Source organism: Andrographis paniculata, unplaced genomic scaffold, assembly GCF_009805555.1.
Source record: "Andrographis paniculata isolate CXL003 unplaced genomic scaffold, ASM980555v1 Contig59END, whole genome shotgun sequence".
Taxonomy (NCBI): domain Eukaryota; kingdom Viridiplantae; phylum Streptophyta; class Magnoliopsida; order Lamiales; family Acanthaceae; genus Andrographis; species Andrographis paniculata.
The window spans coordinates 4479008-4547404 of record NW_026137594.1 but is presented as its reverse complement, the minus strand read 5'-3'; the positions used below and the strand labels follow the sequence as shown (position 1 = coordinate 4547404).

At 37.3% G+C, this 68397-nt stretch overlaps 9 protein-coding genes and 2 long non-coding RNA genes across 17 annotated transcripts; 8 read left to right on the top strand and 3 right to left on the bottom strand.

The window, feature by feature from the left end:
* Window positions 1-8685: 8685 nt before the first annotated feature.
* LOC127258436 (AUGMIN subunit 6) lies at window positions 8686-14371 on the top strand. Of its 2 annotated transcripts, XR_007840311.1 has the most exons (14): window positions 8686-8979; window positions 9070-9126; window positions 9228-9322; window positions 9975-10125; window positions 10459-10584; window positions 10695-10851; window positions 11053-11113; window positions 11190-11475; window positions 11745-11870; window positions 12072-12221; window positions 12358-12595; window positions 12684-13160; window positions 13749-13901; window positions 14065-14371. XR_007840311.1 is itself a non-coding variant. In XM_051285273.1 (13 exons), exons 1-13 carry the CDS (start codon window positions 8764-8766, stop codon window positions 13787-13789), a joined length of 2181 nt encoding a protein of 726 aa, XP_051141230.1. In that variant the 5' UTR covers window positions 8686-8763; the 3' UTR covers window positions 13790-14371. The 2 variants fall into 2 exon arrangements, 1 of the variants encoding a protein (XP_051141230.1); XM_051285273.1 differs by having other exon boundaries at window positions 13749-14371.
* Window positions 14372-16702: 2331 nt separating this feature from the next.
* On the top strand, window positions 16703-20512 carry LOC127258115 (serine/threonine protein phosphatase 2A 59 kDa regulatory subunit B' eta isoform-like). 4 transcript variants are annotated; one of them, XM_051284776.1, is made up of 4 exons: window positions 16703-17114; window positions 17512-18763; window positions 19655-20065; window positions 20183-20512. In XM_051284776.1, exons 2-3 carry the CDS (start codon window positions 17540-17542, stop codon window positions 20021-20023), a joined length of 1593 nt encoding a protein of 530 aa, XP_051140733.1. In that variant the 5' UTR covers window positions 16703-17114; window positions 17512-17539; the 3' UTR covers window positions 20024-20065; window positions 20183-20512. The 4 variants fall into 4 exon arrangements, with proteins under 4 accessions (XP_051140733.1, XP_051140732.1, XP_051140731.1 ...); XM_051284775.1 differs by having other exon boundaries at window positions 17515-18763; window positions 19655-20512; XM_051284774.1 differs by having other exon boundaries at window positions 19655-20512.
* A 1488-nt stretch (window positions 20513-22000) lies between these two features.
* LOC127258558 (probable carboxylesterase 16) lies at window positions 22001-24362 on the top strand. The gene is made up of 2 exons (XM_051285435.1): window positions 22001-23066; window positions 23625-24362. The coding sequence occupies exons 1-2, from the start codon at window positions 22228-22230 to the stop codon at window positions 24163-24165; spliced, it is 1380 nt and encodes a 459-aa protein (XP_051141392.1). The 5' UTR covers window positions 22001-22227; the 3' UTR covers window positions 24166-24362.
* Window positions 24363-24775: 413 nt separating this feature from the next.
* Window positions 24776-29025, top strand: LOC127258464 (peptidyl serine alpha-galactosyltransferase). The gene is made up of 8 exons (XM_051285311.1): window positions 24776-25723; window positions 25815-25985; window positions 26220-26463; window positions 26564-26764; window positions 26850-27322; window positions 27401-27565; window positions 27654-27897; window positions 27986-29025. The coding sequence occupies exons 1-8, from the start codon at window positions 25407-25409 to the stop codon at window positions 28655-28657; spliced, it is 2487 nt and encodes an 828-aa protein (XP_051141268.1). The 5' UTR covers window positions 24776-25406; the 3' UTR covers window positions 28658-29025.
* A 224-nt stretch (window positions 29026-29249) lies between these two features.
* Window positions 29250-31596, top strand: LOC127258622 (protein WVD2-like 7). 2 transcript variants are annotated; one of them, XM_051285547.1, is made up of 8 exons: window positions 29250-29479; window positions 29689-30268; window positions 30362-30712; window positions 30788-30846; window positions 30939-31013; window positions 31097-31205; window positions 31279-31371; window positions 31459-31596. In XM_051285547.1, exons 2-8 carry the CDS (start codon window positions 29795-29797, stop codon window positions 31558-31560), a joined length of 1263 nt encoding a protein of 420 aa, XP_051141504.1. In that variant the 5' UTR covers window positions 29250-29479; window positions 29689-29794; the 3' UTR covers window positions 31561-31596. The 2 variants fall into 2 exon arrangements, with proteins under 2 accessions (XP_051141504.1, XP_051141503.1); XM_051285546.1 differs by having other exon boundaries at window positions 29251-29479; window positions 29786-30268.
* A 256-nt stretch (window positions 31597-31852) lies between these two features.
* LOC127258623 (cystinosin homolog) lies at window positions 31853-33502 on the bottom strand. The gene is made up of 9 exons (XM_051285548.1): window positions 33368-33502; window positions 33140-33272; window positions 32930-33019; window positions 32711-32835; window positions 32583-32625; window positions 32384-32501; window positions 32236-32285; window positions 32088-32162; window positions 31853-31997 (listed from the first exon to the last, which is right to left on the bottom strand). Exons 1-9 carry the CDS (start codon window positions 33484-33486, stop codon window positions 31956-31958), a joined length of 795 nt encoding a protein of 264 aa, XP_051141505.1. The 5' UTR covers window positions 33487-33502; the 3' UTR covers window positions 31853-31955.
* An 8187-nt stretch (window positions 33503-41689) lies between these two features.
* LOC127258590 (uncharacterized) lies at window positions 41690-45042 on the top strand. 2 transcript variants are annotated; one of them, XM_051285491.1, is made up of 4 exons: window positions 41690-42141; window positions 43086-43260; window positions 43536-43943; window positions 44395-45042. In XM_051285491.1, exons 1-3 carry the CDS (start codon window positions 41713-41715, stop codon window positions 43919-43921), a joined length of 990 nt encoding a protein of 329 aa, XP_051141448.1. In that variant the 5' UTR covers window positions 41690-41712; the 3' UTR covers window positions 43922-43943; window positions 44395-45042. The 2 variants fall into 2 exon arrangements, with proteins under 2 accessions (XP_051141448.1, XP_051141447.1); XM_051285490.1 differs by having other exon boundaries at window positions 44381-45042.
* LOC127258591 (uncharacterized) lies at window positions 43938-44672 on the bottom strand. Its single transcript, XR_007840332.1, has 3 exons — window positions 44543-44672; window positions 44369-44467; window positions 43938-44269 (listed from the first exon to the last, which is right to left on the bottom strand). It is a non-coding gene; the product is annotated as an uncharacterized LOC127258591 (long non-coding RNA).
* A 1045-nt stretch (window positions 45043-46087) lies between the features above and the next one.
* Window positions 46088-47419, top strand: LOC127258320 (protein NOI4-like). Its single transcript, XM_051285118.1, has 3 exons — window positions 46088-46267; window positions 46882-47076; window positions 47171-47419. Exons 1-3 carry the CDS (start codon window positions 46259-46261, stop codon window positions 47192-47194), a joined length of 228 nt encoding a protein of 75 aa, XP_051141075.1. The 5' UTR covers window positions 46088-46258; the 3' UTR covers window positions 47195-47419.
* A 1172-nt stretch (window positions 47420-48591) lies between these two features.
* LOC127258219 (protein LOW PHOTOSYNTHETIC EFFICIENCY 1, chloroplastic-like) lies at window positions 48592-51405 on the bottom strand. Its single transcript, XM_051284988.1, has 2 exons — window positions 51223-51405; window positions 48592-51125 (listed from the first exon to the last, which is right to left on the bottom strand). Exon 2 carries the CDS (start codon window positions 51025-51027, stop codon window positions 48706-48708), a length of 2322 nt encoding a protein of 773 aa, XP_051140945.1. The 5' UTR covers window positions 51028-51125; window positions 51223-51405; the 3' UTR covers window positions 48592-48705.
* Window positions 51406-54902: 3497 nt separating this feature from the next.
* On the top strand, window positions 54903-67960 carry LOC127257866 (uncharacterized). Its single transcript, XR_007840172.1, has 4 exons — window positions 54903-55023; window positions 55088-55151; window positions 67411-67642; window positions 67675-67960. It is a non-coding gene; the product is annotated as an uncharacterized LOC127257866 (long non-coding RNA).
* The last annotated feature ends 437 nt before the right edge of the window (window positions 67961-68397 follow it).

Below are 68397 nucleotides of genomic sequence, written 5' to 3'. Positions count from 1 at the left end.
AGTAGAAAGATATGTTTAAAGCCGTTGTCTTCAATGGATGTCCATGAGGACCAACACTACATGCATCGTCAATTTTTGGAAGAAGCCAAAGAAAATAGAGAAAGAAAAAAGAGTGAAAAAAATAAGAGTGAAAAAAGTGAGCATAGGAGTGAGAAAAGTGAGAGCGAAAAAAATAAGAGTGACAAAAGAGAGCAAGTGAGTGAACAACGCAAGAGTGAGCTTGAAAGAAAAATGCTTGTGAGCTTGAGAGAGGCAAAAAATTTGAAAGTTCATGAGGGAAGTACTTATTTACTTTTGATTAAACCTGTTTATTTGTCTAAGCAAGAGCTAATGGAACTCCCTCCCAATGTTGCTTCTCTTTTGCAGGAATATCAAGATGTGTTTCCTGATGAAGTAACCGGAGGATTACCACCTATTCGGGGCATTGAGCACCAGATGGATCTCATTCCGGGTGCATCAATTCCAAATCGTCCAGCTTACAAGGCAAGTCCAGAGGAAGTCAAGGAAATACGTAAGCAATTGGATGAGTTGCTTGACAAAGGCTGGATTAGCGAAAGCCTAAGCCCTTGTGCTGTACCGGTTCTTCTTGTCCCAAAGAAGGATAGCGGGTGGAGGATATGCATCGATTTTCGAGCCGTAAATGCCATAACGGTAAAGTATCGACACCCTATCCCTCGTTTAGATGATATGCTAGATGAACTGCATGGGTCAAAATACTTTTCTAAAATTGATTTGAAAAGTGGATATTATCAGATTAGAATGAGGGAAGGTGACGAATGGAAAACTACATTTAAAACTACGTTCGGCTTATATGAGTGGTTAGTCATGCCTTTTGGTCTTACGAATGCTCCAAGTACGTTTATGCGGTTAATGAATCATGTATTACGTACCTTCATAGGGAAGTTTGTTGTGGTTTACTTTGATGATATTCTCATTTATAGTAAATCAATGGAAGAACATGTAGAGCATATTCGTAGTGTTTTGGAAGTGTTAAGAGCTGAAAAGCTTTATGCTAACCCGAAGAAGTGCGACTTTTGTGTCGACAAATGTATTTTTCTTGGTTTTGTTGTAGGTGCTGAAGGGATAAGTGTGGATGAAGCTAAAACACAAGCTGTTCGGGATTGGCCAACACCTAAAACGATCAAGGAAGTTCGTAGTTTCCTTGGACTTGCAAGCTTTTACCGCCGCTTTGTGCGAGATTTTAGCTCCATTGCAGCACCACTGACTGAGCTTACAAAGAAAGATAAACACTTTGATTTGGAAGTTTCTAAACAAGCATCTTTCGATTTGTTTAAGAGAAAACTTACTAAAGCTCCTGTTTTAGCTCTACCGGATTTTACTAAGCCATTTGAATTGGAATGTGATGCTTCAGGAATTGGGATTGGAGCTGTTTTGATGCAAGGAAGGAAGCCGATTGCGTACTTCAGTGAGAAGCTGAGTGGGGCTGCCCTCAACTATACGGCGTATGACCGAGAATTGTATTCGTTGGTTCGTGCACTTCAAACATGGCAGCACTATTTGCGATCACAAGAATTCATTGTTCACACTGACCATGAATCATTGAAGCATTTAAAGAGTCAAAAAAAGCTTAGCAAACGGCATGCAAGATGGGTAGCATTCGTGGACACATTTCCTTACTTGATTCAGTACAAGAAAGGAAAGGAAAATATTGTAGCTGATGCGCTATCAAGGAGTGATGGCAGGAAACGGGCTAAATTTGTGAAGGAGATGCATTCAAAGGTTCGGGATAACATTGCAAAATCAAACGCTCGGTATGCTAAAAGTGCTAACAAAGGTCGAAAGCATGTAGTGTTCCATCCAGGCGATTGGGTGTGGTTGCACTTGAGAAAAAGTAGATTTCCCGAGAAACGGAAGTCTAAGCTGAGCCCAAGAGGAGACGGGCCATTCCAAGTTGTGGAACGCATCAATGACAATGCATATCGTATTGAGCTACCGGGTGAGTACCAAGTTCATAGCACATTCAACGTTGCTGACTTAAGTCCTTTTGATTTAGGAGATGAATAGACTATGAAAATAGGGGACTCAATTTTTCAAGAAGGGGGGGATGACGAGGTCGTCAAAGGCGACGATGAACCTACACTACCACCAGGTCCAATTACTCGAAACTGTGCCAAGAAGTTTCAAACTAATGTTATGGCATTAATTCTATACTTGGAAGAGGAGAACATGCATAAAGTTGAAGCATTGAGGCCAATGGGAAGAGCGTTATCAACATTGGAGTGCATACACCCTTGAAGACCACAATTTATAACACCCATGGGAGTTTCTACTCACATCATTACCCATGTGGGATAAGAGATGTTTTATTTTATTTAATAAAGTGGGTCCCATCAATCTAATTAATTGGACATCTCTTATTTACTTAATTAGTGGGATATAAATAATATATTTTTGTCCCACATTGGTTGTAGAGTCTTTTTCCAAGCTAGCCTCCCCTATAAATAAGACACTTGGGTTCACTTGTTAGACACCTAGAAAATTATATCAATTAAAGTTTCTTTTTATTCCATTATATTGGAATTAGTGTGTGAGCGAGGGTTACCCTTGCATGCGCGTATCATTCTCAATCGGGTCCTTGGGTTGATTCCTTGGGTTCGTGGCTTCCGAACCGACCTGAGTTTCTAGCCAAATCGTTCGAGTCTCCATTGGTTTAGAGGTGTTGGGTCTAGGCAACGCTTGGGTTCACATCCGATCGATTGACGAATCGGACACCGGTAATATCTTTTTTTTTTACTTAGTTTTTTATTTGAATTTAGTTTTAAATATCGGTTAGTATAGTTTAGTTACTTGGGCTGCGTCAGAAATTCTCTGGTAATGTAGGATTAGCGATCTTGCCTTTCTCCCACTGTGGTCGCCAATTTGTTGATGTATTTTTTCAACAAACAAAAAGTAAAATTCAAAGATATGAAAAATATCTTTAAACTTGATTAATTAGCGTCTGAGATTAGGAATCTCTAAACACTGTACGGTACATAAAGAAATTAACTGGAAATTAAAATACTGGAAATTTAAAGTGGTGATCGCCAAATCTGACTTTGCTTTGTTGAAGTTGATTGAAGATGATTGTAGAAAAAAAATCTAAATTCTTAAATACTCCCTGAGAAACTATACTGGAAAGCGTCGCCCGAACGGTTACAATGTCTCCTTTTCAACCGTCTGCCAACCCTTCTCCTACTGACACGTGTCCTCAGCAGATCAAAATTATCACTCTATTTCACTCTTTGAGCCGACCAAAGACCTTCCGCCCTTTTGGCCCGACTGTCAATCCTCCCGACTTGCAAACCATCCGACTTGTTTGGTCCAGCCGCAAACCTCCCGACTAAAAGACCATCCGACTTGTTTGATCCAGCCGCAAACCTCCCGACCTGCGAACTTTCCGCTCTGACGACTTTCCGTCTTGAGGACCTTCCAACCTGCGGACTTCCCGACCTGCGAACTTTCCGCCCTGACGACTTTCCGTCTTGAGGACCTCCCGACCTGAGAACCTCCCGACCTGATGACCTCCCGACCTGCATTTTCCTTAGAAATAAACCTATTTTTCCTTGAGTTCCCCACGGTGCCCTTCAGTCAAATCGATCAACTCTATTGCCAGGCCCATCTTTTCTTTTACCTTTGGCTTTTTAACCTAATTCTAAATTTCATACATAACATAAGCATTTCCCCATACTTCAAAATTTCTCTAAAAAATTCTCTTCTGCGAATTTTCTAAAAAATTCTTATTTCCTAATTCGATTTGTGGAATTCGTTATTCTATTTAATTCGTTCTATCCTGAAAGACGATCGGTGACGGACCGAATTTGATTTAATGAAATCGTGTCTACACAAGTTTCAGATTCGATTTTGTATTTAATATTCAATATCAATATTATCAGATCTATAGTTTCTAATTCCGTCATATTTCAGATTTGTCATATAGGTCTATTATTGGTAACATCGATGGCTGCATTATGGACCCCACCAATAATATCTTTTTGTTGTCGCTTTGTTTGATTGGTCCCACTCTCCTTGACGTTAGGATGATTTTCAATCTTCCAAACGTGAAAGAAGATCCAATAACGGGAGGGGGGACAATTATCTCAATCGAACCTTTAAAAAACCACCTAGGCTACACTCGGACAGCAAAATATACAACCTTCATTTGTTTCCTTTATTGGCTTGTTCACAAATATAATATATACATCTATAGTAGACCATTATTGCACACTTTTTAATATATATTTCAATATTGTATTTATCTACAAATATGTCATCATTATTTATACATTCAGGTTATTTTATTAATTCATTCATATACTTTTAAAAATACAATTACTTTATATTAGAATCAACTAATATCATAATATATTCATTAAAACTTGTGTCCAACTAAAAATATATAATATATATGTACAAACTAATATAATATATATATAATGGGGAATGTGTTATAGCAAATTATAGGGGTGTCAATTCGTGTTTTCGGATCATGTTTGTGTCGGATTGAGCCATGGGGTAACAAAAAATTGTCAATCCGATCCCGAAATCCTAGACCTAAACACGACACAATTCTTTCAGGTCAAGTTCAGGTAGACCTTATTTAGTTCTAGATCACCCAAAGCCTGAACAAACCCGACACGAAACAAACCTGAAAACCCTTAAGAAATTAAAACAACCTAAAACAATTCCTTTTTATTTTAATTTTTATATTATTTTATATTTAAAATATTATAAATTAAAAGGAATGTGCACATTGTTGACAAGGAGTTGGTCCGGTGCTAGGTCAACTTCCACGGATGAGCCGATGCCAGACCATCCAAGAGTGAATAGTAATTAAATGGATTAAATAGATTACTCATGTCAATAATGTGCATATTTCTTTTCAGAAGCCCTACTAAAAGAACTTTAGAGTTAAACGTGTTTGCTCTAGAGTAATTTAAGGATTAAAGTGCGCGTGAGTGAGGGGCCAAATGGGTGATCCTTGGGAAGTCTTCCAAGATGCGCGTGAGTAAGGACGGAATCACAATAATTTTCTTAAGCTTAACAAGTGAGGAATTTTATGCATTGAGAGTTTAATTAGTTTAAAGCTCCATTATAAAAGAAAATGAACATGCATATTATGTTTATTGTTTTATGCATCAACCTTAATTACTTATTGTTTCTAGTGTCAGTCAAAATGAACTCGTAAGCAATTTATGTGAATACTCTCTATGATTGTAATATTGTTGGAGCTGCGTGTAAAAGAACAAATGAATTAAGATCGCGCCAATTTGATGATTTTGCAAGATATGTAGAATTAAGTTATATTGCTATAAGAAAGGGAAATAATCAATAAATGAGTTTAGCTCGACTTGGTAATACTCGTTGGGATTTTTATTTTAAAACAATCACTCGACTTTTTAATTTGTGGAATCTAGTGAAAAAATTGATTAAAATTATAGTTACAAATAGCACTTATGTGAAAAAACTGACTTTTAGTGGGATTTTGTGACAAGATGAAAAATTTTGAATTTATGTTTGTAAATCAATTTATGAAGATCTATTAAGAAAAACAAATGTATTGTCACAAACTCTTCAATAAAAGAATCAGAATATATATTTTATTGTACAATTGACTGCAATTTTGAAAGATGAATTGCAATATTAGAAGTAGTTAGAAATAAATTTTTGAAGAAGTAATTAAGTTTTGTTCAGATTATGAAATTATTGTCCTCAATATGAATAATATCAACATCGAACGATTGATAATACTTGTTGATACTTAAAGAAAAATACATATTCATTATTTTTGAGTGGATATTTTTATAAATGTATTTATTCTTCTTAATTTATGGTGAAAATCATTTGAGCATTAGTTTATATTATGAAACATTAATTTTTATTTTTTTTTTACAATGTTAGTGATTGATATCATTTCTCAAAAAATAAATTATTGATTTACTGAATCAAACTAAGACATGTTTTTTTTGTTTTTTTTTATTTTTTATAGGAATAGCATGTCTTAATCTTATAAATTTGTTTGCCACTTTTAATCAAGAATAGATTGTTCTTCTTGTTGAATTATATTCAAAAGATTTTTCTATGTTTTTTCTATCATATTTAAAATTACAATTTCAAACGTTCCTTGGTTATGTGAGATCGGAACTAATTTTTATTGGCCTTTGTCATATTGAAAATTTTGCACAAAAGATGATTCAAATGAATTGTAAAACTAATTTTTATTTGATTTAATGATTAATCGAGTTAGCATTGATTACATGTTATGATAGTTACATTTGAAAGATCTTTTTTCGGCAATTAAAATGATGAATAATGATTTGTGGAATACAATGTGAGATGAATATCTAACCGACCGTCTAACGTGTTACATTGCCAAAAACATTTTCGCCACTATTAAACCTAAAACTATATTGCAATGGTTTCAAAATATAACTACTCGAAAAATACAACTATCGCGACATCATTAAGGTAAATAATAATAAAAAATGAATTATATATATTTTTTTTGTTTAATTGTCTAAATAATATTTTATTTTGGTTCAAGGGCAATAGCTGTATTTAAATATTATTTTGACTGGGGTTGGAATCTCGGTTGAATTATTATATTTTTTTGTTTGTCTTTAAAGCGACAATATTGTTTATACATATTTGGTTAAAAATAATTATTTTGTAAGCATAACACTCTATTCGGAAGTGATTGAAGTAATTTATTTTTATAAATGTATTAAAGTCCTTTTTTTTTTTTTGTGTGCGTGTAAAAAACTTTTGTTTTTCATTTTTTTTTTATAATTTTTAATATATATTCATTTTTTTTGTTTTTGTTTTTATTTTTTTTAAACATATTTCATATACTTTATTTTCTAGTTTTAACTTTTAATTTTTTTTATAATTATTTATTTTAGTTCTTTGTACATCCAACGGAATAGTTCTAACTTTGCCAACCGTTTACATAGACAACACTAAGAGAGGTGTACAGGACTCTTAACATAGGTGTATTCAATTCAGATTTTAAATTTTAGTATATTCAATAAAGACTTTTAAGTTATGGGTGTCAATTCAAATTCTAAAAAATCTTTTAAAATTTTAGTGTATTCAACAATCCATTAACTTTAAAAATCTATGAATTTTGTTGAATTATTTAATAAAATTGTTAACAAATTACACTATATAGAATCTCTTATTATAATGTGAGATTTCAATAGATTCTCAAATTTAGTAAAAAAGTACATATTATTTTATTTATAGCATTAATAACTATTTATTATTTTATATGTATTTATTATTTTATTATAATAATATCAATAAATAAGAAAATTTAAATGTTTAATATAAAAATTACAAATATTTTAAAGTTTTATATATTTGAAATAATATTAAAAATTATATATATATAAAATAACAAGTAAACTTGCTCAAATAGTTCGAATTAAAATTATCAGTTTTAATGTTTGGAAATGTCAAATCAAAATAAATTTTTCATAATTTTAATTTATATTTCTTATTTCGATTCCAGTTCTGTCGGCTCAAAAATCATCGAATATATTTGACAATGTTAGTTTATGTTTATTCCTTTTTAATTATTTTATTTTTATTTTTAATTAATAAAAAATGTATTTTAATGTGATTTTATTTATAAATATATATTTTTTAATAAAAATATTTAATCCACAAATTTATAAACTCTAATGAAGTATAGGAAAATTAATAAATAATCCAATCAAATCTATCAAAATACATATAAATCAATAAACAAAATCAATCTAACTCTGCATAGACTTTATAAAATTTATAAATCCACTCAAGTCTACGTACTTTTCAAAATCCAAACAAATCAATTAAAATCCTAAATGAATACATCTCCTAATAATTAAGCACTTTTGTTAAGATTATAATTTTAATTATATATCTAAAAATACAAAGAAATCCCAATAAATTGTTTTGGTCTATATATATATATATATATATTTCTAACTATTCCTTAATTATTTTAAAAAATATATTATTTATTATAAAATATTCCTTCAACTTATTAATTAAATAAAAAAAATAGAGAAGAATACACGCATGGTTTATTAAAGATCGAAATTTTTTGTAAATAACCACCGCTACAATGACCGGCGAGGAGAGCGAATATTTGGCCGGCAAAGCTATCGGCGCACGTTAGGGATGGAATCATTTCAAATTCTCCCAAACATACATCCCTCTGTGGGGCCCATCATGCACACGCTTCTAAGCAACCAGTTCAAAATAACTCTAACCCCTTCTATTTCTTCAAATATGAAAAAGCACCCACAAATTTATGCAGACGTTTGCTTGTTTTGAAAATAAGGGTGTGTTTGTTTGGGGGTTTGGATTTTGAGTTGGGATTTGAATAATAAAAATTTTGAATTTGAATAGTTGTATGATATGATATAAATAGGTGTTGATGTGATGTTTTGAATGTAAAATTGATTTTTAGTATAATATAAAAAATGAAAAATAAGTGTTTGATTTAATGTTTTTGGGGGGAAAAAATTGGATGAATAGTAAAAATCTTATTAAATCCCCCAAACAAACACACCCTAAATTTATTCTCTGACTCGGCTAGGGGGTGTAATATAATATCAAGGTGAATAGGGACTATCGTGCAATTTCAAGTATTTCAAAGGCCTGATCTTTTCAAAAAACGGACTGTTAAAATTGCAAAGCTAAACGGGGGCAGGAAATCGAATCGGAAAAGGCGAACCATCCCGAGAAGCTAAGGGAGGAGCGGCGAGTGCGCGTGGAATGACGATGGACAGAGAGAAGGAGAGAGAGATTGAGCTGGAGAGTGCAATGTACACGAATTGTTTGTTGCTCGGCTTGGATCCGAGTGTAATCGGCGTCGGATCGAACAACGGCACTCCTCGGGTGGGGTTGTTCCGCCACTCCAATCCCAAATTGGGCGAACAGCTTCTGTATTTCATCTTGTCCTCCCTCCGTGGTCCAGCTCAATCAGCCAAGGCAAATTATGACTTCCTCTTTAAAAAATTTTGAAATGTGTATGATTTGATCTCACTGTTCCGTAATCCCCGAGTTCGGATCTTTTAACAGGACTTCGATAAGGTGTGGCCGATTTTCGATTCGGCCCAGTCTAGGGATTTTCGGAAGGTATGATTGTCGAATTTATTGGTTTACGTTTCTGTAAGTTTGTATTACTTTTTTGGTTGGGATATATGATTGGGTCCGTTTTTCTTCTGGGAAATTGGTAGGTCGTGCAAGGTATTATAAGTGAGCTCGAGTCGCAAGGAGCATTGCCCAGGAGTAATTCGAGGGTTTCCTCGCTGGCGACTTGCTGTGGACCGAGGTTGGTGTTGATTGATTTATGGTGTTTAGTAGTAACTAGTTGAGACTAGGGATAAAATTTGTGTGATAGGCTTAATTTGGACTTATTTTGTCATACTGATAAGAATATAACAATTTGGCACTGTATCTGGTGACTGGGTGTGACTAGCTCCATTGAAATGAAGACACTGAAAACATCAAAGAGCACTAACTAGAGCAACCATACTTAGTTAAGATCCAGGATTAGTTGAACATCTAGTTGCCAAGAATGACAGTCCACATCGGTGTAGTAATGACCCTCTATTGAGATGTACCGATGCATATGGTCTGAGCATCCAATGCAGATTCATTGGCTTGACCTATGCAACATGGATTCCACTTATGCTATTTTGTTTGTAAACAATTTTATAGGACTATAATCACATAGCATAGCTGTTTAAGAATAATTTGTTAAGCTCCAGTTTCTATTCTAAGTGGCATGGCAAAGTATCTGTTTCTGACCAAATAGGAGTGGCATCTTGTTTGCGAACAATTAATTGGATTATTTAAGCTTATGAATCTGATACTTCCTTAAATATCCAACATAAAACACATTTGAAATAATTAACTTTGCTGAAACACTTATCTTATATTTCATGCAAAATTTACTAAATATTTTCATTTTTATTCTGCAGATTTGTTGAACTCTTATGGCAGCTTTCCTTGCATGCTTTGAGGGAGGTTCACAGGCGAACATTTGCAGCTGATGTGGCATCGAATCCACTGCCTGCTCCTCTGACCGATGTTGCTTTCTCTCATGCTGCTACACTGCTTCCTGTAACTAAGGTATTTCATTTAGACATGCCACCATAAATTGGAACAACTTAATTCCACTTATATCTGATAGATATAATGTACAAGTTTGTGTTCCCCTGGCTCTTGATGCCCAGGAGACACTGAGGCATAAAAGTTGCATGTCTGTCTCTTTTCTTCATGACTGGGGAATTGTATTTTGTCGATGAAGTGGGTTCTGTTTGCATTTCTATAATGGATTGATCTGGTTTGGAAGATTTGTTTTTTTGGTTTTTACTTTCTCACAGATGTTTTATTATAACTTGTTAACATTTTCAATTTCTATATGCCACCACTCAAACTGTAAGTACTTTTTCTTGTAAACAGGCTAGAATAGCTCTGGAAAGAAGGAGGTTTCTGAAAAATGCAGAGACTGCAGTTCAAAGGCAGGCAATGTGGTCCAATTTAGCTCATGAAATGACCGCGGAGTTTCGCGCTCTATGTGCTGAAGAGGTAAATAAACATTTTACTATCGTGGATTATAGAGCAATTTAATCTCACTATGTAGGACTTGTTTTGTTAAGACTTTGCATCACTCACTCTCCACTCTTATATCTTGTTAGGCTTATCTGCAGCAAGAGCTTGAAAAACTACATGATATGAGAAACAAGGTGAAATTAGAAGGTGAACTTTGGGATGAGCTGGTATCTAGCTCAAGCCAGAATTCCCATATGGTTCAAAGAGCTACTCGCTTGTGGGACTCTTTGTTATCTCGCCAGAGTAGGGTTTTTATTTGGGTTTTATATTTTGGCCCTGTTGATTTTCTTGTAAAACTTGGATACCCTTTAAAGAAAACTTGTGCTCATCTTAATCAGTGTTCCATATCAATAACCTTATGTACAAGAACACTTGGTTTCTTTACTGTTTCATCAACAATATTATAGTTTTTTGAAACCGTGTGTATACTTAAATTTTGTATAGGTCAACACGAGGTTCTAGCTTCAGGGCCTATTGAGGATCTTATAGCTCATCGAGAGCATAGGTAATTTCTTAAAATGGTCATTTGTCATAAAGATACAGTAGCTTCGGGTGTATTCATACTCCATGGTCTTTTTCAGATACCGCATCTCAGGTTCATCTTTGCTAGCAGCAATGGACCAGAGTTCTTTGGTTTCATCAACTAATTTGAATCCTCAGCTTTTGGATAATGAAGACGCAGAGGTTTCACAAGCAGATGGAAACAAAGAGGACAAATCTAAATTGGATCCTTCTTATGGAATTGAAGATAAGACTTCTCGTGTTGATGAAAGAAGTATGAAAGGGCAGCCTTCAGTTGATGTTGCTGAAGTTTTACGACGGTGGACCCATGCTTTGCAACGAATTCATAAGCAAGCACTCCTACTGGTATGTTTGATTTTGCTAGATTGGTTTCATTGGTCATGATTTAGTTTTTCCTCCTCTTGGTTCTGTGGGTTTATTATGAATACAGTGCATTATCTTCTGGATGTTGCCAGTTTCTGATTGCTCATCAATAGCTTGTCTGATGCATACTTGAATTTTGTCATGAGATTAATGTGCATTCTTGATTTTTTCTTATCACTTGCCACAAAGGAACACTCTTGTATGATTATCAAATTATATGTACTGAAATTCTTAGAATGGTGCTGGTGCAGGCAAAAGCCAATGATGGGGAGGGTCCAGAGCTCCTACGAAGTGCTCATGATGGTGGTACCAGCAGTCATGCTGAGTCTTTGGCCACAACACTGGCCGAACATCGGCAGCACCTGGACAGCATTCAGGTAATTTTTTTGTCATGTCTTGAATTTTCTACTGTGATGTCAGAGGTTCTCTAAGAATCTTGTTTGATGCTCTACACCTGGTATTTAATTCTTGAACTTGGAACGTTTATAATATCTATCTCTTCCTTCATACTATTTGTGTGTTAAGGCAGATTTCATATATTTAGAAGTCGCTCTTACAGTAGTTTGTTTTGTGTTCAGGTGCTCATTAATCAACTGAAGGATGTTGCTCCAACCATACAAAACTCAATTTTAGAGCTTACGGAGGAAGTCAATAGCTTATCTAATCTCCCTTTCGTAAAGCATAGATCAAATGCAACTGGCCAGGCACAGGGCTCTGGAAGGACTTTGGTAACTAAGTTTTTTTTTTTTTTTTTTTTATTGGTGTGTGTGTGTTTCTGAAGAAAATTATGGGAGATTATGTATGTCATTTTTGGATACCTTGTTTCTTAGATTACTGAGGGTGGTGAATAATTGTATTTCCCAGGAAAGCAGTACTGATGATGAGGTTGGTGATATATCATCTAGACTGTCATCTATTCAGCTTGATAAGGTATCAGCTAGCTCCCCTGCTCTCAAACTGCCACCACTATTTAGTTCAACACCAAGTTCGTCAGGGAAAGGTGCAAATGTACAAAAGCGACAAATTGTAGCTCAAAACAATCCAGCAGAAAACATTACAGAGCAGCCACCTCCAAACAATAATATGGACAATCTTTCCCTTGGTATGCGATTAAATGCTGTTCTTTTGATATTTTCATGTATCAGTTGTTTATTATCCTTTTTTTCCCAAAATTTTTGTTATATTTGCAGATGATGACATTCTTTCTCTACAAAAGCTTAAGAGATCTGTCAGAGAAGCTGCTCTTTCATCACAAGTATGCAACTCGGGATCATCACAGGACAGTCGTTCTACTGATGGCTCTGAGCACTACTTTGTACCTTTTTCTGGGACAGGTTTTTCTCGACATGGGCAAGATAAGATGGCTAATGCTCTAAAGAGCAGGCATTTATTTGTATCTGAAGATGAATCTTCCTTGCTTAAGATGAATGCCAAGGACGATAATATTGGGAGCAAGTATAGTGGAGTTGCAGACATGTTGAATGATTTGGACTCTTTAGATGAATTTGATGGTGTAGATGGTTTTACTTCTGCAGCTGGTTCAAATTCATCAGTTTCAGATGCATATAGATCATTTTATGACATGGATGAAGCTCAGGGTCAAGTTTTTTCACCTCCTTTATTGATGGATACATCGCTTCTGGGAGATTCTTACGAGGATTTGCTTGGTATGATGACATTATATCTGGTTATCTGGTTAAGAACTAATATGTGTTTGTTCCGGGGGGGGGGGGACCCTTATGGAGTAATACAAAGAATGAATAGTTTTGCTTGCTGGTTCATTACTATATTTCTGCAAAATGAATGAAACAAGAGTCGTTTCCTGGTCAGTTGAATTTACTGCATTGTGATAATCTATTTTGTTCAACAATGAAAAACTGTATATAGCCTATTTGTTGTTGTCATCTGATTGCCAAAATAATGCTACATACTATTTGATTTCTTGCTCAAACATCTGCGTCTCATAAAAAACTTTACCTTCATGGTCACTGAAGAAGTTCTTAGAGTTACTATCACCTTTTGTATAATGGCATCTGTAGATGGAGATTTAAGAAATTTGAATTAGAATGTCATGATGAAGAAGGATTATTAATCCAGTTTTTTCTGCTGCTATCCATTTTACATACCAATGATTGCAATTCATTACCTGGCACTTGTTCATAAGTCTCTTAGTCATTTGTTAATATTCAATATTTTCGCTGAACATGTCAATGTCTTCCACCACTTTCTAATCCACTGTGCATTATCTGTTGCAGCACCTTTATCGGAGACTGAAACAGCTTTGATGGATCACTGACTTCGAATGTCTGATTTTGCTTGCTGTGGTAGCTTCAGTATGCATTCTCGAATAGAGGGATGCCTTCACATTTAACCTTCAAACTTGCAAATCTCCAACCAACCCTTATGCGGTATTGTTTGATTCCTACCGCTCCTATTCATGATGCACATATGCATTGCCCTTTTTTCCCATGCTGTGAAATTTTTTGCTCATTTGGTGTGACTACCGGAGGGAAAGACTTGATGACAACATTAACGTTGTCTTTCTCATTGGAGTGTGCTCTCACGAAACAGGTTATTGATGGTGGTGCATCCAGAAGAAAGGGCAAGTTACTGAAATTTGTCCTTGGTTGATTGAAAACTGCTGCCTGGAAGTTCAATGCTGTCACGTAACCATCTACTTTATTTAGGTGTAGATTCTTGCTAACCCAATTTACACAACACACTTGTGCATTTTATTGGCGGGCAAAAAAAAAAATCAGACACTATCCTTGAATGTGTAGTGCTGGAAGTTCATTCAGTTTATGCTTTGAGATTGGTATGTTTATGCTGTGTGCGCATTACATTCATTCGATGCAATGTATATTACATCTTTTAACGAGTGTCGATGAGGCCATTCGACTGGAGCCTCCTCTATTTTTATTTCCTTTTTCACTGTCATGAATTATGTTTCTATAACTTTTAGCAGCTCTTCCACGCCTAGTGCAAGTTAATTTCAAGTTACTGAGGATTTGTCTTTGGTTCTTGCTGTGTCTTTCTGTTAGCAATTGGTGATGAAAACTTGGGCCAAAATCTGTGGACTGCTGATTCTGTATGTACATACGTATTGAACTATTGATGTATTGATTTTATTTTATTTTTTAATTGTTTTTTATGCTTTCGATCAGTTCTTGTAGTTGAAAAATGATTGACTCTGTCTTGCAGGTCCATTTGGTAATGATAAAGTAGATCTTATTACTACTTCAACATTACCATTTTCTACTTGGTATTCAAATTTGGCGTCTCTTCTACAGATTCAATGGCAAATATTTCTGGGCGTGTTTTATTTATTTAATTTTTTTTTTTTTTTTCTGGCAGAATAGTAATAATAGAGGTTTATTGATGATCTCCTTCTATTGATTCAGCCCATTTTACAATAATAATAATATTTGATAATGATAGATAAAAAGGTGGGTGTTACAATCTATACCTATAATTGGAATTTTAATAATATGCCTTGAAATTGTAAGTGAGCTGGCGTGAATGACATATGGTGTTTCATTTTTAAGTTGGCACAAGAAAATTGAACTAATCCACAATCATTGGCTTTATCTCCCATCTTGAAAGACTTTCTTTTTTAAAAAAAAAAAAAAACATATTTTTACTAGAATATTTGTTGAAAATGAGATAAAAGCTACTCTTTTATCAAGGTACAATTTTCTAAATTTCTTTCAACCAAGCCACAATTAAATATATAAGCGGTTAAAAAACAATAGAATTTGGGGCGTGTTTTGGCAATTAGCTGATAGTCATTAGCGGTTAGCTGATTCAATTAGCTGGTTTGACTAGCTGATTCAATTAGCTGGTTTGACTAGCTGATTCGATTAACGGTTTGTATTAAAATGTTTGGTAAAACAACTGTTTGATATTAGCTGTTTATACATAAAATGACAATTGAGGATATTTCTATTTTATTTTTATTTCTAATATATTCAATTATGTTTTTTTTTAGTTTAGAATGTTTAAAATTTTTTGTTATTAGTTTTTGAATATTGTAAAAGTGTTATAAAAATATTTATTTTTATTAGAGTTAGATTTTAAAAAAAATAATATATTTTTATTAAAATATATAAATAATTTTTTCTATTGAAAATGATGTAAAATATAAAATAATAAATTTTTCGTGTATATATTTATTATGTTAGTTATCGATTAGTTTATTATATTTATAATTTTCAATAAAATTAATTTATTTAATTTATTTTAGTATAAAATTTATATAATATAATTTTAATATAAAAATAAATTATTAATATTTATATTTTATGTTGATTTTAATAAATTTATATATTTTACAATTAAAATAATTTTTATATATAAATTAATTATTTTAAATTTATAAAAGTAAAACTATATTATAATAAAATATTCTAATATAATCAAAAATATATTTATTTGTGTAAAATGCATAATAAATTTTTAAAGACATGTAAGGAATAAAAAATTTTTTTAACAGAAAAAGCTATTCGATAAGTTAGCTTTTCAAAAATTAATTTTTTGAATCAAAAAAACTATTTAAAAAAACTAATTTACCAAATACCTAAATTAACTTTTTGAAAGCTACTTGCCAAAATTAAATTTGTAGGTGCATAAAGTTATAGTTCAAAAATATTGAATGAATATTTTGACTCAATCCAAATATCCATTCTCTCTCTCTCTCACACACACACACACACACAAAAACAAAACACAGCCAATTACTTCTCCTGAAAATGACGCTTATTTCTGTTTTGCTAAGACCCAAATTAATCATTCACAATAATGAAATTTATTTATCTATTTCATTAAATAAATAAAATAAAAACATTCAGGTCTACAAATAAAACAAGTATAATAAATTAAGGAAAAGGGCTCTGCGCAGAGAGAGATAAGGAAAACCAAAAAACTAGGAGGAGACAGGTGATACAAAAAGGTACTCAACCTTTTTCTTTACAAGATCCAGGACCTCGACGCCACTTCCTTCATCCACACACTCACTAAAGTAGGCTCCACAGTAACCAACGGTGTAGATGCAATAGGAGCTGCCGACCCTGTCGGCTTCCAAGAATCTAATGTCGAAATAGTAAAGATAATCTGAAAAAAAACACACACACACACATAATAATAGTAATAATAATAATAATTCTCAGTAAAACCAAACACATCATTAAGAACCACCACTAGAAATTGATTCCTGTCTTTATTTTAAATAAAAACTCTCTCTCTCTCTCTCTGTCTCGGGGTTTCTCTCTCTATTATTTTCTGGTTCAAATCACTGCCCCAACTCACAGTGACCCAATCTTTTACCCCACACTCAATTCCGGCATCAAAAACTGAAATCACCTATATACTCGATTTGTTCGTCGGTGAGCCCGCGGATTTTGCAATCCTTTTTCTCCATGAATCTGCACTCCTTGTTGTAAAGCCTTGGTATTGGCGTGTGTGTGTGTTTTTTTTAATCCGTGTGATTTGGTTCGTGTGTTACTGTTCCGATGCTTTTTCGCAAGTCCGGTGGGTTTTGTAGATTGTGCCCAGATCTCGACGCCTTTTGATCTGAACTAACAGTTGGGAATCCGTACTGAAATTGGCGTCAATTGGAACTTGAGGTATTCAAATCTCATCGCATCCTTTTACACGATATTTTCCCCCCTTTTGGTTAAAAGTCAAAACTGTTGGATCTTATCCAGATTTAGTTTTATTTAGTTAAGTCTTAGTTCGTGCTTGATTTCTGCAACTTTGAGTTTTTATAATCGTTATGATTGTGACTTGCAATTGTGTGAATCTTGTTGGTGTTTTTCTGAATGGATGAAGATTAATTTATCCTTGACTTCGAGACATAATTCATTTATGGCGTTGAGTGATTTGTATGTTTGCCATATGATGATTCTTTAGCAGTTTAATAGTATTGAGTGTAGGGATATCCTTGTTTTGATTTTCTGTGTTTTTTTTTATGAACTTTGTGTTCTTTAAGATTGGTAACTGCTGTTGAGTTTCTGCTTGCAGAAGATTGCTTTTGGTGGGCTGTTAAGTGATGATTAAAAATATTCTAAACAAAATTCCCCGGAAACAGGCGAAGCTCGCGGAGAATCGGGATGGGGGATCCTCTGCTTTGCCTTCGAATGAGTCGTCTACTTTGAGAGGGAGCTTTGCTGCTGGTTCCCGATCAGCCAATCCGAATGCTCCCTCTGTTCCTGGAACAAATAATTCGGCGCAGACATCTGGCCCGAAACATGGGAACAAACTTGTTGACCAATTAAATTCGCGGATGAATGGGAGTGTGGGGCCCGGGCCTGTTCCGTACGAGGCCTTGCCGAGCTTCAGAGATGTGCCCAATGCCGAGAAGCAAAGCTTGTTTATCAAAAAGCTGAGCTTGTGCTGTGTGGTGTTTGACTTCACTGATCCCACCAAGAATCTGAAAGAAAAAGACATCAAACGGCAGACATTAATGGAGCTAGTCGACTACATCACGTCAGCCTCGGGGAAATTCAGCGAATCGCTGATGCAAGAGATGGTAAGAATGGTGTCCTTCAATCTATTCCGTGCCCTATCCACTCAGCCTCGCGAGAACAAAGTTGTGGAAGGATTTGACGTGGAAGAAGAAGAGCCATTAATGGATCCCGCGTGGCCACATTTGCAAATTGTCTATGAGTTCCTTCTCCGGTTCGTTACTTCTTCAGAGACCGACACCAAACTGGCAAAGCGCTACATTGACCAATCTTTTGTTTTAAAGCTGTTGGATCTCTTTGACTCTGAAGATCCTCGGGAACGGGAGTACTTAAAGACTGTTCTGCACCGCATATATGGAAAGTTCATGGTGCACAGGCCGTTCATTCGGAAATCCATAAACAATATATTCTACCGTTTCATTTTCGAGACAGAAAAGCACAATGGGATCGCTGAGCTGTTGGAAATTCTGGGCAGCATTATTAACGGATTCGCCCTTCCATTGAAGGAAGAGCACAAGCTTTTCCTTGTCCGGGCTCTCATTCCTCTCCACAAGCCGAAGTGCATAACCATGTACCACCAGCAGCTAACTTATTGCATCACGCAATTTGTCGAGAAGGACTGCAAACTTGCTGATACGGTCATTAGGGGGTTGCTCAAGTATTGGCCGGTAACAAACAGTTCGAAGGAGGTGATGTTCTTAGGCGAGCTGGAGGAAGTGCTCGAAGCAACTCAGCCCCCCGAATTCCAGCGCTGTATGGTCCCTTTGTTCCGTCAGATTGGGCGTTGCTTAAGCAGCTCGCATTTTCAGGTTGGTTCTACAGTATATTTTTGCTTTGGTTTTGTTCACATTTAGTGCGTTTCAATTGTATTATAAGAAGATTGCGCTGACTGTTTCTTACCCCATTTTAACTATGATATTTACGATGATTAATTTTGCATCCATCAGATTATACCTCCGGCTCTTCTTTAACATTAATCATTTCTTATCTCTAGTAAGTTTTGCTCATAGCACCTTCTTTATATCTTTTTTTTTTTTGCTCCTTTTCATTTTCAAGTCATGTGCTTAGATGATTTTATTTGCTAGAGTCGTTGCTCGACTTATTGTATAGAAGTTTATGGAATATGTGCTTGGATTGTTAATTGTTTGAACTTTCGTAACAATAATGGTTGTTGGAGAAAAAGATAAGTTATTGTCTGAGTGACCATTCGCTCACAAATAAATGGTCACGTAGTTTTACTTCATTAGGAAAAATGTGTGTGCTATTTGGAACTTGTGTTTTGATTGAAAGTAACACAAATTGCCAGCTTAAGGACGGACACTTTGATTTCAGAGAAATGATGGCTAGTGCAAGGCAAGCTACTTTTGCTTAAATTTTTCCGAATTGCCTCTATGCTTAATTATCCTCTGCATACTGTGATTAATATGCTTTTAATGTGATCGAGGAGACTCAGATTGGTTCACTGGCTTGTCATTTTTGGCCCCTTTCTCTTGTTCATTGATCCCTTTAAACTGTCGATGGTGTGCTTGATTTATGCACAGCACAATATCAGGACATGTTGTTTACAAGATCATTTTGTGCAGTTTCTTGAACTTTTCATCACAAATCGACATCCCTTCCTTGCCTCTACACGTTGGCATGTAACCGTATTTTAAATGTTTCTTAGTGTATTTATGTTTAATATATGTGCATTTCCATAGGTGGCCGAAAGGGCTCTCTTTTTATGGAACAACGACCATGTCGAGAATCTGATCAAGCAAAACCGTAAAGTGATTCTTCCGATAATCTTTCCTTCCCTGGAGAGGAATGCCCGAAGCCACTGGAACCAGGCAGTGCAGAGCTTGACCCTCAATGTCCGCAAAATCTTCTCAGATGCAGATCAGGAGCTGTTCGACAAGTGCCTGCAAAAATTCCAAGAAGACGAATCACAGGCAGAAGAAACCAAGACAAAACGCGAAGCAACATGGAAACGCCTGGAGGAATTAGCTGCTACGAAGAGCCCTAGCAATGAGGCAGCAGCTCTTCCTCCCCCGAGAACAACCGCCAAGAGGACATCCGGATCCGGCTGATTCCCGACACCTTTTTCTTATTGATTTCATAGATGGAAGGAGGTGAAGGATGACTGCCAAGTGGGAATGGAACAGATGATTTTGTTGCCTGATTTTTCCCTCCAATTTGTGATATAAGATATATATATATATATATAACATGTATCCTCGTTTGATCAGGCTGAAGAAATGAAGGAAAAAGGAATATGGAATGATGAGAGTTTGATGGTGTTTTTTAATGTAGAAGAAGAAGAGGAGGAAGAGGAAGCAGGGAATGCTGTACATACAACACAGAGCAGAATTGGCACTAAAAACTCTACAGCAGCTCTTCAATTAGTGAGTCAGTCGGTCAGTCATTTTTATTGTTAGAAAAAGATCTTCATGTTTTTGAAATTGGGGTTTTCAGTTTATTTTATTACTATGTACTTACTTATTATATATATATATTTATATTTATATCATGTATAACTATAACATCATCATCCATCATCAGCATCAACTTTTTTATTACAGCTGTGAAATTCTAACTGATGCTTTTTGGTTTTTGTTGTTTTTTCAAGCAGAATGTAAATCGGATGTTATGTCCTGTTGCATCTTTTGTTGTCAATTTATTCCTGAATCCTGCCTCTATCTATTTTATTAGAATAAAATATTCGAATAACTTGAATATTTGATTTGAAACAAATCGAATATTTTAAGTTTGTTTCTTCTGTAAGAATTTTTTATTTTATGCAAAATACTTCCATAAACATTTGTAAAAAAATTATAAAAATATAATGATTTTAATGCTAAGTATAATGACGAAAATGTACATGCGGACGAAGTGAATATATATTTTTTTTAAAAAAAAAATATAGTACAAATACTTGCTAGTTTTATATTATCTATGAAATTTACTCATTTCGTCTTATAACAAAGTATTCATTTTTCCATTTTAATCCGTCACATAACAAAAATATCCCGATATCACACGTACTAGTAAGGTTATTTCAGTTATTTTTACTTTAATCCTAACATAATATAATACTAATATTTTTAAAACTACGTATAAAAAGCAAATATTCATTTAGGGAGTACTATATTTTACATATAAAAAAAAAAAAAAAATTAATCAAACCAAAACGCAAAGCAAATACATATTTATGTTTTGTGGGTTATTATTTCGGATTTTTATAGACTTAAAAAGTAGATTGCGAGTGTCCAAACTGACAAACCTAAAAATTATGAGGTAAAGAATTTTAGCATTAGACTGTCGCGTGTTTGTTGTTTGTAATATCAAAATCTGCCATTGTTATTTTTTATATTTACTTTTGATTTATTGTAAATATTTATTTATTAATAAATTAATTTAATTTAATTTAATTTTTTTAAAATATTTGAATATATTATGTAGTTTCCAAATTTTCAGTTTAATTCTCCAACTTCCAACAATTTAATTTGATTCCGATAATTTCTTTTACAAGGCTTCGTTTTGACACTAATTTTGGTGGATGCTTGACACTATTATTTTTGTTTTAAATGCTACATTAAATATATATGTATATTTAAATAATTACATTAATTATTTTATTATTCTCGAATTATTTTTTAAAATCTTTAAAAAGTATTTGTCTATCTAAACTAAAAGGTGCGTGTAAGTATTATATTTTCTCTATTACACATTATTTATTTTTTTTATTTGTTATATATAATTTGTCGTTTTTTCTTCAAATATAATTATTTATTTTAATTATATTTTAATTTTTAAATTTTATAATTTTAATCAATAATCATATTTTTATTATATAACAATTATTTTTATTAATATATTTTTTAATTATTTATAAATTATAATTTAATTAAAATTAAAATTTAAAATAATACATCAAAATTATATGGGAGGATGGAGTATTATATATATTTATTACTCCTATTTTTATAGTACGTATGCAATAATTACTTCATTTCATATTATTATAATATATATATATATATATATTTGGACATTCTGAACAGACCTTCTCTCTAACATCCTCTAGAGAACCCCTTTGGAAAATTTGTGGATTTAGGTTTGAATTTTCCTTGATCTTTGTAAACCCTAAATCCTAGCGATTGGGTTTGATCAATTTTGCTTCGGCGCCTTTTGCCAGCAACGCGCAGAGGTGGGGAACGAACAAACAAACGATAGGAGTGAAGAATCGGATGCGGAATTTGCGTTCTTAGGAGATTAATCATCATTCGGTGAAATGCCAAGCATTGGCGTGAAGTTATACAGCGTATTTTTCAAATTTATGCTAAAGCATCGGCTGCAGAGCCGATTACAAGTGCCGGAGAGCGACGCCGTCGGCAGCGGTGGCGGAAATTTTGGGGTCACGTCACGACCGGAGGAGGGCACCGCCGCCGCCGTCAATCCTTCCTTCACGGACGGCGTCGCCACCAAAGATATACACGTAGATCCTTTGACGTCGCTCTCGATTCGCATCTTTCTTCCCGAGACCTGCCTTCGTTCTCCCGACGCGCTGACCAATTCTCGTGGACCTGTATTCGATTCCGTATCTCGCCGTAGCAGCTATGGATCGCCAAACAACGGGGCAATTCCTAGCAGCAACGGAGGTGTAGTTGTTAAGCGTGTTCAGAATATTGATAGCAATAGACGAAGTAGTTACGGAGGCTGTATTGATGATTCGGCTTTGAAATCCGACGGAGGTTACAAAGGTTACAATCCATCAGGGAAGAACTGCCGGAGATTACCGGTGATGCTGCAGTTCCACGGCGGGGCATTTGTGAGTGGGAGCAACGATTCAGTAGCAAACGATTGTTTCTGCCGGCGAATTGCGAAACTGTGCGATGTGATAGTGTTGGCTGTGGGGTATCGGTTGGCGCCGGAGAATAAGTATCCGGCGGCCTTCGAGGATGGAGTAAAAGTGCTTCATTGGCTAGCGAAGCAGGCGAATTTGGCTGAATTTGGGAGGGGAGGAGGAGGAGGAGCTGTTGCGAAGAAGATGGAGGGTAATTGGCATGTTGCCGATGCATTTGGAACATCCATGGTGGAGCCTTGGTTAGCTGCTCATGGGAATCCGTCGAGGTCGGTGTTTTGTTGGATATGTGCTACTTTTTGAATTGCTATCTGGTTTGATGTTGTTTATGCCAATGTTATGCTTATTTGTTTGCTTGATGAGTTTATTGCTGCTGTCGAAAGTTATTAACCATGTCTCTTTGTGTGGCTATTGAGCATTTGTGTGTTATACAATCGGTCAGCGTTGCTTAAGGTAATCAATAAGTTTTGTTATAGATTATCTGACTAGCTATGATATGATAATCTTTGGCATGTTGGCAACTTGATGGATCATAGTTGAAGAGCTTCCTTAGACTGTCGAATTACTTTTCGTTGAGTTCTTGATGTAATTATTCGAGATTCTTTGAATATGTTGCTTACTTTAGACAGAGGTTTTGGAAATTTAAAGGGTATGATTCTTTTCAGTCTGAATTGGGTTTGGATATTTGGATTTTTTATTTAAATACTATTTGATGTAATGTTTTTGAAAAAATTATAGTAATTAACATTGTCAAAAGTTCTAAAAGCATCTTTGTAAACAGAGTGTAGTATCTGAATTGCTGTATTGTTGCCCTTTAATGGAACCAGGTGTGTGCTTCTTGGGGTGAGCTGCGGGGGGAACATTGCTGATTACGTGGCTCAGAAAGCTGTCGAGGCTGGCAAGCTTTTGGAGCCGGTAAAAGTGGTTGCCCAGGTTTTAATGTATCCGTTCTTCATCGGAAGTGTTCCGACACATTCGGAAATAAAGCTCGCAAATTCCTACTTTTACGACAAGGCTATGTGCACACTTGCTTGGAAACTATTCCTTCCCGAGGAAGAGTTCAGCCTCGATCACCCGGCAGCCAACCCACTAAACCCGAACAGAGGAGGGCCTCTCCCGAAACAGATGCCTCCGACCCTGACAGTTGTGGCTGAACACGATTGGATGAGAGACCGTGCGATCGCATACTCGGAGGAGCTTCGGAAGGTGAATGTCGACTCTCCTGTGCTCGAGTACAAGGACGCCGTTCATGAATTTGCGACTTTGGACATGCTCTTGAAGACCCCTCTAGCTCAGGCCTGCGCTGAGGACATCGCCATTTGGGTCAAGAAGTATATTTCACTCCGAGGCCACGAGTTCTCGTATTGATCGATACGGATGGATGTTTGATTCCATTCGAGTTAGAACACGGGCGTGTTGCTGTGTATGATAATGGTACAACACCATGCATAGGATGGATATGTATAATGAGTATGGCTTAGAAGAAAAAATTGGTCACTACTTCTCTGTTTGTACATTTATTATTGATTGGTTTTTAAAACATAGTTTTGTTGGTTACTGCTTTACTTTTATTTGTGCATCTTTTATTCTAATATATTGATATACACTGATTATTAGTTTCCAAGGATAGGGATATTTCATTGTGCCTTGTGGATTAAATTGAAGTATTGAAGTATCTCCATAGCTACCATTCAACCAGTTACAGCCTCCACTGATCACTGGAGTTAACACAATCTGTCTATCTGCTTACAAATATCTTTTTAGTCCTACAAAAATTTCAATGGAACTATGGTAACAAATCCATAGATTGAATTACCAATAAATGAAAATGAGATTCTTACTAGACATCAAGAACATGTCAAAATTTGGGTGATGTTAGGTAGTTTTGATTAATTCTTCATTTACTGCTGCACTTTACCAACTCTGATTAAAATACAAATTTTCTCTTCCTTAGTTGTATTATTTTTGAATTAGTAAATTGCTGCTGTTGAGATCATGTTTCTTGATCGCCTCCATTCATTGTACAGTTCAAATTTTCTTTTGGGTTAGGTAATTTGCTAGCTCTCAAATTGCTATATACGTTGGATTACGTTGATTTTTAAATCTTGTAGGAGCTGTATATTCTATTGCCAGATGTGGGAGGACTGGATAAATTGATTATTGGATGCTTGAGCTGTATTTCTTCAGAAAAACAAAAAGAAAAAAAAAAAAGAAAGTCAACTATTCTATTGTACGTTGCCTTAACTGTGGTGTTAGTGAGGAATGAGGATCACTCCATAAACCCAAATGGGTTTTCTTTAATTCGTTTTGATTTTTTCTCCTCCTTCAGTTTCTGTAAATGAACATCATCGAATTTGTTTGCTCATTTATTTGATAGAAGAAGAGAGTTTCAGGGATATGATGTTACAGGTCATCTTCGATGGAAATTTCTTCCCTGTATATTTAATCTGCTGCCCCTTTCCCCACGATCTTGTCTCTCTGGCATAAAATTGCAAGAAAATGTTGGTAAAGAGCTGACTTCGATTTAAAAAATAAAAAAATAAAAATTAGAGAAACCCTATTTCAGATCTTTTCAGGGAAAACTCAATTCTGTTCTCGGCTATGCGACAATGGCGACGGTAAGACTCATGCAATTCTTAACGGCGTTAGTGGCGGCGCTATTAGCGAGCTGCCTGCAGGCATCCGCCGCGGCGGTGGCCGGAACGGCGCCGTTTAGGATCCACACACTGTTCTCGGTTGAGTGCCAGGATTACTTCGATTGGCAAACTGTGGGCCTCGTGCATAGCTTCCGGAAGGCCCGGCAGCCCGGCCCGATCACTCGTCTGCTCAGTTGCACCGAGGAAGAGAAGAAGAAGTACAGAGGTTTCGACTTAGCTCCGACGTTTGAGGTCCCTTCAATGAGCAGACACCCCAAGACTGGCGATTGGTCAGTTTTTTTTTTTTTTTTTCTAAATTTGTTTCTAACAATCGACAAGAAGCAAAATTCTTGATTTAGGGCTTATTGATCTCTCTTTCAGGTATCCAGCCATTAATAAACCTGCTGGTGTAGTCCACTGGCTTAAACACAGCAAAGATGCACAGAATGTGGATTGGGTTGTTATTCTGGATGCAGACATGATCATCAGAGGTCCAATTCTTCCATGGGAGCTTGGAGCTGAGAGGGGAAGACCTGTTGCTGCATATTATGGGTCAGTTTATGCTAATAATTTCAATAATTTGTGTTCTTGATGTTCTAATATAGTTCAGACTTATTCACTGGCTCATTTGAATGTAATTTGTTGGATTCAAGTGTTTGTGATCTATGATTTGTTCAATTTGAAGTATGGTTTGGGCATTTTGGAATGTTGATTTGATCATTATCTTGTTTCTGTTTAATCTTCGGGCGAAACATCTTCATGAGGATTGTGTAATTTCATTACCAGATACTTGGTGGGATGCGACAACATTCTTGCGAAACTGCACACAAAGCATCCCGAGCTATGCGATAAGGTTGGCGGGCTTTTAGCAATGCATATCGATGATCTCCGAGCATTGGCGCCTATGTGGCTGTCGAAAACGGAAGAAGTTCGTGGAGATAAAGAGCATTGGCCTACTAAGTACACTGGAGATATATACGGAACAGGGTGGATCAGTGAAATGTACGGATACTCATTTGGCGCTGCCGAGGTTAAAAAAATTGTCTTTACTTCCGTAGTTATTCTTGTTTCAATCGTTTTCTGTTTTTTTTTTTTTCGATTGCCTTGAAATCGTGTCTTGTTTTCTTCAGGTTGGGTTGCGCCACAAGATAAATGATAACTTGATGATATATCCGGGATATGTTCCTCGGGAAGGCGTCGAGCCAATTCTTATGCATTATGGCTTGCCTTTTAGCGTCGGAAATTGGTCGTTTAGTAAATTAGAACATCACGAAGACAGCGTCGTGTACGACTGCGGGCGTCTGTTTCCCGAGCCTCCTTATCCTAGACAGGTAGCAAGTCGCAATTCTTTTATAAAATTCGACGAATTGCATTAAGGTTCATACTGGTTTATGTTGCCATTACATGTCCTTGCAGGTGAATGAAATGGAGAATGATCCGAACAAAAAACGGGCGTTATTTCTCAGCATAGAGTGTATGAATACGCTGAATGAAGGTCTGTGGTTGCATCACACAGCGCGCGGTTGCCCCAAGCCGAAGTGGTCGAAGTACTTGAGCTTTTTAAAGGGCCAAACTTTTTCGGAACTTACTCAGCCGAAACGAGTGACTCCACAAAGCCTCAGGATGATGAACGATGTTCATAAGCAAGACAGTGACGAGCCGGAAAAGACATTCCCGAAAATACATACAGTTTTCTCGACAGAGTGTTCCTCGTACTTTGATTGGCAGACGATCGGGCTCGTCCACAGTTTCTATCAAAGCGGTCAGCCGGGAGGCATCACGAGGCTTCTGAGCTGCACTGACGAGGACTTGAAGCATTACAAAGGACATGATCTTGCTCCCACTCACTACGTCCCGTCGATGAGCCGCCATCCTTTAACCGGAGATTGGTAAATTTTTGAAATGCCCATTTTCGATCTGTTGTAACACAGCGAATTGATAACCAAACATCGTTTCTTCAATGGCAGGTACCCGGCGATTAATAAACCTGCTGCGATCGTGCACTGGCTTAATCACGTAAAGATCGATGCAGAATATATAGTGATCCTCGATGCGGATATGATAATGAAAGGTCCTATTACGCCGTGGGAGTTCCACGCAGCTAAGGGAAGACCTGTCTCGGCTCCTTACGAGTACGATTTCATATCATATCTTAGTTTCTTGAATGAATCGGGATTACGTTACTTAAAACTCGTCAATGCGCTGTATACTATGCCTCAGATACCTTATTGGCTGCGACAATGTGCTGGCCACGATCCACACTCGCCATCCCGAGGCTTGCAACAAGGTCGGAGGCGTGATAATAATGCATATAACCGATCTCAGGAGATTGGCGTTGCTTTGGCTGCACAAAACCGAGGAAGTGCGCGCAGATATGGCGCATTGGTCCACGAATTTTACGGGAGATGTTTACGAATCCGGATGGATTAGCGAGATGTACGGATACTCCTTTGGCGCAGCAGAGGTATTTATTTTAGTACTTTCAGTAATCTCCGAGCTTCGATTAGCTTTCTTAGAGTTCTTACACGTTTTTTTCGTATTTATTGGCACAGCTGAAGCTAAAGCATCTCATAAACGATGAGATAATGATATACCCTGGTTATGTTCCGACGCCGGGCGTCAACTACAGAGTGTATCACTATGGCTTGGAATTCAGTGTCGGCGACTGGATCTTCGACAAAGCGAAATGGAGAAATTTCGACGTTGTGAACAAATGTTGGGCTATGTTTCCGAGCCCTCCTCATTCATCATCACTCGATCAGTCGAACAAGGAGTTCTTGAGTCGGGACTTGCTCAGCATAGACTGCGTAAATACGATGAACGAGGCGCTGCGCCAGTACTACAGCCAGAAGAAATGTCCCGATCCCAATAGCTTCTTACCAACTCCAACGAGGATGACCTCCCGCGATCCTCCTAGGTTGGATTCACCGGGTGACGAGACCACCATTGAAGTAACAGCTTCGAAGAAACTCGAGAAGGTCAATCAGACTGATGCCGAAAATGAATCCCGGGGAATCTCTACACCGGAGGAGACGAACCAGACATTCAGTTCGATGAGATTCTGGATAGTTGGCCTTTGGGCGCTGTCAATCGTCGGTTTTGTAGGAGCAATGGCGATGATGATTTTGCGGCGCCGAGGTATGAGGAAGCGGGGTAAGACATACAAGTCAAAACGACGAAACTCGAATCCGGGATTCTGGGATCGAAACAATCCTGAAGACTAGGAATACATACACACATATATATATATGTATGTATGTATAAGAACAGCAACTGACACTTTTATTTGCACCATGAAATAGTTTCAGAAACAGAGCATAGGTTTGAATCCATACAGTGAAGAAGAAGGCAGACCTGCCACGAGTTCATCTTCTTTCAGTTTTTTCTGTACTGTATGTATTATGGCATAAAGAAACCCAAATTACAGTAATAAGCACCATTGAAAGCTTCATTGTCATTTGTCAATGTCATGTCTTCCATGCACAAAATGCAGTTAGCTGTAGCAGTGAATAGTGATGTATCAACAAGAGGTAGTTGTGCAACCAACACTCTTCTTCCCCAATTTTCTTAGCTTGAAGCAAAATCGAGGGTCCTCAATGAAGATTTTAATCTTCAGATATGTGTAGATTTACGTTACTGAGAGGATTTTGGTGGATAAAATGGTGTGTGAAATTTGTGTGAAGTCATCCAACCCCTCGTCAATGGCGGTTTTATTGCGTAATTAATTAATTGATAAATTCAAGGATGTGGGGCCAGGCGATGCTGAAAATGAGGGGCAAAGCTGCACCAGAAATGAGTGACGTTACGGCAGAGGGGGTGTGTGTGTGTCCTTTCATTTGAATTTCAAATTTGAGTATTTGAGGAGAGAGATTTATACGAGGATTCTCGCAGTGTGCCTTCCATGGTTCGTGTGTTTGCCTAGTTGGAGGTTCTTGTTCTTCATTCTACTGCTGCTGCTGCGGCCATTGAAGCTGAGAATGGGAGATTCAACGTGTCTCGTCCGGGGGTTCTCGTATCCTTCTGCAATTCCTAATGAATCGCATCAGGTTAGAAGAATTCTCTCTGGTATCCAGTGACTCTACATTTCCCCTGTTTGCTTAAACTATAATTGATGCATTGATTCTGATATTTGTCGATTGAGAAACATGATTGGTAAATGGTAATAACAACAACTGTCGCTAGTTTACAAATCTAGAAAGCTGCTATGGGAGTGAGAAGGAGAATGGAAGTTGAATACAAATCTGCTCTGTTGCAGCCAATTTTTACTGCGCTTTTCCTCGCTCAGATTGAGTTCCGAAAGGAATGCTAGGGTTTGAGAAGTCGTAACGAGCGATGGTATCCATGTGTTGCAGGGGAGCCTTATGCTAGCTCTCGGGGATTCAGTTTCATTCGGGAGGTTTCTGAATGAATCCTTGTCTTGGGAGAAACGTTCTGCGTTTTTACACAGGAACTACGTCGAGGAGGCCGAGCGGTACTCACGGCCAGGATCGGTGGCGCAGAAGAAGGCTTTCTTCGAGGCTCGTTACAAGAGGATTGCAGCCAAAAAGGCTGCTGCAGATGTGCTTGAGCAATCCAGTCCAATTACAGAATCTGTAGAAGTTGAGTCCGCTGCTGAAAACCAGAGAGATCCTCGTGCTTGGGAAATGGTGCGTGTCGATATTCCGAAGGGAAATGAAGCTCTGGAAACTGTTGAAGACAAGGATAACGGCGATGGACAATCTGGTCATGATCTCGAAAATCATCAGGAGATAGAGAGAGTCTCTGTAAAGCTTGATAATGATATTGAAGAACAGGATGCTGTTTCAGTCTCGGCATCTGAGAGGTCTATGCTGAAGGTAATTCCATGGCTGAATTGAATGCTTTTGTTTTCCTTTTGGCAGCTATGGTCTGCAATTTTGTGTTGAAAGTAATTGTTGTGTTTGATGCAGGCGGATTATGCAGCTAGCGAGGATAAACCATTGGCGACAAGCAAAGATGGATTAGGAGCACATCTGTCGTCATCATCAGACGCATCAATTCAGCATAAAACATGGAAAGGTCCTTCTGAACCTGCTCAGCAAGTTTTTCATCTCGAGAAACAAAGCAATGCTGTGGAAGAGACAATCACATCTAGAGTGAACTCCATGGATGTAAAATTATCACCTTCGAAGCTACCAGAAAACTCAGGGGATGCTGGTGGCTCATCCATGGCAGCGCCTCTTTCGAAAAATCTCTCCTCCAAACCTTCAGTCAAGGAATCTGATAGGGATTCAAACTCAGAGAAAGCTTACAGTTCGACTGTAAGCGTGGCTCCTTTCAGTGAGATTTATCTCTAAGTTCGTTGCTGATATTTATCCAACATTTTTTATTTGCAGGCACAATCTAACAGCGCGTCGACAAATCCTCCAGCCAACTCTCAATTGAATAGCACGAGGTTTGCTTTGATTAACGCCATGGATGCATTTTGATGACCAATAGGTCACAGTCGCTGTTGGTAAATGACAAATTACTTAACATACAATGCAGGGCGGAAACTGCGGTTGTTTCCTCAACCCTGGGAAGCAAGTCGACTAGCCATAAATGGCGATATTTCTCAGCAATGTAAGCTTGAAGATTATTGCATCGAATCAAGAATTAGTGCATCCATTTCTTTGATTATTCTTTCGAATGTTGTTGTCCTTCAGGTTATCCAATTCGTTAACAGAAAAAAGTGCTACTAAAAGCAAACAGAAACCCGAGGAGAACTTGACTGGAAGCGAAGCCCAAAAGACGAAGCTACAAGAATCATCCAAGGTATCAAGTTTGACTCATTACATTCCTCATCTGATTAAGGAGTTCATTCTGTGTAACAAATTGTTTTTTGCAGGATAAAGCAGGAAACAAGATTAAAAAACTCGGATGTATGTTTTGTTTCAAAGATTCAAATCCCCTCGACGAAGAAGAACAATACAGAAACCAGGTAAATCACAGCAGTCTATTGCCCTTGGCTTCATTGCTGTTTTAATCCACATCGGTGCGATTTCTAAATTCCTCATTGTACATGCAGGGCACAATCTCAATGCCATCATCTTCTCCAAAGAGCTTGTCCAAGAACTCTTCGGAAAAAAACGGTATCAGAGTTCCCAAATTATTTACTGAGAGGAGTTAGCATGAAAATGACCCTCCAAATAGGAAGAATGTTTTTTTTCTCTTTCATTTTTGGGTGTATACGACACAAGGATAGTTTCTGCCTGCATTTTCGTTTAATGAATCAAACATATACTTATTGTTTATGCATCAGCAGTGCGAGAAGTTGATAGAATCAACAGTTAGTATGAAATTATAATTCATTAGTATTAACATAATTCTCCTTGTTCAAGAGAAGAGAGGAAGTTAACACTATACCAATAAGATCCTTCGTTAAGCTCGAACCTCCAGGCCATGGATGGATCGATGTACATCTGCATTTCCAGACCAGGTATGCTTGAATGGTCTATCATTACATATGGCTCGTGGCACCGAAGTGGAGTAGTTGTGTAGTTGTTCATCAGAACTAGACGAATTTCATCGTGCTGCTTCAACATCTCTCGGCAGCTCCACATTCACCTGCATCATCGAAGGCAATATAGTAAACCATTCCTGTGTATTATTATTACAAGATTGCATTCTATACTGTAAGCACAGGTCCTTCCATACCTGAGACGAAGCTGCCTTGGCTGGATACAGCACATAATGCTGAAATATGAAGATTCCGTCGAATATTATAGTCACCTACAGAGCAAAATCATCAACCTCGATGGAAAATCACGAGGAATGCAGTGATCATGTAAGAAACATTGCATACCAATGCTAACAGACTCTTCCCTATGTTTCCAAACAAGTTTTTGTAGGAACCTGATGAAGTAAAGGGTGCAATCAAGAATTAGGAGTTCAGGTTCTCTTCATATATATATATATATATATATATATATGAAGTTTGGCTATCAACTCACGTTGATCTATCGACTGCAAGATCATCTGCGTCATGTTGCAAATGCCCCCCAATAAATCAAGCAAGACCATGCCAATGCTGAACCCAGTCGTGCTTTTGCGCTGGAAGTTGAATACCACCTAAATTTACCGAACACAATTGTCAGGCAGAGACGTCCAGGTAAATCTCAGATTCGAAATGGTTTCAGAATTCAGACTTACCTGAGGAATGTATTTGATGACTGTCATAGCAACCTGAATTGTGCTGGGTAAGGATTGAGAGATGTTAGAGCAGGAAATGAACATACCCAACAGAAATGGAAGATCGGAATTAGTGGCGGTGTTCTTACTTAAAGCTGGACACCAGCCAATACCATTTATTGCTCGGTATGGCTAAGAACGTGCAAATTGCAGCAGCTAACCCCGTGATCAAAATAAGGGCTTTACATGTCTTCGAGACCTTCTGGTTCCCTCGCTGCAGCAAATTATTCGTAGTAAAAAATCTCAGAATTAAGGAATCCAAGCGAGGCTGACAGTACGTAGTCTGTGTGATCCAATCCACGACATACATCATATATCAAAATCTGGAATCCAGTGAAACCAGTCGTCAGAACAGCATGTATTGAGAAAGCCACATCGTTTACAGCAACAGGTAGCATCTGCAGCCACACACTTTACTTGTGAAACCATGATTGCACTTTTTAAAACCTGAATCACGATTGAACTTACTTACTGATAGCTTTTCCCTCTGCTTTGGACAGGAGAATGCAATTAATTACCTGATTGTGACCATATTTTGCACGGTATTGCGCCTGCACTGTGTGGCTGAAGGTCATGGAAGCATTGTAGGACAAATACAAATTCTGCTTCAGGTAATTCAGCAGCGCGAAATCGAAATTAAGCCCTACCACGCTGCGGAAATACACCACAATCAATCACATCACTAGTCTCTATCGAAATTCAAATCTCTGTAGTAGAACACGAGGTATGATTTGAATTGTGAATACCTTTTTCTCTGGAAATTAAGCAGGATCTGCGGGTAGAAACTGACAGACCAGGACGAGAACGCGATCCATCCCAAAATGGAGGACGTCACCTCCAATGGAAACGATCTCCACGAAGGCATCGATCCTGAATACTCCCGCTCTCGCGAGCTCAGAATAACCGTCGGTGGCTGCCAATGGTTCCAACATCGTTTCGAATGGCTTCTAGGACATACATATACAGACACCTAATCGAAATAATGCTACGTGAGAATAGGCAGAGGAGAAGACGATGAAGAGGAGAACAAGTCTATACGAGCAAAAGGAATTACACAATACGAAATTCGCGTGATGAATGTTCTGAATCAGCACGTCCAGGTTCTGGCAACTACTGTAGTTGATTTCTGCCACAACAAATCACCTTTTTTTCAAATTCTCTGTTCCTTTTATTCCAACCAATAAAAAAAAAAAAAAAAAAAAAAAAAAGTTACACTGAGAAGAGATAAAAACAGAAACAATATAATTTTATATATTAAAAAAATATTTTAGAATTTATTAATTTTTTATTATATTTTTATTATTTATTAATTTTATTTTTTAAATAAATAATAAAAACTTATATTAAAAATTAAATTTTATTCAATTAATTTTAGTTCTCAAATATTTATTATATTAATTTATTATAAAAATATAATATATTTTTTAAAAAATATCACATTAAAATATATATGAATGATAAAATTCTAGTGCTATTAATTTTGAAAATAATATAAAATTACATTAAAATCTAAAAATTATAGAATTTAAATATTATATAAAAATATTTGAATACAAATTAATTTTGGATATAAATTTTATTTTTTATTTTAAAAATAGAATAAAATTAATAAATAATAAAGAATAAAGCTAAATATAAAAAAGTGAAACACATAAGTCTTAAGTTGTATTCGTTATCTTCTTTCTTTCACATGTTCTATTCTCATTAGCGGGAATAGAAGGAATAAAAAGGAATTGAGAATAAGTGATCTGATGTCCTCTTAGACACTAATTGCATGTCATTCTTTCACTATAATTCATTGTGTAATTCGCAGATCGGCCACAATCTTGTTCCTCCGCAGTCAACGGCGGGGCCTTTCTCACATGGACCCTAATTATTATAAGAGCAATAATTATTTTGGTCTCGTTAATATTATAATTATTTGAAATTATTTTTTTCAATTTTGGCATCATTCAAATTAAAATTTTATTTTTATTGAGTGAAACTGAACACAGCTGTGTTATATAGCTTGTAAAGGTGACTGGGCGCCTCAAGCAGTCAATATAGCCTCCATGTTCACGACCTTGTTTTTAATATAATCATATTGTAAATCATATTTATTATTATTTCATTTTATTAAAATTATTTCATATATATTTATAAATCAACAAAAAAATTTTATATTGTAATATTATTATATGATTAGCCAATAAAAATATTAATACCGCTAACCACTATTTTATATATTTTTATATAATATATATATAATAGATAATATATATATATATCAATATGTAAGTTGTGTGGGTGCGTGTGTATTAAATATATGAATATAAGTATATATATGGTATATATATATGTATGTATGTATGATATGTATGAATATGTGATATGTGACTATGATTGAAATATTTAGTGCTTTCAACGAGATAAGGAACACAGATGGGACACAATGAAAGGAATAAATAGAATTTGATGTGTCTTATTTCATTCACTCATACATATATTTATAGTGAATTTGAGTTTCAACGAGTGGTAATAAAGTTGCCACAATGAATACACATACCACCTACGTCGACAGTAATAAAGTATATCCACCTTGTGTACACGTAACAATAATGTGTATAACACTCCCCCTTGGATACTTTTATACAAGGAATGTGCATCGTTAAAACCTTACTAAGAAAAACCATGTTAAACGAAAAATTCTAGTGAAGGAAAAAAGTACAACATTATTGTATCAATTTGCTCCCCCTAATCTGAGCATTATTTGAGATCCCTTAACCGACGCATCCCAATTTTCTTTACCGATTTTTCAAATGTTGCAGTCAGCAATGCCTTGGTTAAATTATTATCTAATCGAATTTGCTGCACATTAATTTCACCATTATGTTGTAGATCATGATTGAAAAAGAATTTTGGTGAAATATGTTTCATTCTATATCCTTTGATGTAACCCAATTTCAATTGAGCTATACAAGCTGTATTATCATCATACAATGTAGTCGGGGGAATTTTATCGTCAGGTATTAACCCGCAATTTTTCAGAATATGTTGAGTAATTGACCTCAACCAAACACATTGTCGACTAGCTTCATGTATTGTCAATATTTCAGCATGATTTGAAGATGTGGCAGTTAAAGTTTGTTTAATTGATCTCCAAGAGATCACAGTTTTGCCACAAGTAAATATATAGTCAGTTTGCAACTTGGCTTTATGAGGATCCGATAAATATCCTGCATCGGAAAATCCAATTAGTTCATGTCGAGAATCTTTCGAGTAAAATAACCCGAGATCAATTATTCCTTGGAGATAGCGAAAAATATGTTTAATTATGTTCCAATGTCTTCGAGTAGGCGATAGGCTTAATCGTGCCAATAAATTTACAGCAAATGATATGTCGGCTCGGGTGTTGTTAGCAATATACATCAATGCGCCTATAGCACTCATATATGGCACTTCTGAGCCAAGTGTTTCTTCGTTTTCCCCTTTTGGTCTAAATGGATCCTTGATTGGATCGAGTGCTCTGACGATCATTGGGGTACTTAGCGGATGTGACTTATCCATCATAAATTGTTTCTATGCCATTTTGGTATAATTTGATTGGTAGATGAAGATTCCACTTTCCAAGTGCTTAATTTGCAAACCAAGGCAAAATTTAATTTTCCAAAATCTTTGATCTCAAACTCCTTTTTCAGATATTCAACAGCTTTTTGGATTTCATCAGGAGTTCCAATTAAATTGAGATCATCAACATATACAATGATGATTACGAATCCTGACCCATTTTCTTTATGAAAACACATGGACATATAAGGTCATTTATGTAACCTTCTTTTGTTAAGCTTTCAATAAGACGATTGTATCATATTCGGCCTGATTGCTTGAGCTCATACAAAGATTTTTGCAATGTGATGGAATATGATTCTTTTGGCTTTGATTTGAATGATTCAGGTATGTTAATCCCTTTTGGGATTTTCATGTTGATGTTATTGTCTAAGGGAGCCATAAAGATAGGCAGTAACCACATCCATTAATCGCATACCAAGATTATTGTGTGTTGTCAGGCTCACTAGATACCTGAATGTTATTCCATCCATGACCGGTGAATATGTTTCTTCAAAATCAATGTCCGATCTTTAGGAAAAACCTTGGGCTACAAGTCTTTCTTTATATCTTGTGATATCATTATTTACATTTCTTTTTCTCATAAACACCCATATGTAACCAACAGGTTTTACATTTTTAGGTGTTTGGACTATATGGTCGAATACTTGTCATTTTTTCAATGAGTCCAATTCAGACTTAATTGCATCTTTCCATTTTGCCCAATCATCTCTTTGCCGACATTCATCAACTGATTTTGATTCATAATCCTCGTCATCTTTCATTATATCGAGTGCTACAGAATATGCAAATGCATTATCAATATTTTTTTTCTTTCTGTTCCAATATTTTCCACTGGTGGTATAGTTAACAGAAGTTTCAATAACTTCATCATCACTTTCATCAGAATTTTTAGTATCAATCTCTTCAGGTGCTGTACTGATCTTTTCAGGTATTTGATCATTGTTGATCTCTTCACCAGTATTTACAATTTTCTTCTTTCGTGTATTCTTATCCTTGGAACCCAACGGTCTACCACGTTTTACGCGGGCAGTATGCTCATTAGCACTCGGTATTTTCCCTTCTGGAATGTTTATTTTAACTGGTGTATTTGCTACTGCAATGTATGATTTCGTTACTCTGGCAGCATCATTAAAAACATTAGGCAATTGATTTGCAATTTTCTGCAAATGCACAATTCTTTGAACTTCAAGTTCACTATGTTTCGTACGAGGATCAAATTCAAGTGGTATTTTCCACGAAATTTCTTTTTTCAGTTGATTACTGTCTCCCCCCTAATGTCGGGAAATGAGATTCATCAAAGTAACAGTCTGCAAACCTCGCAGTAAATAAATCACCCGTTGGAGAATTTGCGATCGGGGGTGATTCATACCCGACATATATACCCAACCTTATTTGAGGTCCCATTTTTGTGCGTTGAGGTGGAGCAATAGGAAGATAGACATCACACCCAAAAATTGGCATGTGAGATATTTTGGTACTTTTCCAGAAACCAATTGAGTAGGGAAATAACAGTGATAACTTGTCGGCCTTATTTTTACGAAGGCTGTTGCATGCAATATAGCATGTTCCCAAGCTGATATGGGAAGTTTAGACCTCATTAACAATGGTCTAGCAATTAATTGCAATCTTTTGATAAGGGATTCAGCCAAGCCATTTTTCATATGTACATGGGGAACAGAATGTTCTACAGTAATCCCAATTGACATGCAGTAATCATCAAATGTATGTGATGAATACTCTTCAGCATTATCTAAACGTATTTTCTTTATCGGATGATCTAGAAATTGTGCTCGTAATTTCATTATTTGTGCAAGTAGTCTAGCGAAAGCTAGATTGCGAGTAGATAACAGGCATACGTGTGACCATCGCGTTGACGCGTCGATTAGTACCATAAAGTATTTGAAGGGTCCACACGGTGGATCTATTGGTCCATAAATATCACCCTGAATTCTTTCCAGAAAAGCTGGGGATTCAAATCCAACCTTTGTTGGAGATGGTCTGATTATTAACTTCCCTTGGGAGCAGGCAACATAAGCAAACTCATTCGGACTCAAAATATTTTTCTTTTTCAATGAGTGGCCATTTGAATTTTCAACAATTCACCTCAGCATTACATTGTCAGAATGTCCAAGTCGATTGTGCCAAGTTTTAAATGCGCTAGCAACCATTTGGTCTACTATGTGATATATTTCAACGGCACTAACTTTTAAATAATATAAGCCGGAAGAAAATGATGTCAATTTTTCTTTCACAATTCTTTTGCCATTCACAATCTGAGTTATCAAGAGACACTCATTTTGTACCTTATTCAATGTTTCAATGTGATACCCATTTTTTCGAATATCACTGAACCTCGGTAAATTTCTTCGAGCTTTGCTCGATAACAAGGCATTTTCAATTGCCATTTTTGTCCCTTTTGGGAGAAATACAATAGCTTTTCCTAATTCTTCAATCATTTTTTATGCACCGCTGATAGTAACAATAGTGGTCTTTCTCATATTCAGGTGCGAGAAATAACATTTATTTTTCAGAATGCTGTGAGTCATAGCACTTTTGATAAGACAGATGTTGTCATCGGCTCCAAAATATTTGGCATCCATATCTTTACAAGAAGGTAAAAATAATAAAAATCATGTATTAGTAACATAATCAAAATGGACTTATATTATAGGGGTAATACAAAAAGGGGGGGCAAAAAACATCAAAATAACAAAAGAGATACAACAATATTTTATCATTTAACATCATCTGCTATGTCAAGCAGATCATCGACATCCAGGTGCGTGATATTTTCATTCATCACATCGTCAAATGTGTCATCGTTGCAGCGTGATTTGTTTCGGGGGCAATTCTTTCCTGCATTTCTTTTGAGGCTTGATACAGTTCAGCCAAGTGACTGGCTGTGCGACAAACATGGGCCCAATGGCCTTTGGTTCCACACCGGGTGCATTCTTCGTCATTGTTTCTGTTCCTCCCGGTATTGAACCTCTGTTGAGGTCTGTACGGCCTTCATTCATTATAGCGCCGATTTGGCACATATCGGGGCCTGTTTTGATAATTATTATGATTGTATGCGTTTGTCCGGCCCCGCCTGCGGTTCTAATTTCGATCGCGATCAATTCGTTGATTCCTGACCTGCCCACGACCGCGCACCGGATTTGCCGGTTGTATTGCATTTGCCTCTTGAAATGGATTTGCACATGTCGGCCGAGATTCGTGATTTTTCAACAGCAATTCATTATTTTGTTCGGCCAGCAAAAGACAGGTGATCAGCTCATAATATTTCTGGAAACCTCTTTTGCGATACTGTTGCTGCAAAACCATGTTAGAGGCATGAAAAGTGGAGAAAGTTTTCTCCATCATATCATATTCAGATGTATTTTCTCCACAGTGGCGCAGCTGTGATGTTATTTTAAACATAACAGAATTATATTCTTGGACTGTTTTAAAGTCATGAAGCCGTAGGCTTTGTCATTCGCTTCTTGCCCTTGGCAATAATGTCATCCTCAAATGATCATATCTTTCTTTCAATCTCTCCCACAATTCAAGTGGGGATTCCAGCGTGACATACTGCATTTTCAGTGCCTCATCGATGTGATGGCACAAAAAGATCATGGCCTTTGCACGATCTTGGCTCGGGGAATATTTATTCTGGACAATGGTATTTTCAAGCCTATTGAAGCTAGATGCATTTTAACATCGCGAGCCCATGCCATATAATTTTGGCCAGAAACGAGGAGAGAGAGAAATTCATGTGTTGCAAGGTTAGACATAATAAACAGATAAAATATAAAATATTACCTTGCGGAAAATAAAATATATAATCGTGCTGATAACGTGTTGTAATATTATTATAGGATTAGTCAATAGAAATATTAATTATTTCTACCGATGACCACTATTTTATATTTTGTATATAATATATATATCAATATGTAAGTTGTGTGGGTGTGTGTGTATTAAATATATGGATATAAGTATATATATGGTATATATATGTATGTATGTATGATATGTATGAATATGTGATATGTGATGATGATTGGGAGCACAGACGAGACATAATGAGAGGAATAAATAGAATTTGATGTGTCTTATTTCATTCACTCATACCTATATTTATAGTGAATTTGAGATTCAACGAGTGGTAATGAAGCTGCCACAATAAATACATATACCACATAAGTCGACAGTAATAAAGTGCATCCATCTAGTGTACACGTAACAATAATGTGTATAACATTTTACAATTATTTCGCAATATATAAAAATCAATTTATATAACAATTTTGCTCTTATTATTATTATTATTATTATTATTATTATTAGGGAAAAAATCAATCTTGATCCCAATATAACCAAAATTTGTAGCAATATAAAAAATTCATCAATTTTAGTTATATTATAAACAATTTTAATCAATTTTGGGCTTACTGTTAAAAAACTAATGAAAATGGTTGACGTAGACGTAACGGGGTTGACGTGACAATCGACCTGAAAACTACACAGCTATGTACAATTATACACGACTATGTTTTGAGCCATGTTTAATTTTACACGGCCATATACTTTTCTATTTTGGTTTAAAATTTTATTTTTGGTTATATTATTATTTTTTTTTTAAAAAAAAGTATTTTGAATTTAGAATAGTTGATATAGTTAAATTGAAAAAAATAATAGTAATCATAATATAATTAATTCATAACAAATTTTCCTTACAATTACACAACTATTTTTTATATTATATTTAAAATTTATTTTACATTTAAATAAAATTTCAAACAATTATAGACACGTATAATTGTAAATAAATATAAAATTAATTTTTAATACTATAGTATACAAAAATAAAAAATAGTTGTGTAATTGAATATTTTTTTAAGAGAATTACTAGAATTTAAGATAAAATCTTTCCAAAAAGAACATAGTCAATAAATTTTTTATTTGAACTAAAATTGATACTATATTTTAATTATATTAATTTTTTTTCATTTTAACTATATCAACTATTCTAAATTCAAAATATTTTTTTTTAAAAAATATAACAAAAAAATAAAAATTTAGACCAAAACAGAAAAGTACCGGCCGTGTAGAATTGTAGATGGCTGTGTAAAAACATGACTGTTTATAATTGTACATTGAAATATATATATGACTGTGTAACAACATGACCGCATATAATTGTACATGTATCAGCTATTTCCATTAGTTTTTTAACGGTGGAACAAAAAATGATTAAAATTGTTTATAATGGGACTAAAATTGAGGAGGTTTTTATATTTAGACCAAAATTGATAAATTTTTATTATATTGGGACAAAAATTAATTCATTTCTCTTGTTATTATTATTGGGCCTTAATTAAATTATGTGAGTGGGCACAATTTAAATAACAAATTTGGCCCAAATTGAAGCCCAAGTATACTAACTCATTCATGATCGCAGGTACATTACATTATTACAGAGCTTTTTCCGATTGCGAAAATGGCGTCGTCTGTGTTGAGGAAGATCCTGAAAACCCTAAACCCTTCCGTCCTAGCCTCGACCGGCCGCGGCTTTAGCGCCGCCGTTGCAACCGGAAATGTGGAACCCGAGTCTGGTTCGTTCACTTTCTCCTCGGACGATCCTGTTCAATCGAAACCTGTGGCGAATTCGGAGAAGGATGACATGGTGTACATCAAAGGCTCCAAGACGGCGTCTTCATCTTCCTCCGTCACTATGCCGATGTCCTTCATGACTGGTTCGATCATTGGGAAGAAATTCTACAAGAAGGTGACTACAAGAGAAGCTGACGATGGAATTGGGTGGAACGTGATGCTGGATTACAGGACGCTGAAAACTCCTTCGAAGAGAAATCTTAGGTGTTATAATTTAGCTTTGGCTCAAGCCATCGCGGCTGAATGGGAATTTCAGGTGCGTCACTGTAGGCTTTGGTGTGGATTACAGATCAACTGATTTTGTTCCAATAACTGCTTAGTTTGCTGTACGTTCTGTGATGCTTTTGTTGTAGGATTTTTGAGTAAGTTGGTGAGCTGAAAATAGAGATGATAAGATCACATTTGATGCTACACAAACGCTCAATCTCATGGCTGACAAGTTATAACATTAAAATCACTACCACTATTAGAGAAAAAATTTAGAAATGATTGGCAGAATTCCTTGCTGTTGGTACATATGTTTGCATCTGTCAGGACAAATTGTGATCTGTATTATGCCAATTCAGATTTCTGTGGACTTTCCTGAATTTCTTCAAACAGAGCCATTTTTGAAAAATTAGATTAATTAAAGCTCTGTGTGAAAATTGAAGCCACTCCTAGCATGTGGAATTGGTCTTGATTTTATGCTGTAAAGAGGTTTATTCTTTTCAAAGGATCAGGGGTTTATTATTGATGTTCATACTCCCACCATCATTTAAATTGTGCTCAAACTTTTGGGCACAGGTTTTGATAGAGAGCAAGATCAAGAGAAAGTAGAGTTTTGGCCATTGTTTGTATATCGACGACGGGATAGGCTAAGACTTGCTGTTTGCGGGTTTAGATTTTATTTATTTATTTTTCTATTAAGATATTATATTAGTCTAAATCCGCAAAAAACAGGCCTTGGCCCATCCCCATCATCAATATACAAGCAATGGCCGAGACTCCACTTTCCCTCGATCTTGGTCTCTATCACTTTCCTTGTAGAGCATATAATTTTTTGGAACACTCTCATATATGCTTGGTTGCACATTGTTTGCACTACATGACTAGTTTATTCCCCTTTTGTAATGGGTCTGTGATGACTTACTTTAAGCTTCATTGTGGATATTGCTTAGAAATCAATTGTTACCTTGTGATAATTTATATTTCTTTTTGCAGGAATCGGATGGAATTAGACCCTTTACAATGCCTCTGATGAAGCTTGCTTGTACTGCTCTGGAAAGAGTGCCTGTCACTAGATCACAAATAATTGAACATTTAATGAGAAAATTTCATGATGATCTGGTTTTTTACCGTGCTCCAAGAGACAATGATATATCAAGGGATCTTCGAGGTATGGATATTACTATTTACAGCAATTTAATTCTATTGAGATGTCTGGTGGAGACATTTTTTATTTTATTTTTTCCCCATTTGAGGAGAGTTTTTTTTTTTTCAATTTATCTTCTGAGAGACTGTTGGCTACTACAAGAAACATATTCTTTCATTTTCAATAAATCTGTTTAGTACAAAATAAAAAATGCTTACTATCATCAAAAAATTTTGCTCAGAATCCATTTTATGATGGAGGTTGTGTTACCTGATAATTATATCTATATTAATTTGCAGAACTTCAAGTGAAAAAATTTACTCCATTACTTAAGTGGGTGGAATCAGAGTTTGGCTTTAGGCCTGTTGTCTTCAGTAGTTTATTTGGTGTCAAGCAAGAGGAGGGTCTGGTCAAGGCCATTGAGAGCCTTCTTAAGAAGACGGGTGACTTTGAACTGGCTGGAATCGACGCAATTGCTGCTGCAGCTCATTCATTAACTATTGCTATTGGATTATTCAAAGGCCAACTGAGCATTGAGCAGGCAATTGAGTTGATTAGGCTCGAGGAAGATTCACAAATTGGCCGATGGGGTTTGGTTGAAGGCGGACATGATATTGACATTGCTGATCTTAGAGTTCAAATTTCATCTGCTGTGGTGTTTCTTGGGCTTTCAAAGAAGCATTAGTCTGTGCATCATGCTCTTTAAGGTAACTTACCTCGGATTAAGAAGCATACTTTCTTGTCGTGCTTGGTCCAAGGTGTTTCATTCGAGTACTTTTAATTTAGCCTGTTTCCAAATGTTACACAATGTGTACTCTATAATAGCAAATAAATTCAATAAAAGAATCGAGCTCTGATGAAAGTACATAACCCAATGGTGGGTGATTTTGTAATGTAACAGTTTAATTGTTCTCTCACATATTCCGGTGCAGAGTGTAACTTCATAAGTCCTTTTGGTCTGTTTGCTACTGCTTTGAGACTCGAGCTTTTGTTCGGTGCAATTTCTTGTTTTGTTATCTCCGATCTCACATGCCTAGCCAAGATTATATATAATTCAAATCTGAAAGATATATGGTGCTCTACTTACACATGTTTATATACTACCACAAATGTATGCTGCTGCTTAATATACCTGCTTGTCAAGGCTCTTCTTTGCAGCACTGGATGCAGAGTGGTGGCTTTATTCTGATGTCACAATAACAGCAGGCTACTTCGCAGTCGCTGCTACAACCTAAGACACAATCGGTACCCCATGAATGATTCAAGTGACATTAGGATGAAAATTGATGATATTTCACTACATCACCTGTTACCGAAATATATCCAGAAGGTTGGAGAGTTTGATGATTTAGTCGGGGCGGTCGAGCATCCACTCTAACAAGATGAAACAGCAGCAGCAGCAGGACGAGAAACATGATACATTTTGGATGGCCTTGTGATCTTTCTCCAGACTCCATGGATCTTCTTCCTTCAGCTTGTATGTATGCTTATCTCGCCTCAATGGATCTGATCTGAGTTGCATATAAGCAGGCAGGTAATGATCATCCATAATCTGTGTAGAATTTAAGAATGGGGTTTGTTCTGTGCAAATGGAATAAGAATTTAAGTCATACATGGTGTGGGGAAATTTCTGAGAATATTCAAATTCTTGGTTCCACCACAATGTATGCATGTTTGCATATTTACAGAATTTTCTTTTCTACAGAAATCATTCAGTGGAACTGTGTGTAATCTAATGAATATATGAACATCCATTAATTAATTATTTAATTGTGAGTACGGATAAGAGAATCCACGGTTCTGATATTTACAAATATGCAAACATTTGATATCCGAATTACAAATATCCGAAATTGTGAATCATATTCGAACCGAAAATTACGATTAATCGAAAATATTTGTAATATTTGAAAATAATTCGAATTTAACCAAAATTAAAAAATAATTAAAATTTTAATTAAATAAAAATGTTTGTAAATAATTCAAATATCCGAATCAAAATCGAACTCTAATTTAACCAAAATCAAACGGAATATAATTATTAATACTCCCTCTGTCCTGTCATTTACTTTTTGCAAGTAGATTTTTAAATAATAATATTAGCAAAAAAGACGAAAAAATTTCTATTAGTATTGTGTAATATAAAAATAATGACATTTGTGTAATATAATATAAGTTTAAGTATTTATTACATTTGTGTAATATAATATAAGTTTAAAAGTATTTATTACGATAGATAGTACAATTATTAAATTAGAAAAAAAATGGAAAATGACAACCTCAATGGGACTGATTGAGTATAAAAATATAAATATATAAATATTAGGTAAAGCGCTTGGGCTGATAGCTGATGGTAGACCAGTTAACCGAACAAAAAAAATATTAAAATTCAAAACTGAACCGAACAAATATTAAATATGTATTTGTATTTGAATCGAATTTGCTCGATTAACCAAAAATTCAGTTCGGGTCAGGTTCAACTGTTCGACATTTTTACCCACCCAAAATACAGGTGCGATGGACATTACATGCCCGCTTATGGGTTCATTTATTTAATTAATTAATTTTAAAATCATAGTGTATATTATTACAAATCAACAAGTGCTCTGTGTATCAACTGAAATTATTACTATTATTGAAATTTTAATATACGGTGGGTTTGATCTGTTTAATTGCTTACCATAATAATATTTCTGACAGATTGGAAACCATTGCACGAATAGTAAGCGTTAGGTGGCACAGCTCATTTAATTAAATTCCCTTTATTTTAATTTTATTAATATTAATATTAATTATTATTTACTTGCATATTAATAATAATAATAATTAATAATAGTAATAATAATTGTAAAAATTGTGTGCCTGTCTGAATGCATTCCTCTCTTTCTATTTTTCTTCGTCTCCCTCCCAAACTTCGGTTATGTTCTGCCATTAATTCCTCCTTCATTCCTTCCTCCATTCCCTGCGGAGCATCTTCATTTTGCATCTTCTTCCATCGGAGACCAAAATCCCGCCGCTGTTGATGACGTCTGTAAGTTGTTTCTTCTTCATTCTTATTTCGTTTGATATATAAAGCTTCATGAGTTTTATTCTTTGATCCACCTTTGATTGTTTCGGAATTCATTGTAGATTAGGTTTCTCCGATTCGTTTATTTTTTTCACGCGCTGAATGGTTTAAATTATAGTTATGGATTGTTTAGCTTCGATGCGATTGTCAGGAGAGCAATTGTTAGGGCAATATCAGGATTATTAACTATTGGATTAGTTTTTTGTTGAATCCCCTCCATATTCCCTTTCAGGCAAACCTCCCTGATTCAAACACAAACGTGAAGTAAAACTAAAATTAATCATTCCTGGTTGCATGATTATTTTCAGAGGGATTGTTTTTTTGTTGAGGACTGAGATTTCTGGATTTATGTTGCAATGCTAATATAATTAGAGGGATTGGTTTTTGGTTGTTTCAATCCCTAGACTTGATAAATCTATGTGTTCTTATTGGAAATGAAAAGCTAGTCAGGGAGGGTTGGTTGATTTCTTATTATCCTTGTTCATAAGAAGACTCTCCTCACCTCACCTCACCTCACCTCATTTGCTAAGCATGCTCCCATACAATACAATTTGATTCTATATTGGTGAGGTTTGCAGCACGAGAAAGGTCGGCCACTGCCGAAATTTGGGGAGTGGGACGTGAACAATCCAGCCTCGGCTGATGGATTTTCGGTGATTTTTGCCAAGGCCAGGGATGAAAAGAAGGGTAAAACCTCGTCTGCGCCAGCAGCACCCTCATCTACCTATGATGAGTCTCAGTCTCGCCAGTCCTATGAGTATCCTCGCCGCAAGGTTTCCTTTTAATTCTCCATTCTCACCTACCATCCATTACACTCTTTAACACCATTATACTCCTTCACCAATGCTGCTACCTAAATCGGTGCAGAAAAAATGGCTATGCTGTTTCTGAAAAGCTGGAGGGGCATGGAATGGCACACAGCTCGGCACATTGTAGAGTTCTAAATGAGCCGGAACATCATCGGGTACTCGCAACTTTTAATTTTATTTATTTTTCTGCTAATGAATTGACTGGTTTCATCTACATCTATATTTTGGGGGAAATTATTGTGATGTGCAGCACTTGATATTTGTTTCAATAAAAATTCACATGCTTTGTTTGAAGTATATATTTTCTTGATTAGTTCCCTAGACTGTGATGAACACCACTATTTTCAAGCCAACCTATTTTTTTTTCTCTTTATTTAATCTAATTCACTCAGAGCCTTATTTTCAATTTAGGTTGAGATTGCCTTGCCAAAACCAGCTGTAGTTTATTGTATTTTATCTCAATTGAACCTATCTAAAGCAGCCATTGGAGGGTGTGTTCTGAGCTAACTTTGATCTTTCTTGCTCCTAAACTTCTCATGACTCAAGCTATTTATCAATTTCTTAATTGGTATTTTAGTCAATTCCACACCCAACCCACCATAATTTCTTCATTGATATTTCCTACTCCTAAATATTAATGAGAAACATTTTGGACGACCATTGTTAAATAACTAAATTAAAATGTGCGGCTACATGCAATTACATCCCTACATTAGCTCTTAGATTTCACAGGTTCTATGTCTGGTGAATTTACCAAAGCAAGCTTATTGCATCAGCAAATACTTGTTACAAAGTATTTATTTTTATATTTTCATTTGTCTCACACAAAATAAAAAAGTATTAATTTTTTTATTATATTAAAAGTAATCTATATAAAAATATCAAAATACTTCTAATTTTTTTTTAAGAAAAACAAAAATATCAAGACTAATTTATGGGTTTGATTAACAAAAAAAACAAATGTATACTAATTTGGACAAATGGAGTATTGATTTGTTTATTTTGGATCTAAACAGATTTTAGATTTTATATTCTAAGCTAAAAATGTATTCTGACGAAAAATAATATATATAATTTTATGATATCAATGAATGTAAAATAAGTTTTGAATGTTAAGATTTTTAAGAAAATAAATTCTAGTAGATTACACACTTAAAAAATAATAATAATAAAAAAAAGATAAAAATTCACCTTTTTTTTTTTTTTTTTTTTTTTTTTTTTAATAATATAACCTCACCCGCAATCCCTTACGTACTAAAAATTCACCCCTTTAATTGCAATCATTATGGTTATTTTTATTACACATATCTGAGGAGGACTTGAGGTGCAGTGGTGCACCAGCTTCAGCCTCAAATTTTATTTAATTTATAATATAAAACTATTTTTTTATAATATAATTATAACAATTTATCCCTCAAAACACCACTTTGTTATGTTTTTATTTTTATTTTTCATCCATTTCTACTATAACATAAAGAATCGAAAAATTCAAATCAATAAAAATATACTAGTGATGAGCCTGGGGTTGGTTCCGCCACTGCTATACAACAACACACAGGTAGTCCAAAGACTTCAGTCTAAAACATAAAAATGTCAAAAAATAGGGCTTTTCTGTTGTTGTACATGAATCTCTCTTTTCTCAAATCTTTCTCTTCTATGACCACCACCATCATCATCATCATCATCATCGCCACCTGAACTCAAGGATTCATCTTTCCTCACCTGCCCTCTCTTCTTCTTCTCCGGTGGCGGCCGTGGCCGCGGCCCGAGACTGCTCACATCGATCGTGGCACCATAAGCTTGCGAAGATTCGACGACTGCATCATAAGCCTTGCAAGAAAGCTCAAGCCCCTCATTCCGAGCCCTCAAATACATCTCATACGCAACCCTTGGTTTCCCATCGCTGGCAAGAGCTTCGATCAGCATCTCGTATGTAACCTCGTTCGGGGTTACATTCTCAACCTTCATTCGTTGGAACCATTCGTGCGCCGTGTTCCCCAAATTATGCTGCGCACATCGCGTGATTATAGCGTTAAACGTAACCACTGTTGGCTCAATCCCGACGACTCCCATTTCCCGGATAATAGAATCCACAGTGTCGAATCTCCCCTGGTCAGCGTAGATCGAAGCCATGATTGTGTAGGCGTATAGATTTGGCTCCACGCCTACTTTTATCATGTGCTTCCACACCCGAAGAGCCTCCTCGTAGAGCTTCCCTTTCTCGAGAGCGCTAAGAAGCGCTCCGTACGATATTATTGTAGGCTTCTCGTCGTGTTCGACCATTCTCTTGAATATCTGAACAGCAGCTGAAGTCTGCGAAGCCTTTGCGCAGGCGATGAGAACTGAATTCCATTCTCTGCTGCCCGGTTTGAGGCCTTTCTCTTCCATCTTGTCGAGCAGCCTCATGCCCCATCGCCAAATTCCTTTCTTCCGAGCTGCAGACAGCAGAATGTTGAAATGAGACACGACCAATTCGTACGACATATTGTTCGGTTTAGGTCCTATATCCAACAAGTCCTCGTAGATTTCTAAAGCTGCCCACCATTTCTTCGCCTTCCCCATCAGCCAAATGACATGGTTGCAAACCGATAAGCTGATTGATCCGGTCCCCATTTCTCTTATTCGAGAATACAACTCCTTAGCCACAACACAATGATCTTCTCGCGTGCAAGCCCAGATGAGGCGCTCGTATTCAGCGCGACCGTGGTGCAGCCCAGCCTTATCCATCTCGGTCAGCAGCTTCAACACTTTAGTTCTCAGGTTGTCCTTTGCTGCAAGCCAACGTCTCATCACTTGGTAGCAAATTCGAAAGGTGAAGTTTTCTAGCTTTGTGATCTCGTAGTTCCAGTCTTCTTCTTCTTCTTCTTCATCCTTTCCTATCTCACCTCTTTGGTGTTTGTCTTTTATCTCGACAAAGAATGTCAAAGCTCCGAATCCATCCTCGAGTCTACGATAAGCAAGTAGGACTATCGAGTATGAAGCAGGAGATGGGGACAATCCCTTGTTCGGCATCTCCACGAACAATTGGAGTGCCTTGACCTCTCGTCCTTGTTCTATGTAAATTCCCATCAAGGTGTTGATTGTGACAACGTTAGGACGCACCCCTTCCATGGCCATGTCACCTATGACTTCATCGACAAAATCGAAACATTCGGCTTGCTTCATTGCCCCTAAGAGACTGTTGTATATGAACAGGTTTGGCTGGATAGGAGAACCAGCCTCTTTGTTCTTTCTCTTAAGCCACTCAAAGATCGCCATTGCTGACTCTATCCTCTTGTCTCTGCCGAAACCTTTAATTATGGTAGAGTATACCTGAAGAGGAAGCTCTCCTTTCTCCTTGAGAACTTCTTCAACATCGTCTGCTGTTTTAGCCGAGCGCAAGCTCCAAGCCAGGGCTCGAACATTAATCCTTGTGCTGCGTCCATTTCGACCTTGTTTTTCAGCATCAATTCCATCGTCTTTCCCATCTTCATCATTTTCCCGATTCTCATTGAATTTGGAGCTTATCCCCAAACCTTCATCCAGATGAACCGGGGTCAATTTCATGCCATCTCTGTTCTGAGGAAATTCATGCTTGTTATCAGATCCTGCTTCGGCAACATTGTCGTCGAGGGTTGGTTGCTCCAATGCACAAGGAAGAGCAAAAAGGACGCCGCGGAATTCCTTATTTGGATAAGACAGAAGATTCAACTCACAGTGTCGGACTATGTGACTCGATAAACACTTATTTATGAAACCCTTACAGTATCCACAACAATACAGTACAACACCGCTGGATATATGGTGAATTCCTAATCGTTTCCTCTTCTCTCGCCAGTGAAGAGAACCGCTACAAGAGCTCAATTCTAAACTCATACGTGGTAATATACCAGAATTCCATTCACTCGATGACGGCCAGATAGTCAGTGTTTGCATATCGAGACTTCACAAACCAGAACCCGACTTGACCGACGAGTGTTCAAACCAAAATTGAAGAGGCACATCAGTTTTCTCTTCGAATAAACACACAGAATCTAGCCATCCAGATCACAGGAAACCGAAATATAGATATATATCAACGAACGCCAGAATCGCGTCCAATCGTAAGAAATGAGAACAGATAACTCTTACCTTGCGGAAAAGGACAAAGCATCAATCAAAGCTATACACGATTCGATGTGGTGGATACGCTCAGGTTCTGTAGTTTGTTGGAAGCAGCGACTGGCTGTGGAACATTTGACACCGAGGTGTAAAATGGCCGTTGATTTCCAGCCACGAAGATGAAAGACCGGCAATCGGAATACGGCGTCGTTTCCACCTCGGACGCTGCTGCTGTAGTAATTGGGCTGGGCCAATCGTTTTAATTTTAGGGTTTTTAAGTAAAAATAAACTTTTAAAACCTAACAAAAATAATTCCTTTAGAGTATATTTACTATTTTTTTAGTATAAATATAAAAAAATAAATATATTTGTAATTTTAGGGGTCTATAAATTGAGATTCTAAAATTTATTCGCAGTTTGAGCGCATTTAGGTTAAATACCGTTAAATAAGGACCGTTAAAGAGTTAGACGCAAAGTTTATGAAATCACGAGGGAATGTGACGCAGTTTTAGAAATATGGGGAATTGGTGCAATTTCATGAAACAACGGGTGGATTTTGTGTAATTTAAAAAAAAAAACAATAAATAATTGTTAAATTCCAATACAATAATCTTGTTATCATATTTTTTTTTATTTGTCACACAATAGTCCAATTTTTATAAATAATTATATACTTCTTTATTGTTGTTATAAAAATGTTACTATTTTTTACACCAATATATTTAAAAAAAAATTATTCATAATTTTTTATCAATTATTAATATAATATCGATATTTTTTTAAAATATTATATCCAACGTAAATAAAAGTGTAGTTCCGAAATGAAGGAATATTTCTTTTTCGTAAAAGTGTTCTCATTGTACTATTTAGTCTGTTTATACAAATGTGTTCATTATATTTAATAAAAAATTATACTTTTTTAAAGTTATACTTATTTATTCTGTTTATACAAGTGTGTTTATTATATTTAATAAAAAATTATAGTTTCTGAAAAGTTATACTTACAATCTTTTTAATCGGATAGACAACAAATTGTTACATTAATTTCACTTTAATTCAAATATTCATTCTAAAATTATGTTACAAAATTTTTTGACTCTCGATTAAATTTATGTACAATTTATTTATTTTTATTATCACTATTTTAACATATAATAATTAATTTGATACTAATTCTTTCTACTAACCTCCACTACTAGAATCTATTAGAAAAGTTTTGAAAAAACTGTTTCGAAATTTAAAAAGATTTCCGGACAAATTAACTTTGCTTCGATTTCGTATCGGAATCATATCCAAAGAGTAAAATTTATTGCCATTTTAGTGGACTAGAAAATCCGAGGCAATTTTAAATTGTCTCGAAATTTCTGAAACAATTAAAAATATATATTCAAAATCTTCTCTGACAACCTGCCTCTTCCGCCACTGAATAACACACTCAGTAATCTTCTGTCTAAAACACATTTTCAAGATTACTCACCACCAATTTTTTTTGTCTTCTTTGGTATTCCATGCAAAATTTGGAATGAAAAACCCCTCGTTAATTTCATTTTGCTTTAAATGGAATAGTGTATCTTTCAATGAATCTGGAGGTTTTGATCATCCCAAAATATCATATTTGTCCCTTGTAAGCCGTTAATGGATGAGACACATTTAATGAGTACAAATTCCACAGGTCTATTGCACAGTTGTACTGACTGTCTCTCTGCAATTTTTGTATGTCAGAAATAGAATGACTTACAGCATGAATGAGAAAGGTCTTTTGTTCATATGCAAAAATAAACAAATAACTTTTTTTTTCTTTCATTCACAAGAATAAATTTGGGAATATAAATACAAAAGCTTTAGAAATTTTGAGGCTAATTAATAAACTCGAAAATTTTCAAACTTGTTTTGGTAAACTGTTTTTTTAGTCCAATAACTGGACTCCTTTATCATTTTAGTCCCGTAAGTGGAACATGTCGCAAACTAGTTTCATAAGTGAAAAATTTTCGCTGTTTTAGTCCTTCGGCGCCGGAAATGTCCGCGTGGCTTGCCGGAGGTGACGTGTCCGTCAGGTGTCGCTGATCTAGCGGACACGTGGATTTTTTATTTTTATTTTTTGATTTTTTTAAAACTTATTTTTAATTTATTTTAAATTTTATTTGTATATTTTTTAATTTTTTTATTTGATCCGATTAAAAAAAATTTAAAAAATTAAAAAATTTTAAAAAAAAATCCGCGTGTCTGCCCGGTGTCGCTGACCTGGCGGGACACCTGGCGGACACGTCACCTCCGGCGAGCCACGCGGGCGTCTCCGGCGTCGGAGGACTAAAACGAAAATTTTTCATTTATGGGACTAGTTTGCGACAGACTCCACTTACAGGACTAAAATGATAAAGGGTCCAGTTACGGGACTAAAAAACAGTTTATCCAATTTTTTTAATTAAAAAATAATATATATATATACATAAAAAAGCTTTGAAATTTTTAAATTTTTCTAATTACTTAAATATATATATATAACAAAGCTTTGAAATTTTTGAAATTTTTAATTAATTAAATATATATAATATATATAATAAAAATTTGTAAATTTTGGAAAAAATTGTAAATTTTGGAAAAAATTTATTATTTAAAAAAAATAATATATGTAATAAAATTTTAAATTTTTCGAAGATTTTAAATTAATTAAATATAAATAATATATATAATAAAGATGTAGAAAATTTCAAGATAATTTTTTTAATTAAAAATAGAATATATATATATAATAAAGCTTTAAAATTTTTGAAGTTTTTTATTAATTAAATATAAAATATATAAATATAATAAAAATTCGGTAATTTTGAGACAATTTTTTAAAAATAGTATATATAATCAATTTCAAAATTTTTGAATCTTTTTAATTAATTAAATATAAATAATATATAATAAATGTTAGAAAATTTAAAGACAATTTTCTTAATTGAAAAAATAATATATATAATAAAATTTTGAAGTTTTTGAAGTTTTTTAATTAATTAATTATAAATAATATATATAATAAAGATTCAGAATTTTGAGATAATTTTTTTAATTAAAATAAATATATATAATAAAGCTTCAAAATTTTTGAAGTTTTTTAATTAATTAAATATAAATAATATATATAATAAAGTTTCAAAAATTTTAAGATAATTTTTTTAATTAATAAATATATATAAAATAAAACTTTGGAATTTTCAAAATTTTTTAATTAATTAAGTATAAATAATATGTATAATAAAATTTTGAAAATTTTGAGACAATTTTTGTAATTAAATCTAATATATATATATATTAAGCTTAAAAAATTTCTGAGTTTTTTTTTTAATTAAATCTAATATATATATATATATTAAGCTAATTAATGGACTCGGAAAATTTCTGAGTTTTTTTTTTATTAAAAAAATTATATAATAAAGTTTCAAAAATTTCAAGACAATTTTTTGCACTCAGAAAATTCTGAACCTTATAGCAATAGTCACGAAATGCTTTGGACATTATGTGTCTTTTAAATTAAATAATAAAAAAAAAATATAATCTCTGTTACGTATGAAATTTAGAATTAGGTTAAAAAGCCCAAGGTAAAAGAAGAATGGGCTTGGCATTAGAGTTGGTTGAACTGGCTCAAGGAAAATAGGTTTATTTCTAAGGAAAATACAGGACGGAAAGACCTCAGGTCGGAAGGTCTTCAGGTCGGTAGGTCCTCAAGACGGAAAGTCCTCAGGACGGAAAGACCTCAGGTCGGAAGGTCTTCAGGTCGGGAGGTCCTCAAGACGGAAAGTCCTCAGGACGGAAAGACCTCAGGTCGGAAGGTCTTCAGGTCGGGAGGTCTTCAAGACGGAAAGTCCTCAGGACGGAAAGACCTCAGGTCGGAAGGTCTTCAGGTCGGGAGGTCCTCAAGACGGAAAGTCCTCAGGACGGAAAGACCTCAGGTCGGAAGGTCTTCAGGTCGGGAGGTCCTCAAGACGGAAAGTCATCAGGACGGGAAGTCCGCAGGTCGGGAGGCCCTCAGGACGGAAAGTCCGCAGGTCGGGAGGCCCTCAGGACGGGAAGTCCGCAGGTCGGGAGGCCCTCAGGTCGGAAAGTCCGCAGGTCGAAAAGTCTTCAGGGCGGAAAGTCCTCAGGTTGGATAGGTCGGGAAGTTCTCAGGTCGGAACTCTGCGGCAGGACCAACAAATCGGATGGTTTGTTAGTCGGGATGTCTGTAGCTAATCCAAACAAGTCAGATGGTTTGCAAGTCGGGAGGATTGGCAGTCGGACCAATACGGTTGTAGATTGGCAGTCGGGCCAAAAGGGCGGAAGGTCTGTGGTCGGCTCAAAGAGTGAAATATAGGGATAATTTTGGTCTGCTAAGGACACGTGTCAGCAGGAGAAGGGTTGGAAGACGGTTGGGAAGGAGACGTTGTAACCGTTCGGGCGACGGTTTTCAGTACAGTTTCCCAGAGAATATTTAAGGGTTTGGATTATCATTTGGCAGGGTATCTTCAATCAACTTCAACAAAGCAAAGTCAGATTTGGGGATCACCACTTTAAATTTCAGTCTTTTATTTTCCAGTTTATTTTCTGTACCATACAGTGTTTAGAGATTCCTAATCTCAGGCACTAATTAATCAAGTTTAAGGATATTTTCTATATCTTTGAATTTTACTTTATTTTTGTTGAAAAATTACATCAACAAATTGGCGACCACAGTGGGAGCAAGACACAATTGCTCATTCCAATTCCGGCGATAATTTCATACGTCTTAGATCCGGCCGAATCATCGGAAGGGTCCATATGGCAGGTTCACAACCGCAATCATCTTCGGCACCGGCGGGAGAATCCGTTCCACCACCTATTGTGCCAAATGCCGGGGAAAATCCACAACCACCAACTGATTGGAGGTCTTATGTTCAACAAATGAACAACCAGCAAACTTTGGTTATGCAGAATATGTTGCGTGAGCAACAAACGAACATGTTGCGTGAACAACAAAATCTAATACAGAACATGTTGGATCAAGCACTGTCAAGGGTTAGTCTTCAACCCACTCAAACTCCACCAGGAGTATCACCATCCAGACTACAGGCAAATTTCGCAGGGCCATCATTCGTGGATAGTGCATTTCCAAGTGCCACAAATCCCAACCGAACGGATAGGGGAAAATATCCTCTGACTTTTCCTAACACTGTTCCGCTGGGACCAAGGGTTTCCAGTCCGCAGCCGAACAATACAAGGGAGGACAGGCCTGGAGGATATATACATGATCCTATTCATATTCCTGTGCAGGATCCTTTCCATGTTCCTGATCATCAACGCGTTCATGTAGATCCTGATGAGATCGCACATATATTAAGGGATCAGTTTGGGCTAACTCCTCAGATGGCTAACCGCCCTGCATATCAGAGACCTTTCCCAGAAAGGATCATTAATGAACACCCCCTCCCAAGGAATTATCGACCACCCGATTTTCATGCATTCTCAGGGGAGGACGGATCTTCCACCATAGAACATGTTGGTCGGTTCACAGCACAATTAGGAGAAGTTGGCAATAACCCTTTTTATAAGTTGCAGCTGTTTGGTTTATCTCTTACTAGAACAGCGTTTTCGTGGTTCGCAAGTCTGCCTCCTGGACAAATTCAGACGTGGGAAGGACTGGAGATGGCATTTCATGCCAGATTCTTCAATCCTTTACCAATTGTTTCTTTAACTGATTTACTAGAATTGAGACAGTATCCAGAAGAATCTGCTTCACAGTTTATAGAAAGGGTACGACTGATAAAAGGGCGATGTCCTACGGTAATCAGTGAGAAAGAGATGACCAATTTAGTGGTCCGGAATATGCATACTCGCTTAAGAAAGGCACTCACTGCACTGGATGTTGAGGATTTGGCAAGTCTTGCATCTAAGGCAGGGCGTTTAGAGTCTTTGTTCAGAGAGGAAGATCAGAATAACAGGCGTAATAGAGGCCAACATATGGCGAGTATGGGAACAGAAACATGTGACTTTGATTTTAATCAGTCAGAAGATATGGCAGCTGAAATCCTCTCTGGAAAACCTTATGTATGCCCCAAATTGAAGCCAGTACCAGGGTCTGAAGGAAAGGATCAACCGACGTTTGATAGTTCGAAAGCTGACGAAATCTTTGATATCCTGTTGACTGATGGCCAGATCCGTATTCCAAAGGGGCAAAGATTGGCCACTAAAGAAGAAATCAAAGGGAGACCATATTGTAAGTGGCATAATTCTTTCACACACAATACAAGTCAGTGTACTCATTTCAGGAAGGAAATTCAAAAGGCCATCAAGACAGGTCGGCTCAAATACATCACTCTAGGTGTAGACCAGCAACCGTTTCCGAAAGTAACAACGGCAATGGTTGACATCCAACCAAGTTCGGAAACAGGGAAAAGTTCGGCCAATAGTGGACAAACAGGGGAACGAACTCAGGCAAGCCCCGGAACAAAAAAAGGAAGTCAGCCAAACAGTGGCCGACCGGAAGAACGACTCAAAATTTGTGAAAAGCCAGTCGCTGAAAAATGGGACCGTCCAGACGGTTCTTTTAATGTGGAGGTGAAAGAAAAGGTTTTAGTGCGTGACCACCCGACCAGAAAAACAGGGTCAGTCGGGAACAATTGGGCTCGAAATAAAAAACCTTTACCAGTTGATATAGATCCTCGTTTCCCAGGTATGAATCGTACACAGATTCGCAATGCCAAACGCAGGTATGCTGCAAAGTATGGGAAACGAGTTCCTTCAGCAAAACAACTAACCGACGAACAAAAAGCAGCCGACCACTTGGCAGGAGATCAGTCCATTAGAGTCTTTACAGAACAAACAACCAACGAGCAGGGAGCAGCCATTCAATCTCCAAAAAGTCGGTCCAGTCGGGTCTGTTCAAGAAAGCAACCGAACGACGGATTAGGCGCTTCAGACTATACCAAAGGAAGTTCGTCGGGACAGGGGAAAGGTAAAGGAATATCAGATGAAATAATTAGAGGTTTTAGATGCCAACATTGTGAACGGATCAACATCAATCCATCTCCTGAGGAATTCCGTATAGAATCTTTGACGGTTCAATCTCGGAATAAGACAAAGGAAGAAGTTGTAACTACAGAGGAAAATTCGAGATCTGTTAAATCTCGTCTGGGGCCACGAATCCCTTGTCGAATGACAGAGATTAATCAGATGAGAGATGAACCGATGTGGGCGAGTCTGGTAGATGATACTATGGACGAACCTTTATGGGCATTCTTGGCAGATGATGAATTAGAGGAAACAGAGTGGGCAAAGACTTCAGATTCTGAGTCTCAGTCGGAGACACCTTCGATAGTGTTTCCTCCTATTCCAGAGGGTGCGATCTCCCATTTGAAACCTTTGTATGTTAATGCTCACATTTGCGGGAAACCAATCACAAAGGTTTTTGTGGATAATGGAGCAGTCTTTAATGTTATGCCATTGAAGACTCTCAAGAAGCTAGGGAAAGGAATTCATGATCTGTCTCCTGTGGAATTCGAAATGACAAGTTTTACAGGGCAGCCGACCAAGCCTGAAGGCATGATGGTTGCCACAATTGAAGTCGGACCAAAAAGATCTCCACTGTTTTCTTTATTGTGGACGCAGATACTACATACTCTCTCTTGCTGGGAAGAGACTGGATTCATGCTTCTCAATGTGTGCCATCAACACTGCACCAACAGTTAATGTTCTGGGAAGGAAATCAGGTCTTCAAAATGGAAGCAAATGACAACCCATTCGATGTATCAGAACAAGTTGAAGAGTCAGTGTTTTATTCCAGTCATTTGGCTCCGATGTCTCAGTTGTATATGGCCAGGGAATACCCAAACAAGGGTTATAAAGTCACTGGCCAGAACTCGATGTTCTATTAAAAGAACACCTTTATTGTATGGCTCATGATAAAGCCACACCTTTTCTCGTATAATTTGTTTGTTATGGGTGATACAAGTTTAGAAGTATGTAGTTCTCTTATTAATAAGTTCTATTTAAAGCAGTTATTACATAAAACAGAAAATAGTAAAGAGATTCTTGATGTTCACCTCCAAGAAGATGAACAATTTCGTTGGCCCGATTTATTAGAAAAAACAGAACCAACAGCTTCATCACAAGACCCATTATTGGAGTTTAATTTAGGAACCGAATTGGTTCCAAAAGTGATCAGGCTAAGTGGTTATTTGTCTAAAGAGCAACAGACAATGATGCTCGAAGTTATTAGAAACAACATTGATTGTTTAGCATGGGATTATTCAGAAATGCCTGGTTTGACAAGAAGTCTAATAGAGCATCGATTGCCTATCAAGGAAGGTTGCAAACCTTACAAACAACCTCCAAGGCGAATGAGCCCGGATCTGATGCCTCAAATCAAGGAAGAAATCCAAAAACTTCTCAAAGTGGGTTTCATTCAGCCTTGCCGTTATGCGGAGTGGCTGGCTAACATTGTGCCAGTGGTCAAGAAAAATGGTAAGATAAGGATATGCATCGATTTCAGGGATTTGAATCTAGCTACCCCTAAGGACGAATATGTGATGCCTATGGCCGACATGTTGATAGATGCAGCAGCAGGGCATAAAGTCCTTAGTTTGATGGATGGTTATGCAGGTTATAACCAAATTTTCTGGCAGAAGAAGACATTCCTAAGACAGCATTCAGGTGCCCAGGGGCTTTAGGTATTTATGAATGGACAGTCATGCCATTCGGGTTAAAGAATGCAGGGGCAACTTACCAAAGAGCCATGAATTCAATCTTTCATGATTTAATTGGCAAATCTATGGAAGTTTATATTGATGATGTTATTGTTAAATCCTCCAGTTTTAACGAACATTTGAGAAATCTTGAAGAGGCATTCGAAGAATGAAGAAGTACAAGTTGAAGATGAATCCAAACAAGTGTGCTTTTGGAATATCAGCTGGGAGCTTTTTAGGATTTTTAGTTCATGAGAGAGGAATTGAAATCGATGCCAATAAGGCTAAAGCCATTCTTGACAGTCGGCCACCCAAGACGGTTAAAGAAATCCAAAGTCTTTTGGGTAAGGTGAACTATTTGAGGCGTTTCATTTCTAATGCTGCTGGCAAGGTCAGACCCATTACTAAATTGTTGAAAGCTGGAAAAAATGCTTTTGAATGGGGTCCCGATCAACAGACGGCTTTAGATGCTATCAAGCAGGCATTGGTTCACCCTCCAGTCTTGATGCCTCCTAAACAAGGTCGGCCGCTCAAACTTTATTTGGCAAATACATATGAAGTGGTTAGCTGTTTATTGGCACAGGATGGTGATGACGGGAAGGAAAGGGCAATCTACTATCTCAGTAAAACCCTTACAGGACCAGAACTGAATTACACTATGCCAGAAAAAATGTGTTATTCATTGGTCTTCGCTTGCACTAAACTCGAGCATTATTTGCTGCCCAGAAGAATTGAGGTCATATCAAAGGTGGATCTCATCAAATTGATTTTGCAGAGACCTACTATGAAGGGCAGACTCATGAAGTGGGCCATCAAATTGGCTCCTTTTGATCTTCAACATTCCCCTTTGAGGGCAATCAAGGGACAAGCAGTAGCCGACTTCTTAGCAGAATTTTCACAAGTCGGATATTCTCTTTGTGATAGTGTCCGACCACTTAGTTGTTCATCATATCTGAATAATCTACAGGTCGGATGTGTACCTTATATAAGTACCAGAACATGGTTGATGTTCTTTGATGGTTCTACCTCTGGAAACAAATCAGGGGCAGGGGTCTTTTTGCAAGGACCTGACGGTCAAAAGATCAACTTACAACTACGATTGGAAGCCATGACCCATAATTCGGCAGAATATGAAGCTTTAATTTTGGGTTTGGAGGCTTTAATAGCCAGGAAGGTCCAGTCTGTAATCATAAGAGGGGATTCTCAATTAGTAATCAACCAGGTAAACAATCAATATGTTTGCAATTACCCTCATCTTCGCAGATACAGGGACATTGTGGGTCGGTTACTGACAAAAATCTCAGAAGTAATAATTGAGTTCATTCCGAGGAAAGAAAACCAACGTGCTGATGAGTTGGCTCAAAGGGCCTGTAAAGGAATTCTGGAGGATATGTGGTCGGAGGTCAAGTCGGGCATAGAAGGAAAGACAGACCAAATATGTGATCGAATGGTCGGGCAAGAGACTGTCGGACAGGAGCCCGACTGCGTAGTTACTGTCGGACAGGAGCCCGACTGCGTAGTTACTGTCGGACAGGAGCCCGACTGCGTAGTTACTGTTGGACAGGAGCCCGACTGCGTAGTTACTGTCGGACAGGAGCCCGACTGCGTAGTTACAGTCGGACAGGAGCCCGACTGCGTAGTTACTGTCGGACAGGTGCCCGACGGCGTAGTTACAGTCGGACACAAAGATACCAGTGAAACAGTGACCGATTGGAGAACAGAGCTTATTATGTATTTACAAAATCCAGGTGCGAGTGTTTCAATTGCGACACGATTGAAGGCTTTACGTTTTCAATTGATAAATGGAATTTTGTATAAGAGATCATTTGAAGGTTTACTTTTAAAATGTTTGGGGTCTAAAGAAGCTCTAGAGGTAATGACAGAAGTACATGGTGGGATATGTGGAGCTCATCGGGCAGGTCTGAATATGAGATGGGCCATTCATCGTTTGGGTTTTTTCTGGCCAAAGATTTTTGAAGATTGCATACAATTTGCCAAAGGCTGCCAGGAATGTCAGAGACATGGAAATTTAAACCATTTGCCAGTAACCGAATTGCAATTTTTGGCAAAACCATGGCCTTTTAAATCATGGGCTATGGATATTATTGGTAAGATACATCCTGCTTCATCGAAACACCATTGTTTCATATTGGTCGCGACTGATTACTTTACCAAATGGGTAGAAGCATTGCTTTGAAAAATGTAGATCAGAAAGAGGTGATAGACTTCGTTTTGAATCAAATTATTTACAGATATGGTATTCCTCAGTCTATAACAACCGACCAGGGCTTGGTTTTCACAGGGGAAAAGTTCTCTAGTTTCTTGGCAGAATTCGGTGTCCGATTACACCATTCGTCACCTTATTATCCCCAAGCCAATGGACAAGCGGAAGCAGCAAATAAGATCATTATTGGGATTATAAAGAAGATGGTTGAAGGGAACCCAAGAAAGTGGCATTTGTTATTGTCTCGGGCTTTATGGGCACATAGGAATACCAGAAATACGGCCACAGGGTTCTCACCGTACCAACTCACTTTTGGCCAAGATGCTGTTTTACCAGCCGAAATCCGAGTATCGTCTGGCCGAACAGAATTTACTGATGGTGATCTTACAAAAGAATACCAACAACTTATGTTGCAACAGTTGGAGGATTTGGATGTTAACCGACTCCATGCAATAGGTCAAAGTGTGAAACAGAGTGAAATCAGAGCAAGGAATTACGGGAAGAAAGTTCTTCACAGGACATTCCAAAAAGGAGACCTAGTCTGGAAGACCATTCTTCCTACATATAAGAAGACTGACCAATTGGGAAAGTGGTCACCGAATTGGGAAGGACCATACATTATTCAAAAAGATATTGGGAATGGCGCTTTCATTATTGTAAATCATGAAGGTAAGAGAGTACATGATTGTATTAATGCTAAATATCTGAAGAGGTATTATCCTGCCTTTTCAGATAACAAAACTGCATGAAACAAAATATTATTCAGAACCCATTTATGGGGTTCGAACCTATTTAAAGGTTCATTTTTGTTAGTCATCATTTATTTGTGAGAAATTTTCCGCCTCTGAATCAGAATTTTCATCCCAGTGAGTGGATATTAGTTCTGGTTCTTCTTCAATAAGATCTTCCAAATCTGGTCGGTACCTCTCCCATTGGCTTTGCATTTCGTCTAAATCTTGATTGGTACGTGCTTGCATGTCTGTTATGGCTTGGTATTCACGGTCAACAATGGTACGCAATCTTGAAAAGACTTTTCGTTGATTGGAAAATATATTATCCCAACCAAGATCTGGAAGTATGGTTGCTGCGTGATTTTCAATCAATTCCATGTGATGATGGAGGTCAGGAATGCGGCTAAGGATGTCACGAAGAGGTTCATACCCCTCAATGATTTTTTCCATTAGGCGGATGACGCGATGAATGGTTCTTCTACCTCGTTGGGAGAATCGGAATTTGAAGTCTAGTTGCTTGAGTATATGTAACAAGTCTTCTGCATGGCCTCCAATAGGGTGATTACCTACAAAGAAGGGTTGAAGAACACCTTCCCAGTTGCTTGATGGAACATGAGGTCGGTCGTTCGCCATGTTTGTTAACACTTCAAGTGTTTTGGCTTTCAAAATATGCCTTGGAATTTGGTGTGTTTCTTAATATGTGAGAAACATTGTTCTTTTAAGGGAGGAGTTTGTTTCGGTTCCTCAAAAGTTGGAAATTGGAAGGTGATCCTTGTTTTGAGAGGAGAAGAAGGAAAAAATATATTACTAAGTCAAATGTTGTTACAGAGGGGGAAGTATTACAAAAGTGCCCCTAGGGCAGTTTTTATATTTGTCCATTTGACTTCATCCCTGGATAGCCTTCTGGTATTAGCAGCCGTCTGATATCTTCTGATGAATTGGGATCGAGCTTGGGTTTTTAGCTCTTGATCCAATTCGGCCTCGTTCTTTGTATACTTCTCAAGCAGACGCTGCTCATTGATAATTTGATTATCCAGGATAGACTGTTCCTTCCTTAGCTCCCGCAATTCTGCCTCCTTTTTCTGGATAGATTCATCAACTTGAGCCTTCGTGCTAAGGAGACCGCCCAACCGTCCAGTAGTTTGCTGAAGGGATTCTCGGGTCTTAGCCAAAGAATTCTCCAGTGTTGTTTGATCGAAGACAGGCTGAGGGGTTTCGGCTGACAGGAGTCCAATAACTAACACTTCAGTCTTGAGCTCCGTAAGTCTTTCCATCAGCCGATGCAGAATGGGGACGGCTGGCGATTCCGTCGGAGTGTAAAAAAGAAGGCCACCAACCGTCTGAATGAGTTTGTCCAATAAGTCGGATCTTAATTCTGAAAGGGGATGGTTAATGGCCTCAGTGAATATAGTTTGGGCCTCCGCTGGAACCGGAACAGTCGATAGGATAGCTAAGTCCGAAGGCCCCTGCAAGTCTTACAGTTTCAATAAGTATTCCAAGGGAGGTGCAAAATTATTCAGATAAGATATGTGTCACCTCTGGGCGAACTGCTGTCAGTGAGGGGGGCAACAATGAGGTCGGTCGAGTAGGGCGGACAGCTGGTATAACAGCAGCCGACTCGTCGGCTGCTGCGAATGGTCGCTGAGGTGCCGACCTGGGTCCCTATGGAAAGTAGTATATAAAACAGTTAGTGTTTTCCGAAAGAAACATTGTGGCATGAATTGGTTTAATCTTACCAAATTCACAGAAGTCTCCGAATCGGACGAAGAAACTTCTTCTCTTTCTGGAGGTTGGGCTGCCACAGGTGGTTCTTCTGCCTGCCACTCGATTGCTGGAGGTAGCGCTGCTGCTGGCTGGGCGGCTGCAGGTTGGGCAGCTGCGTCTAGAGCCACTGCAGCCGGTATCTTAAGAGCAACTGGGATAGCCGCAGCTGAGGCACTTTCGGTTTCCAGCGCGGCTGCATCCGATTGGACTATTTCGGGATCAGCAGCAGCAGGGATGTCGTCTTGAGGGTCAGCTTCGGCAAGGGCAGCTGGTTCTTCCTTCGAAATGGATGAGTCTGATGCCATGTATGGCGGTCGACCCATCTGGGAAGTAGTCCCCTCGCTGTCTGAAGAGACCCCTGCTGCTGATGCGATTGGTGAAGGTGTCTGTGAAAAATCATGGAAATGTTGTTGTTAAATACACCAAGGTTGATCATTAGAATCCTAAGTATTGCTGATGAGAGAACTTACTGGTTCTATAGGCACTGCTGGTAAAGATTGCCTCCTGGTCGGGTGCCTGGCCCGACCACTCCTCGGTACGGGAGGAAGAGTTTGCCTCCTCGTCGGGTCCTCCGCCCGACTGCTCATTGGCAAAGTGAGAAGTGGAGTAGGGGTTTGGAGAGGAAATGCCTCAGTCTGGACCAAAGGTACGATTGAATGGTCGGCTGGGGCTGGCGTCGTTTGTGTGGTCGGTGTTACCAAGGTCGGTTCTGGTGAATGAAATGAGTGAAATCAAAGTTAAGATATAGTGAATTGGTTCACGGTTTTAAGAAAAATTACCTATTCGGGGTCGGGTCCTTGCTGACGTCCTAGTAGTTCCAAGGTCCGCCGGAGCTTGCTGGTCGGCCCCAGAGGTCGGGGGTGTTTGCAGCTGGGAAGCTTTCCTTTTTCGCATTGGAACGCTAGATCCGATTCCCGGGGCGGCTGTTTGTTGCTGAGTGCTAGTATGTCTAGCCGCCCCTAGAACCAATCCTTGGGGGGGAAGGAGTACGTTCAGCAACCGATCCTCATCAGGAGAAATCAGGGGCCATACAACCGACCACCATTCATTGAATGTATCTACAGTCTCAGGGTTGGAGCGGAAAGGAATATAAGAATTGGAAACTATATACGTGGTGAGCTGGGAGATATAAGAAGGGATTGAATTAAGTAGGACTCGTCGGTCAGGACTTTGAAAAATTATATGAGGACAAGCGACGGGTCCAGGGATACCTTGGCAACAGCCGAACTGGCGCGCCATGAATTGAGGTTCATAATTAAAGGTGCAAAAAGTTTTTTGCCCTTTTTTATCAAGTTTCTTGCTGCTAAAAAGAGACCTGGGTTTGAGAGCAACGTCCCAGGCAAAAGGATAGGTGGGATGAGGACAAGGCTCAGGAGTCGGAAGAGGATTTGGTGCCGGAAAGGGCCAAAAGTGGTCGGGAGCATAACCAGCATATTTTTTATACATAGAAAATCGAGAGTTACTGCGGGTGTCTGTTAAAATTGTGGTTATTATTGGATCGGAGGATTGGAGTTTACTGCGTCCTGAGCAGAGTCGGTTGAGGGCTAATCCCAAATGTTTTTCGGATATTGGCATAGTGGGCGGAGATCCTAAGTTGAATGCGTTGGGGAAGTAAAGACGGGACCAAAGTTCTAAAAACCAAAAAGGACCCGATGCGGCAGTGTCTAATTTTCTATTATCATTATCTGTTAAACGAAGGCTAACCCTGGTGAGTCCTTCAAACAGATTGGCTAAAAACAGGGTGCCAAGGGAAAAGAACCGACCTGACGCGATATGAATGGCCAGGTCGAGATGAGAAGAAAGAACGCATTTAGAAGGGGAAACAATGACGTACCTACAAAGCCAAAAAAGAATAAAGGCAGTATGCTCCCGGTCGGTCACGGGGGTCCCTGGAGCCCCTTGCTGGTCGGTTGCGAACTTTGTCCAGCCCCATTCCTTCACGCCTTGTAAAGACCACCCTGGATGGTCTTCTGGTGGCTCCTGCCCATCTAGGGCTCCTATCACAGGGTCTTCACCCACGACTGGGAGATGCGCGATCATCGCCACATCCATGAGAGTCGGACCAAAGGGGCCCGACGGTAAGAGAAAAGTCCCATTTTCCGCATTCCAGAAGGCAGACATGGCTAGGAGCACCTTCTCGTGCAGATTGATCGGCATGGTGGATAATAGTATTGCTTGGTCGATTTTTTGAGATCGCCATTGGGTCTGGAAGTGTTCTGCTACCCGTCGATACCAAGAGCGATAAGGATCTTTTGGGTCTGTGAGATGGGTTTTGATGCTGTCGCGAATGCGAACTGCTTGGTAGTTAGGGTTGTTGATGGCCAAGGAATTTCGGGATTCCAAAAATTCCCTCATCCGATTTGAGTCTTCAGGTGTAGTGCAGTATGGGCGAATCGTCGGAGTTAATACTTTCGAGGCTGAAAAGGGGCCCTCTGGGAGGTTTCCGTCGAAGGGAAGGGCAGGAATGTATCGATTCGCCATGGTTAGAGTGATTGAGATTGTGATTCACAAAGGTTCGTATTGCGGAGAAGGAAGTTAATCAGGAGTGTTGCAGTAACTGGTGCGGTTGCTAAGGGAATTTTTCAGAGGATGGTGATTTATGAACTTCCAAACATCGATTGATAAATGGCGTTTGAAAGTCCCTTGGCGGCGGGCAAGTTGTTACGTATGAAATTTAGAATTAGGTTAAAAAGCCCAAGGTAAAAGAAGAATGGGCCTGGCATTAGAGTTGGTTGAACTGGCTCAAGGAAAATAGGTTTATTTCTAAGGAAAATACAGGACGGAAAGACCTCAGGTCGGAAGGTCTTCAGGTCAGTAGGTCCTCAAGACGGAAAGTCCTCAGGACGGAAAGACCTCAGGTCGGAAGGTCTTCAGGTCGGGAGGTCCTCAAGACGGAAAGTCCTCAGGACGGAAAGACCTCAGGTCGGAAGGTCTTCAGGTCGGGAGGTCCTCAAGACGGAAAGTCCTCAGGACGGAAAGACCTCAGGTCGGAAGGTCTTCAGGTCGGGAGGTCCTCAAGACGGAAAGTCATCAGGACGGGAAGTCCGCAGGTCGGGAGGCCCTCAGGACGGAAAGTCCGCAGGTCGGGAGGCCCTCAGGACGGGAAGTCCGCAGGTCGGGAGGCCCTCAGGTCGGAAAGTCCGCAGGTCGAAAAGTCTTCAGGGCGGAAAGTCCTCAGGTTGGATAGGTCGGGAAGTTCTCAGGTCGGAACTCTGCGGCAGGACCAACAAATCGGATGGTTTGTTAGTCGGGATGTCTGTAGCTAATCCAAACAAGTCAGATGGTTTGCAAGTCGGGAGGATTGGCAGTCGGACCAATACGGTTGTAGATTGGCAGTCGGGCCAAAAGGGCGGAAGGTCTGTGGTCGGCTCAAAGTGTGAAATATAGGGATAATTTTGGTCTGCTGAGGACACGTGTCAGCAGGAGAAGGGTTGGAAGACGGTTGGAAAGGAGACGTTGTAACCGTTCGGGCGACGGTTTTCAGTACAGTTTCCCAGAGAATATTTAAGGGTTTGGATCATCATTTGGCAGGATATCTTCAATCAACTTCAACAAAGCAAAGTCAGATTTGGGGATCACCACTTTAAATTTCAGTCTTTTATTTTCCAGTTTATTTTCTGTACCATACAGTGTTTAGAGATTCCTAATCTCAGGCACTAATTAATCAAGTTTAAGGATATTTTCTATATCTTTGAATTTTACTTTATTTTTGTTGAAAAATTACATCAACAATCTCATTAAAATCCTATTTTTACATTTTTAGTATCATTCAAAAGAATTTATCAAAACCAGTCTCATTCAAAAA

What these genes read in the sequence shown, in the direction of transcription:
- LOC127258436 (XM_051285273.1), top strand. Translation starts at nt 8,764, where the DNA reads ATGACGATGGACAGAGAGAAGGAGAGAGAGATTGAGCTGGAGAGTGCA. An exon ending in AGTCTAGGGATTTTCGGAAG is followed by an intron (nt 9,127 to 9,227) that starts GTATGATTGTCG and finishes GGAAATTGGTAG; the next exon opens with GTCGTGCAAGGTATTATAAG. An exon ending in AGGGCTCTGGAAGGACTTTG is followed by an intron (nt 12,222 to 12,357) that starts GTAACTAAGTTT and finishes TGTATTTCCCAG; the next exon opens with GAAAGCAGTACTGATGATGA.
- LOC127258115 (XM_051284775.1), top strand. Translation starts at nt 17,540, where the DNA reads ATGATTAAAAATATTCTAAACAAAATTCCCCGGAAACAGGCGAAGCTC. An exon ending in TAAGCAGCTCGCATTTTCAG is followed by an intron (nt 18,764 to 19,654) that starts GTTGGTTCTACA and finishes GCATTTCCATAG; the next exon opens with GTGGCCGAAAGGGCTCTCTT.
- LOC127258558 (XM_051285435.1), top strand. Translation starts at nt 22,228, where the DNA reads ATGCCAAGCATTGGCGTGAAGTTATACAGCGTATTTTTCAAATTTATG. An exon ending in GCTCATGGGAATCCGTCGAG is followed by an intron (nt 23,067 to 23,624) that starts GTCGGTGTTTTG and finishes TAATGGAACCAG; the next exon opens with GTGTGTGCTTCTTGGGGTGA.
- LOC127258464 (XM_051285311.1), top strand. Translation starts at nt 25,407, where the DNA reads ATGGCGACGGTAAGACTCATGCAATTCTTAACGGCGTTAGTGGCGGCG. An exon ending in AGCCTCCTTATCCTAGACAG is followed by an intron (nt 26,765 to 26,849) that starts GTAGCAAGTCGC and finishes ATGTCCTTGCAG; the next exon opens with GTGAATGAAATGGAGAATGA. An exon ending in CCTGTCTCGGCTCCTTACGA is followed by an intron (nt 27,566 to 27,653) that starts GTACGATTTCAT and finishes ACTATGCCTCAG; the next exon opens with ATACCTTATTGGCTGCGACA.
- LOC127258622 (XM_051285546.1), top strand. Translation starts at nt 29,411, where the DNA reads ATGGGAGATTCAACGTGTCTCGTCCGGGGGTTCTCGTATCCTTCTGCA. An exon ending in CTGAGAGGTCTATGCTGAAG is followed by an intron (nt 30,269 to 30,361) that starts GTAATTCCATGG and finishes TGTTTGATGCAG; the next exon opens with GCGGATTATGCAGCTAGCGA. An exon ending in AGCTACAAGAATCATCCAAG is followed by an intron (nt 31,206 to 31,278) that starts GTATCAAGTTTG and finishes TGTTTTTTGCAG; the next exon opens with GATAAAGCAGGAAACAAGAT.
- LOC127258623 (XM_051285548.1), bottom strand. Translation starts at nt 33,486, where the DNA reads ATGCCTTCGTGGAGATCGTTTCCATTGGAGGTGACGTCCTCCATTTTG. An exon ending in CTTGCAGTCGATAGATCAAC is followed by an intron (nt 32,286 to 32,383) that starts GTGAGTTGATAG and finishes TTACTTCATCAG; the next exon opens with GTTCCTACAAAAACTTGTTT. An exon ending in CCAAGGCAGCTTCGTCTCAG is followed by an intron (nt 31,998 to 32,087) that starts GTATGGAAGGAC and finishes TCGATGATGCAG; the next exon opens with GTGAATGTGGAGCTGCCGAG.
- LOC127258590 (XM_051285491.1), top strand. Translation starts at nt 41,713, where the DNA reads ATGGCGTCGTCTGTGTTGAGGAAGATCCTGAAAACCCTAAACCCTTCC. An exon ending in CGGCTGAATGGGAATTTCAG is followed by an intron (nt 42,142 to 43,085) that starts GTGCGTCACTGT and finishes TTCTTTTTGCAG; the next exon opens with GAATCGGATGGAATTAGACC. An exon ending in TATATCAAGGGATCTTCGAG is followed by an intron (nt 43,261 to 43,535) that starts GTATGGATATTA and finishes ATTAATTTGCAG; the next exon opens with AACTTCAAGTGAAAAAATTT.
- LOC127258320 (XM_051285118.1), top strand. An exon ending in ATGAGTATCCTCGCCGCAAG is followed by an intron (nt 47,077 to 47,170) that starts GTTTCCTTTTAA and finishes AAATCGGTGCAG; the next exon opens with AAAAAATGGCTATGCTGTTT.
- LOC127258219 (XM_051284988.1), bottom strand. Translation starts at nt 51,027, where the DNA reads ATGCAAACACTGACTATCTGGCCGTCATCGAGTGAATGGAATTCTGGT.